Genomic DNA, 60,948 nt, shown 5'->3' with positions numbered 1-60,948 from the left:
CGCTCGGTCGGCCAGCCAGCTGAGGGCGTCGATGGCGTGGTTGATGCCCTGGAAGAGGTTGATCCCGGCCAGAAGGCCGAGAAGGCCCCCGAACTCTGAAGCCAGCCGGCGTAAGTCGTACTCGTAGTGCTCTTGATGGATCTGTCAGTATCAGACAAGTGGAGTTAATGACATTATATTTCCCCTAGACTGTCCTCCTATTCCCATAGCTTTGATCTCAATAAAATTAATTTTTATCGTGGATGCACTATCATTACCATACGTGTTGATTAAACAGCTGGGGCATTCCACGATAGATCGTATACCAGGCCCGTCACCCTCATCTCTCAGATTTTAATGAAAATCGGTCCTAGGGGTAATCATAGGCCCCAAAGACGCCTGGCAAAATATCAGACTTCTCAGATCAAAACTTTTTGAGTTATATTGCATTACATTTTTTTAACTTCGGTATGTAACGGTGAGTTTGATGTCCTATAACTCAAGAACGGGTTAAGCAACCAACAAAAAGTAAGCAACACTAAGCTTGCAATGAATCAAAAATTAATGTTACTATTTAAAAATTCCAAAGAAAAAATTTCATTGTTGAGCAAAAACCTTAATGTTTTTTCATTTGCCTCTAATGACTTTTGGGACCAAAATTTTTCACATTTTTATTTTTTCAAAATAATCTTCATGTCATTGCAAATCGACATGCAAAAAATTAGAAAGGTGTTCTTTCTATAAGTTCCTCATTTTCCCGCAAACAAAATGGGTTTCGGAGGGGTTGATACGACCCCAGCACGCCGTTTCGCTTCTAATAGAGCTAGAGCCTCGCGGAAAAAACGAGCGTGTGTGCCGTTACAAGTCGCAGCGATTGGTACCCGATTTTAAGGTCTCAGGTTAACCGGTAGCGTCTGAGGTCAGGTCACGTGACTGAAGTTACGGGTTCGGTTTTTAGTAAATAACTTCGCAAAAAATGACCGCAGAGCCGCGATTTTGGCATCATTGTGTTCGCCTAGCTCAGGTGCATCGAATGGTATACTTTTTGCTAGGATGAGGTCAACTTAAGTAGTTGACCTCGGGTCAAGGTCAGGTCAGAGCCCCTCAGGTCACGAAGCTGGGCAAAGGGTATCATATGGCATATCATTCGATTCGGAAGGTCTTCCCGAGTCTATTGGTGGCTTTCCCGACTCTCTAGCTCCATTTGATCGGGAGTTATTGACGAAAAACTCGTACGACCCTAGTGACGTCATAAATGACGTCACGCAAGGTTAACAATGCAAAAGTAAAGCGTTGCACTTTGCAAGGAGTGCATGAAAGCACGATACCATGTACGTGGGATAGTTTTAGATCATTCTCGGCGCCAAAATAACAGTTTTTATATTTCCCCATTGATTTATAACAGTGATGTCACGTGACCGACCTGACCTCATGTAACCTTGAAAAATTCCCAGATATACAAGTTGTGAGACCTCTGGAGGACACCATGTATGCGTCCTGTAACTTTCATCTCGGACAGCTATGGTCATTGGCGTCCCAAACAATGTCAGAACCAAACAGCCTTTTTCACCCTCGCGCTTATAGGAAAGAGGGTTGAATGAACCCTCTTTTCACTTTTTCAGATGACTCAGACTTGAATTGAAACTTCAGTAACCCGTGATGTCACTAGGCAGCTTTACCACGCCATTTGTAAGCTTCCCTACCGAAATCACTATTCGAAACCGTTATCGTGACGTAAAATAAATACGCCCGGTTATATATGACAAGATATAACCGGTTTTTCCGCGACACTACGAGCGTCTTCTCTGGGGCGGCCCCGGAGCCGGGCCGGCCTCGGCGAGCAGCGTTCGGCGGCAGGCGGGCGGCCGCCTGCGCCCCCGGGCGGCAAGGCCGCTAAGGCGGCGGCCTCCTCTGATTGGTGGAGCGACTCGTGTCACGTGACGGTGACGGCGCGGGGTTTGAGTGCATTTGCGCGGTCACTCTGTTCTAAGCCGCCCGGTCTGACGCAAGTCAGCAGTGTTCTCGCTCTGAAATGTTTTTGCGTTTACTGCGGTCGTGTTCAGTGGAAACTGGAAGACATCAAGGGGAGTATAAGTTCGGTTTTATATCGTTGTTATATTGATTGACGAGGATGTTTTTCCTTTCGGGTTTTTTATGTTTATTTTTACTGGTTTGTTGTTTGTTAGTTGTTTGTTTTTATTTTCGGCATGAGGTTTGGTTATTTTTGTGCTTATGTTGTGCTATCGAGGTAAGAAAGGGGTCGATGAGCAATGGGTCGGCAAATGCCTGGTATTATAGGTTCTTTGAAGGTTGGATAAAAGAATGAAACATGGACTGCTAATTTGCTTGGTGGTGTTTTTCAGATTTTGGGAGATTGGGTGTAGGTTCTTGCTATGTGTAACATAGCTGAAACTGTTTTTTTTTTCTTCTTCCCTGGAACGGAACGCCGGACTTTACCATCCTACACTCAGTGTGAGTGAAATCAGCTCATGCTTCTCGGTGTAGCAGCTCAGAGTGCACGGCCTGGCCGGCGTGGGGTTTTTGGTGGCCACGTGGTGTTGGCCGGTGGTTGGAGTTGGCAGAATTGCCGTTTTGTGGTGCCTGGTGTTGGTTGAACTGTGGTTCCCATACAGGTGAACGGTTACTGGCGTAAGGTGTGCCAGGTGGGTGTACCCCGTGGAGGTACGCCCAGGTGGGCCAGGTGGGCCTGGCCGGCGTAGGGTTTGGTGGCCACGTGGTGTTGGCCGGTGGTTGTGCAGAGAGTTGGTAGAATTGCCGTTTGGTGGTGCCTGGTATTGGTTGAACTGTGGTTCCCATACAGGTGAACGGTTACTGGCGTAAGGTGTGCCAGGTGGGCGTACCCCGTGGAGAATGAGCTGCTGGTGATGTTGGCTCTGTCCGAGCGTGTCCGAGCGGGGTTTTCATTAGTGGGTTAGGGATTGTTGATAAGGGTACCAACTACCAGGTGAGACTTGAGAGGGTAAATGGAGTTCATGCTAATGATACCCAATGCAATGGTATTGGTCTAAAATGGTATTGTTACCTGGTTAGGTTGGAGTGAAAGGTTAAGTGGGTGATATAGGTACGGAGGTGCAGAGGTGATAGTGGAAACCACTTGTGTGGTAAGTCTCGGGAGTCGGGACTAGGATATTTTAGATTAGATGGGAAATTATGTTAGGTAGTTTGGATGCACTGGCGATAATATAGTAAGTTACAGGATAGTACCCAAAGGAAGTTTTCACCCTCATATTTAAAGACTGCATTAGGTATGCCATTTTCTATAACGATGCAGTTTTATGGTAGCCCGTGATTGTTTTGCTCTCACTCTACATTGAGGTGCGAGTTAACTGTTTTCAGTTTTTTTTATGGTAGTGGCGTTTGTGAATCGTTTTTTTTTTTTGCCAGAGTAAGGTGCCTTTTTGTCGTGGTCAATAAATAGAGCATTGCCTAGGCATGCATAAGCGACATCAATCATCATGGTAATGTTGGTATGCAATATGCATATCCTGCCGATGTGTCATCGCGCGCATTGTCAGATAAATGGCTCCAGTATGTATAATCCCTCCCGATACCCTCCTTTGATACGAGCTTTCGGCTAAAAATGGTTATGTGACACAATCCGTTTTTTTCTTCCATGGCTTGGTGGGTGGTTGGCATCCGACTCTGAACGGCGACGGATCGGCACACTCGGCGGGGCCGGCCCGCTGGGCCAGAGTCTTCTTTGGCCGCTGGAGGATTTCTTCACAGCTCCCGCGTCAGCTGAGGGAGTTCCGACCCCTCCCAGCTCATCTAGCTCCAGTGGTGCTGCCCGTGCTGCCTAGCAGGTCTTACGGGACATCGTCAGGTATAGGCCAAGGTGGCCGGGGTTTTGAAAGGTACGTTGTTCCATGTATGCCGGGCCCGGTACATATCTGTTAATGGAGGTTCTAGGGGGACCCGATAGGGTAGATAGTGAACGCTTGGGCATGGGCGATATCGGCATTTTTGTGGGGATATTTGGTTCCACCAATAGGAACATGAGGGGCAATGCTGGTGGAAAGTAAGATAGTAATAAAATTCTGATAAAATCGTTACGAGGCCTGAAGGTATTAAAAAAAAAATGAAATCTAGTCAACTCTAAGTTCAACGTGTTTTCAACCTTGGTTTGCTGCTGCTGCTGAGGCTTGTTAAATCGTCTATAACTATATTCAAAGCAGTCTGTTTCTTTGATTTTTTTTTTCTACTTGTCGCTATAGGATATGGGATGACCTTTCTCCTGCAATCAGCAAATGAACAATACAGGTCAGGTGCTATCAATAATAGGTAAAAAGGATTTAGTCAGTATACGTTGTTAGGACTGGGGTACCCCTCGGTGTCCCTAAATTGTATTTTGGCTGGGGTGTCTGAGGAAAATTCCTGGGGGCCCGGGAACGATTTTCAAGTTGGGGGGGGGGGGGAGGCGAGCCTAAAATACCTGACTTGATGCATATGAAACAGTGGCGTAGCTAGGGGTCTAAGGGAACACGCACTCCCCCCCCCCCAATCGGGTTCACAGGGACCCTCGGGTCCGGGGGGCCCTGCGGCACCATTTGATCTGAGGCTTAACGATGGCCATATTTCGACTCGGGAGGGCCCCATTCGTCTCGTTAGAGCACCGCATGGGCCCTAAATTGCCACACTAAGATCTCCTTAAGGCCCCACTCCGGCCTCTGAGTCATGGTCCCACAATTATTTTTCTGAGGGCCCAATAACGGCAACTGTGGGGGCCCTCATCGGCGCTTATGAGGACCCACACCGGTGTCTCTGAGGGTTTCACGCCTCCAACTCTGAGTGCCTACACCAGTGCCTATTAAAGCCCTATATCGGCGGCTCTGAGAGTGAGGACTCGAATCCCTACCAAACACCTGCGCAGTGCGCATCTAGGGACCACCCACTAGTGACTTCTGAGGGCCCCACACCGGTGACAGGGGCCTCTTGCCGGTCACTGAGAACCCCCTGCCGGCTTGTAGAGGGTTCGCGTCAGCAGCTCAGGTCCCACACCAGTCTGTAACTGCTCCACACCAGCGTCTATGAGGGCCCACAGCAACGCCTGTAGGACCCTCACCGGCGCCTCTGAGAGAGTCACACTGGTGCCTCTCAGCGCCCGCACCGGCACCTGCATGACAGTCCCACACCGGTGCCTCTACGGGCCCCTTACCGGCGGCTCTAAGGGCCCTACGCCGGTGATTCTGAGGATGCTACCGATAACCGGAGGCGCCATACAGGCCCAAGGTGTCGCTGAGCTTTAATCCCTACCGGCCTTCCGTGGGCGCCACGTCAGTGCACTCATTGCCCCACACCCCTCCCTCACACCCGGAGCGGGTAAACTGTGTTATACCTATAGCAACGATTTTACCACCGTTGTACGTTATGTATTTCTCAGGGTTGGCTCAAAATGGTCCAGTATATGTATGTAAAAGCTGACCTGCCAAACTACCAATCAATCAGGCCCAAACCAGTGGGATGACAATAGCAGATATCAAATCGATACTGTATCGGCAGAAACCATTCAGATGGCAAGGAAAGGCCGTGTCCTGATAAGATATATAAAGGAAACAAGAAGGAAAGAAGTCCGGAAAAGGGAGGAAAGGTCCTTTCTCTCTGCCTCAATGTTGAGGGGGCGACGCCCCCACGGCTCAAGTTGGGGGGGGGGCAAGCACCCCCGCTGCCCCCCCCTGTTCCCGGGTCTATGAAAATTTCTCACCAAAAAGGAATAGTGTGGGGTGGAAAATTGATGGTCAAATAAGGCCTAAAAAGAGTGAAAAAGGATGCGCGGCAAAATTTCATAAAAGGCTGGTATAATGTGGGAAGTAAAATGGCTATCCATCCATGCGAACGCTTTTTCTGGGTAAAAATGGGAGTGGAAAATGGGCTATTAAAAATTGGAGGCGAGTGAACAGTGATTTTCATTTGGGTGACGTTTCCCATGCCTTAATCAACAAATTTTTGGGCACTGGTACCCCTCGCCAGCATCAGGGTTGACGTCACTCACTCAGTACTGACTGAGTGTTGAGCTGTCCAGATGGTCGCAGCTCGGTTGTGGCCGCCTTGGCCGTGTTTTTTTGGCGATCTAGTGCAACCGTCGCAGAGCAAAGGGAGTATGAAATTCAGTTTTTTTTTGTGGGTTCTTTCGCTAAGAAGTATTTTTCAATAATTAATGTGTGTTCTGTATGCAATATTGCTTTTGCAAGGACGTTGATTGTTTTTTATACTTTGATGGCTGATAAAGTTCGTATGCAATTTGTTAATAATGGAGGGGTTGGTGGGATGCCTAACTGGTCCGGGTGTATGGTTAGTAAGAGGTGGAAAGTGGGCTAGTTGCGGAGTTATTTGGAGTGGTTTATGGCTGGGTATGGTTTATTTCCAGTTAAAATATTAATTTGTTCTGGGAGGGGTAGGTTAAAAAAAAACTCATCGGTTACAACTCATCATTTACAAACTAGGGGTCTTATTGTTTTCTTCTCTTAGATCGCTGGACTTAGCCGTTCCACACTCTGTATGGGTGAATTCAGCTCATTTTTTCACGGGATAGCGGCTCCAAGTGCAGAACCTGGCCGGGTTACGTGTTGGGTGGCCACTGATGTGGGCCAGTGCGGTTCACCAATGATGTGGTGATGGTGTTGTGAGCGGTGGTTGAATTTGTAGAGTTGTCCGGTTATGCCTGGCTATGGTTGAACCTTGGTTCCCATGCAGGTAAACGGCTACTGGCATAAGGTTTGCCATGGTGAGCGCACCCCGTGAATGGCGGGCTCAGCTATAGTGGCGTGGTGCTGTCGGAGCGATGAGTTTTAATAGTAGTTTATGGCGCTTCACTGGTCAACGTCAATTGCGCTTAGGTTATTTGGGTAAATGGGGGTTAGGTATAAAAAATGTAGGTATATGAAATAAAAAAAAACTAAAAGAATTGTATAGTAAAAATAAAAACAAACAAACAATATAAAAAACAATTTATTGATGGCGCTTCACTGGTCAACACCAAATGTTGCCCAGGATATTTAAGTAACTGGGGGGTTTACGTATTGCTCCGGTAGGTAGGTACTTGATCACTTTAGATGGAATTTGTTATACCTTTTTGCTTTTGCTTAGAACGCTGGACATTGGCATTCTACACTCCGTTTGAGTGGATTCAGCTCATTCTTCCAAGGGGTAGCAGCTCCAAGCGCGCGACCTGGCCGGCTTAGGTGTTGAGTGGCCACTGAGGTGGGCCGGTGTTAACCGGTGGTGTTGGTGTTGAGGGTTGGGAGTTGAGTTTGTAGAGTTGTCGTTGGTTATGCCTGGCTATGGTTGAAACGTGGTTCCCATACAGGACAACTGATACTGGCGTAGGGGTTGGCGTAGTGAGCGTACCCTTTGGGAGGTGAGCTGTTTTTGTGATGTATGGCCTTTTTCCAAGCGTTATATATTTTTTATTAATTTATTCGGAGGCGCGCTGTCAGGGGTCGCGCGCGGTCGCTGCTCGCGTTGTCGGCGTCACCGGGGGTCATTGAGTGGTTGGAATTTTAATTTTACCATACGATGTTACGAGTAATTTCTAACATTTTTATGATAGCAACCTGGTGTGTGTACTCAGGTTATGTACTCTTGTCACTCAGGACCTGCCTATGATTGGTTGGTGGGTGAGTTACTGTACCTTCTATGGGTGACATTGAGGCAGCTCGGCGTTTGGAGGCAGTAAACACCTCCAAAACGTGTCGAGCTGGGAAGCTACGGCAATTTTTACCCATATTGGCCTGTTTACAGCGTAGGGGCTGTCTGTATGCCGGTCTTTTGGTCCCTGATCAATCCGGAGCTTAGCGGGAAGGCAAGCTTGTTGCCCGTGGCGGGGGGATGCGGATACTATCAGATTTCAACAGCGTGTATTTTGGTATTCAGGTCGGGTAATTGCCCTAAACATTTGGAGAATCTTGGGATGCCCAATTCTACAAGTCCCGGATGAAGCTCGCTAGTCTGCCCGGGGGTATCCCCTTCTACAACGACCCCGAGGCAGCTCGCTAGTTTGCCCGGGGATATCCTCTCCTACAACGGCCTCGGGGCAGCTCGTTAGTCTGCCCGGGGATGCCCCTTCTACAACGGCCTCGGGGCAGCTCGCTAGTCTGCCCGGGGGTGTCCCCTTCTACAACGACCCCGGGGCAGCTCGCTAGTCTGCCCGGGGGGGGGTGTCCCCTTCTACAACGGCCTCGGGGCAGCTCGCTAGTCTGCCCGGGGGTGTCCCCTTCTACGAACCCGGGACAGCTCGCTAGTCTGCCCGGGGGTGTCCCTTTCACAACGGCCTCGGGGCAGCTCGCTAGTCTGCCCGGGGGTGTCCCCTTCTACAAAGGCATCGGAGCAGCTCGCTAGTCTGCCCGGGGGTGTCCCCTTCTACAACGACCCCGGGGCAGCTCGCTAGTCTGCCCGGGGGTGTCCCCTTCTACGACCCCGGGACAGCTCGCTAGTCTGCCTGGGGGTGTCCTTCACAACGGCCTCGGGGCAGCTCGCTAGTCTACCCGGGGGTGCCCCCTTCTACAACGGCCTCGGGGCGGCTCGCTAGTCTGCCCGCGGGCGTCCCCTCCTGCAACAGCCTCGGGTGTAGCTCGCTAGTCGCAAGTCTGCCCGTGGTAGTCCCCTTCTTCAACGGCCTCTGGGCAGCTCTCTAGTTTGCCGGGGATGTGTTTTTCTACAACGGCCTCGGGGCGGCTTGCTCGTCTGCTCGTTGGTGGCTGCCGCCAGGACGCCGGTAGCGCAGGCGTCATTCCGGCGGTTTTGAATGTGGATGCCGGCGGGCGTTGAGAGCTCTCCCCTTTTGCTGGTCGGCTATCTATGACCTGATTACCTATAGTTTCGTGGTCACTGTTTTAACCTTTGCAAAGTTTTAGGTAACATTCATGGTCGTTATCATTGCCACGCATATCACAGGGATTAAGGTACACGTAACGGTAACTGTGGCCTCTGTTGTCAGTTGCCTAACAACCATTGGGTTACCATGCTTTTTTGGGGGGACGGCGCCAAAATAATAACAATAATAACAATAATAATGACAATAATAACAATAATAATGACAATAATAATAACAATAATAACAATAATAACAATAATAATTAACATTAGCAATAATAAAAGAAAGAAGCAGCTCGCTAGTCTGCCCGGGGAAGCCGTTTCTCACGGCCCCTGGTGCTGCTCGGGATGCTCCCTTCTTCCACCTTCTACAACGGCCGCGGGGCGGCTCGCTAGTCTACCCGTAGGTGGCTGCCGCTAGGACGCCCGGTAGCGCGGGTGTCCTTACGGCGGCTTAGAGCGCTGATTCCTGGAGCGGGCCGAGAGCCCTCCCCTTTTTTGCTGGGCGGCTGTCAACGACCTTCGTTGATACTGTTCTATAACCCCTTCCAAGGTTCTGGGAAAATTCATGGTCGCGCTGATAGGCATGTGCATTGTGCATAGGTTCAAGGTCAAGGAAAATACAGCTTCTGTTGTCAGAGGCCTCAGAACTCATGGATGGTTGTTTTTTTCGGCGGGTATATCGAGGGCCTTTAGTTGGTGGAGGCTATCATCGCAGTAGTGGCTAATGCTACTGGTTGTTAGTCCTGCTGCAAGGGCTTCGGTATAAATGCCGTAATATTGTTCTTCATTGGTGACCGCTGTATCGCTCACATTCATGTTGGCAGGTTTTAGGGGATCGTGGCGTTTCTGGTAAGCTTCGGGCCAGGTTGAGGAAATAATTACCTACCTTCAACCAAGCACGTATTTGAGGGGTTCCGCCACTGGTCTCGACACTGGCGGCGACTATAGGTCTTTTTGTGTTAATTTGTATCCCCCATTCGGTCTGCTGGTCTCGGGAAGGGGGTGTTTTATTTTGGCGCATTGGTGTCTGGGTGGATGTATTGAATGGGTGGGGACACCATTGCGCCGCGCGGGGGGAGGGGTGGCGGCCCGTTGGCAGGGCAGTCTTGGTTGAGACATGTATACTTGCTAGTATGTTTGTGTCGTGTTCATTTGGGCTGAATATACCAATAGCCCCTTTTTGTACAGCTACAGTGTTTTCCTGGAGGGACTTGGTTGTGAGGTTTGCGCTGAGATTGGTAACGAATAGCATAGCTAATTGTTTCTATGTTTGCTGGCAGCTCGAAGGGGAAGCGGAAAATACGCCCGGTTATATATGACAAGATATAACCGGTTTTTCCGCGACACTACGAGCGTCTTCTCTGGGGCGGCCCCGGAGCCGGGCCGGCCTCGGCGAGCAGCGTTCGGCGGCAGGCGGGCGGCCGCCTGCGCCCCCGGGCGGCAAGGCCGCTAAGGCGGCGGCCTCCTCTGATTGGTGGAGCGACTCGTGTCACGTGACGGTGACGGCGCGGGGTTTGAGTGCATTTGCGCGGTCACTCTGTTCTAAGCCGCCCGGTCTGACGCAAGTCAGCAGTGTTCTCGCTCTGAAATGTTTTTGCGTTTCCCACCCACCCACCACCATTTTTGGGGCTTTTTTTTCACACGCACCACACTCTTAAATAAAGATGGGTTTTTCCACAAAATGTGGTTTTTTCCCCAACTAGGTCCCCCGGTTTTTTTTCTAGTTAGGACTTTTTCCGGGGGAGGACACACACGACAGGGTTTCTAGTTTGGGTGGGGACACCATTGCGCCGCGCGGGGGGAGGGGTGGCGGCCCGTTGGCAGGGCAGTCTTGGTTGAGACATGTATACTTGCTAGTATGTTTGTGTCGTGTTCATTTGGGCTGAATATACCAATAGCCCCTTTTTGTACAGCTACAGTGTTTTCCTGGAGGGACTTGGTTGTGAGGTTTGCGCTGAGATTGGTAACGAATAGCATAGCTAATTGTTTCTATGTTTGCTGGCAGCTCGAAGGGGAAGCGGAAAATACATTTATAGAAAGAACACCTTCCTAATTTTTGGCATACTTCTTAACAATTAGCCAAATATTTTTTTAAAGAAATAAAAATTCAAAAAAAATTGGTCCCAAAGTCCAAAAAATACAAATGAAAGAAAACTCGATATGTCATATATCAAAAATAGCGTATTTTTCGAAATTTCAAAAATACATATTAATCTCTGTTTCATTGCAAGTTCAATGTTATATAACATTTGGCATTTGAATAATCCGTCTTAGAGTTACAGCCCGCCAAACTTAGCGCTGCAAAGCAAGATCCAAAAAATGCTATACACCATAACTCAAAAAAATACTTATCTGATAAGCCTGAAATTGTTACAGGTGGATTCAGAGCCCCTGATTACCCCTGAGACCAATTCTCGTCAAATTCCGAGAGATGAGGGTGTCAAATTGGAAAAAAGTGGTACGATCTATCGTGGAATGCCCCAGCTTACCTCCACCCGCGGACTGACAAATATTCTGAGAGAGGCCGCGGCCGCGCCGCGGTAACTGGCCGGCAGCTGGGCCGAGTTGAGCAGGCTGATGGAGTACTCGTTTCTCAGGCACCGGTCCGGACATTGACTGGCACAGTCAATGGTGGCTCTGAACAGACGCAGAGAGGCATCGGAAATGCGACAAAGTGAGACCAGCTGCAGTTTGCACCCCTTCCTGACCAATTGATTAGGCACATTATGTTCGTATGGAAAATAGGTGTATTTAAATCGTCTTAAAAAGTGTTTTTAAACTTTATTGGTTGAAATTCTACACACACCCAGATCCCTTTATTTAAGAGCTGCTGACTTTATCCCGCGGACAAAAGATCAGAGGAAGGAAATTACCTGCCAAAGTCCAAACGTGAATTTCAACCAATCGGCAAATTACTTAAGGGTGCTTTCAACTGTTTAATGAGACGCCCAAAGATCCAACCCTCCAAGCACAGTGTACGGCTCTCGCGAGATTAGGCGGCAGGTTTTGCCCTTTTATATTTCCCGTTATATATCAGAAACTAATCGATCTACCATGAAGCCATTTTATACGATAATGGCAACCTTTTGAACGAACAAATCGATCGCATCTTCAATACTTAAAAGCCTAAGACGACGAAAATATACTAAAGTTCATAGGTGCAAAACCTGTCGCTAAAACCTGCGAAACCTGTACATATATGCCCAAATGAATGGAATGCTTAAATAACTAGTTAGGTAGGAATTGCACACCTGCGAAGCAGTTCAGCATCGTTGACTTCATCTTCATCATCGTCGTCATCTTCATCGTCCTCGAATATTTCACCGATTATGATATCGAGGGTCTGGAAGTAAACAGCCTATAATTAATTACCTAAATATATATAATGATAAACCTTTACATAATGAAGATGCTTTGTCAGAAATATGACGTCGCCACCTCCGTGACTACTCAATGGGGAAGCCCAGGAAGAGGAGCGGAACTCTGGGCAGTTTGGCGTCGCTTGTTTGTGGTGTTTGTGCCTCCCGCTTGTCTCTTTCAATGGCTCTGTATAAGTGGCATCCATTCCTCTCTCACTGTTGTTCCAATTGCTTTCTGGAACTATTATGTGCGGATTTATGTAGTCAGCTGCGCTCCCGTTGCATCGGTGAACAGAAGAGATGGAAGCAATTATTCGACTGGTGAGGGTCGTAATCAAAACATGTTTTCCATTCACTGCCAACGTCTTCCGAAAGTTGCTTTTGGCCAGAAGCATCATCTTGTAAATTCACAAGAGACTCTAATTCAGGCGGAGAAGTGGACTAATGAGATGCGTTTGCTTTCACTCATCATAAAAACGGCTTAACCCGCGCACCGACGGGGGGGGCGGATATCCGCCCCCCCCCCTGAGGTTTTTCGCGAATAGCGGGAAAACCTACGCGCCGCGAAATTTGGTATGACTGTAACCTCATCAATTTTACACATGATGTGCAAGTTTGAACTTCCTATCTTTTAAGGTCAGGTCACCAGGTCACTTTGAATGACCCAACCTCAAGTCACTTTTTTGCAACTTTGTCACCGTGCCACAGCTACAGTAGATGTCGGAGGCCTTTGAAAGTCGCAGGATATTATTAGGTCATCAGTAGCTACAATTTGTATATCTCGGAATTTTGATATCGGTGACCTAAGGTCAGGTCAATTTCGCGACCTCCCCATTATAAGTCAATGGAGGAAAAATCAACTCCCTGTTTTTACCACTAAAACGGGTCGGAATGGCCCCATATATGTACTTTACATGACTTCATATACGATCAACCTTCACTACCTTGAGGTCTGTTTTGCTGTTGGGCAGCTGTGAGGTCATGTGACGTCATCAAAGGTCACCAAAGGTTTTTGGCCAATAACTCCGTACAGGAACAAGATACAGACGCGTGGATGGTCTCATTGTGTTCAGCTCGTCAAGACGCATCGAATGATATACATGATGACCTCGAGGTCACGTGACCTGAGGTCAACCTTTGACCTTGACCTTTCGAGGTCAACATATATACCATTCGATGTGGATTGACGAGAGGATCACGATGATGCCCTTAGTTTGTTCCTATCTTGACTAATTCGAAAGTTATTCGAGAAAAACTCTCCATATCTAGCGCCGCCATTTTGACTTTTTCGACTCCTGTGACGTCATCTTTGACCTGACCTGAAAATGACCTTAGTAAAATTGTAGATCTTGGCCGTGCGTATCCGATGCCGTTTACCGCTTGTCGCTATCTTGCTTCGTTCTCGAGATCTCAGGGGGGGGGCGGTCATCCGCCCCCCCCCCGTCGGTGCGAAGTTGGCGCAGACCCCCGTCGGTGCGCGGGAACAATTTGCTAATGAAACTATGAAAATCATAAAATCTATACAAAGATTGTGAATGGATAAGTAGGTACGTACATGTGTATAAGGTTTAATGGCAAAGTTAGTGGCAAATTTGTTGATTAAAGATGCACAACCGTTTTACTTTATTAGAAAAATGTGAAGGAAACCATCTCATCTGAAATGTGTCGGAGATCCTGGCCTTCATCACCAATTGGTCTTCCCACTTCAAAAATTCCAAACTGTGCTCGATTCTTATCACTATTTGTAAAACCTAGACAGCCTTTCTACTCCTATCGGTGGTTTGGCGAATCGTTGGTGGCTAAATTGTGCGACGTTCTACCCCGGAGGTTGCAACAGGGTAAACAAGAAATTTCCCAATGAATGCAATCACCGTCACTGTGTCATCCCAAGCAGATCCGTGTTTACTGATTTTGTATATACACAGGACCAATTAGTGGTGTATCATTGATAACGAAATTAGTGAAGCTCCGATAAGTATTAAAAACACCCAAGCACTTGGGCAACAGAGATAATTTTCCGATATTTGAGCAGCCACAGTGAGCGGAAATTCGTCGGAAAAACCATACCAAAGTTATGAGCTATGTCGCATCAAACTATGTCGTATACCATACTCCACGAATGTTTGGTATTTATCGTCATACGGCTCGGCTTTGGTTATTCATTTATAGGGCGCCGCTAGATCTGAACCGGCACTTCTAATACGGGGCTCGCAGACGACTGAGCGGTATTCGGCTAGCGAACCCAGTCTATTCAGTCAGGATGCGTCTGGTGCTGTGCTGGCTGCTGAGCTGCGCCGCTCTCCGTGCGGGCAACACACAGGCTCACGACATCCCTCTGGATTCTGGCATCGGCGCGGACTCGGAGCCCTCGGCTGGCGCGCTGTCGGACCGGCTACAGAGGATGGACGAGCGTCTGATCCAGCTGGCCGCCCGTCTGGAGTCGCTGACGCACACGGTGGACACACAGCTGGCGCAGCTGGATAACAGCGTGCTGCAGCTGTACAGGGAGCTGGGCAGCGGCCGGCTGACCGAGGCCGCCGCCGAGCTGCGCGGGGTGCTGCAGGAGGCCCGGGCGGCGCCCGCCGACCCGGAGCTGGTCAGCACCCTCAGCCAGGAGATCCGCCAGTCGGAGCAGCTGCTGCAGGCGCAGCTCAACGACACGCAGCAGCGGCTGGTGACGCTGCTGGAGGAGGGTCGGCCCGCCGCCGCCGCCGCCGCCTCCCCGGCCACCACGACCGTGATCGTGGAGCGGTGCAGCTTCCCGGACCAGTTCCAGCGGACGGACGAGTGGCGGCCGGCCGACTGCGCGGCCGTCCAGCAACGCCACCAGCGCAGCGGCGTCTACACCATCTACCCGCCTGTCTGCGGCAACGGCGGCGGCATCCGCGTCTACTGCGACATGGACACGGACGGCGGCGGCTGGACCGTGCTGCTGAGGCGCGCCGACCTCCCCGACCACCAGGACTTTGACCTCGGCTGGGACAGCTACAAGTGGGGCTTCGGCAACCTCAGCGCCGAGTTCTGGCTGGGCAACGAGTACATGAACCTGCTGACCAGCATGGATCAGATGCAGCTCCGTGTGGACCTGAAGGACTGGGAGAACAACTCTGTCTCGTCCACCTACACACCGTTCTCTGTGGGCTCCGAGCAGCAGAAGTACGTGCTGAAGGTCGGCAAGTACGAGGGCAAGACGGGCGACGCACTGACGTCGCTCAGCAATGGGGCCAAGTTCTCGACCAAGGATCAGGATAACGACACCTGGAGTAAGAAATGCGCTGTCGAGTACCAGAACGCGTGGTGGCACAAGAGCTGCATGCATACTACTCTGACAGGTCCGTACGTGCCGAAAACGATGAAGAAACACTGGATTGGAATTACTTGGCACCAGTGGAAGGGCAACAAGTACTCGTTGAAGCAGGCCGAACTGAAGATGCGGCCCGTCAACTATATGACCTGGTGTCATAAGCTTGCCAACGAGGGAGCCCGAGAGTAATTTCACCACAGCCAACTGGGAAATGGATTCAGGACAGACTTTTCATTTTCTTGTTCCCTTTCTCGCTGTTTTTTCATAAATCATTGTTTACTAAATTTAATTCGATCGAGCTAACTACCTGTTGCAAGAAGGTGAAAAATGTCTAGATTGTGAAATGTATATGTTTGGTTTATACAAAGCATAGATGGCATATTCTTGAGATGGTGGTTCCGGTTTCGAGTAGGTAAAGGTTTGACATATTTTTAGCTGTTATATGTCTTTCCATGTACATACCTATTTCCGCTGAGGCGATAATATATTGATGGCTACGTTTTTAGATATCTAAATAATATGCTGACTTGTATGATGTTAATGCACTTTGTCAATTTTATCTGAAAATATACTGAACTATGATCGTGGCTAACTGAGGCAATTCCTAACCCAAAATTTATTCCATTTGGACGCTTTGGACATCTGGATAGAGAATTGAGATACGGATACCTACAGTCTTGTCTTCTTACCAACAAACATTTTTATTGTAGCGACTTTGCATTATGTGACGGCACCCAACGCCACCGCAATATTACAGGATCAATATCACTAAATCTCAGGACACAATTGCAAATCATTTTGGCTCATACTAGAGCGCTTTCGCTGATTCTCCGCCACAATGGAGCGGAATCCACTGTCGTCACGTGTCCCGAATTCCGAGGGCTCATCGGCGCCACAAATTGCACGATGTGCATCCGTCCGAAAACGGTGGCACTGCGCGGGGACTCTGTTTTCCGCTCGATTCGCCACCGTTGACGGCACTGCGCCAGCCTTAATGCCGAGCTGATGCGATGTGACATACAAGATGCGGCACAGATGGACGAGGGTGGGTTGCCTTGTACGCCTTCTTCGTAAAAAACGTATGCAAGTCGTTAAGAAAACTCAAGCCGTTTGCCAACGGCATGGATTAAGTCACACCGTTAACCCTCGCCGGCACGGGGATGGATGGGGGGGTTGATGCTAGTAATAATTAAGTAAAGGACTTCATCGTAGTAAGCCCCTGACGATAAATTATGTTCAAACCAAGGCAGCTAGCGCATAAGAATAATCGCCCCAATCGGCGAAACAGGCAAAAGCAATACATATACGTTACCTACCATCACAAATTAGGAAATTGCAGATGCCGGCAAAACAGCATAGCAACATAAACATTTTTTTTGAAAATAAATTCAGTTCTAACCTTTTTAATTGGAAGGATTCACAAGAACAGAGCCCCTGCTAAGCAAAGCTTGTTGCATTGACCCTGCCCTCTACCCTCCGATCTCGCAATTCCGGTTCTATGGCAGAATTTAGAGTCAAAAGTTTAACGTGCGCACGTAGCCGCGCACGGTCGGTCCCCTCACTGATTTCGCCTGCTATTAGGGGCGCAGCCAAGGGAGGGGGGCACACTGGGCTTTAGCCCCTCCCAAGTCTATCAGGCGCCCTGGATGGCGCCTTCCACGATTATTTCGGGGCGCCAAAGGCGCCCCGAAATGATCGTGGATCGCCATCCGTATATCGCCTTCCTCACCTGTCCACGCCCTCCTCTTTAAGCAGTGCCCTCCTGACTTGTCAGCGCCCTTTTCACTCGTATAGTGCCCTCCTCATCGTATAGCATTATCATCACCACACGGCGTCCTCCTGACCTGCCGGCGCTCTCCCCACCATACAGCGCCCTGCTGACTTGTCGGCGCCCTCTTCACGTAGCGCCCTCCAGATCTGTTGCAGCCCTCATCACCGTGCAGTGCCCTCCTCACCTGTCGGCGCCCTCCTCGCCTGTCGGCGACATCTTCGCGTTCAGCGCCCTCCTGACCAGTCGGTGCCATCCGCAATGTATAGCGCCCTCATCACCATACAGCGCCCTTCTGACCTGCTGGTGCTCTCCTGACTATACGTCGTCCTCCTGACCTGTCAGCGCCCTTTTCACCGTAAAGCGCCATCCTGACCAGCGCCCTCCTCACATTACTCATGGCCGTGGTATTCACGATGCCGTAAAAATGAAAAGGGCAGGATGCATAGCCACCACAGCACAGCAGCTGTTTCCGCACTTTGCACGTCGGTTCTGACGAGGTCACAACTCACATCAATAACGACTCCCAGTTATGGCGTCGAATGAGGAACTTAATGATTGTAGGATGATTAATGAGACCCATCTACGAATTTAAAGATTTCGATACACATACACATGATAAAGTAAAAGTAATCTTGATATGATTGGCCAGTAACTGATGACTGAAAGGTAACGAATGTCGATGGTGTTCTAAGTGCATATAAGATCAAAAAGTCAGTGGAAAACGGAAAGATCCGATTGGGATCGAACCCAAACCCTCCCGAGCTATAGCCCGATGTTAAACCAACCCGACACGAAGTCACTGTCAAACCGTGGGCATAGTCGCTATGTGGTGAGCTATTTAACCAGCATGACATGATCATAATATGCTCCATTTAAACGTTTTCGTGTTGTATTAGCTCCGTTAAAGATGAATTCGGTGTTTGCTTGCTGGAAAAAAACACTTCAGGCCATCTGAGGTCAAATGAGCTCAAACTACGTTTTTGCTAATAAATTCGCACACAATGGGGCTAGAGCTTCAAAATGGTGTCAATGTGTTTCTTGTGACAAGCCGAATCGAATGATATGCGATATTATGTAGTTTGGTTAACCTGCACTTAATTAGTTAATTAAGTCCATTTGAAAATTACGAAAGTTTTTAGTCCACTTACGCTTGTAAAAAAAAACATACCATTCGATGCGCACGGACGTGCTGAGTTCACTGGTGCTTTTATTTTTGCTCTATCTTAATTAGACCAAAAGTTATAAGCGAAACACTTTTGACCTGTTTTAGCGAATTTTTTTTTTTACATTTGCACCTCCCAAAAAACCTGATTAATGACCTAGAGCAACCAAATTTGCACAGGGGTGAGATCTCCTATGGGCACATCTACCCTGTAACTTTGGCGTTTGTGAGTGCCATAGGAGCCAATCACCAGGGAGTCGTACCCCCCTCCCCCCCCCGTTGGCCGTCCGCGCTATGAAAAAGGCCCTGGCCTGGCGAGGGATAACAAACGTAGTATACCTAAACGTAAAGATAAGTAGTTCGGACGGACGGATGCACAGATGCTCACACTGGAAGATAAAAAAGGCGGTCTTGGGCGTTGCGGGTGCTGCGGGGGGGGGGGGGGGTGTACTCCAGGAAAGTCTCTCCAACTTCCAAAAAGTCGTCGGATTTCGATTCCTCACGCACTGATGTGCAGCTTAAAACAAAGTTTCCATCGCTTTGTTTTTAGTTTTCGTTTTTTTTCTCGAAAAAAACGCAAACATTCATCGATTTTGGATGCTGCTGGAGCATTTACTCCAAATGTACCGATCCATGAACATATGTACAGATGAATAATAATTCATGGATGCATACATGCATGCATGCTTACATATAGATTACTCGTAGATACGGGCATATTGAACGGTAAGACTATCGTATAAACGGACTTACACGCTCTGGGAATGGATAAGTCCAATTAAAAACTGATCAATCCGCCCGAACATCACACAGTACCTACCTGCACCTACATCCTACAACAAACAAGCAAGAGAGAATGTATTTGTTAGTCGACGAAGCAGGCCCGTTCATCATGCTCTCCTTCGTCCAATTACACGATGCTTTTTGAGCTGCTTGATTGAATGATATTTGCTATATCAAGTTAAGATCCCCGTTTCAGGCAGCGAAATTAATTTTAACTTCTACTTATGTTTGCGTCAAACATACTCTTATCTGTGTACAGTTATGCTTATTTTTAATTATTTTAAAATTATGCTTAATTTTATCACCAGGCGTAAAACCGCAATGAGCTGATACATCCTCACCTTGTTGGCTTTGGAAAAGCATGTGGATCCATCTAGGATCCCATTGTCGCAACTGAAAAAGATGATTTGTCACAACTAAATATTTTTCACATGAAAAATAGCGGTGGGAATCGAGATTGCATTTGACACCTGCAACAATGTGCGTAGTTCAATGCCAATTCAGTTTTTTTTTCGCCCTAGTTTCACTCCAAATCCTATAGAGGACGACTAAACTCACTTCAGATACGTTTCAGACACTCATCAGTTTTGAAAACTATGCAGCATATTTTTAGCATGTACATACTTACCTACAACTGTGTTTGACCATGTTACATGATGCCATAAGCGCAAGGAAGCAACTCAAGGGCAAAAGAGGCCTTCAATGCTTTTATTATTTACCTCTGCCTTAAATGATTTTTCAAGCGCGCGATGCATCCTCGTACGCAGTATCTACGGCTGTAATTTCTATCCAGGTTGCAGTTGGCGCCTGGACGAGGCAGCAGTAGCCGTCTGGTGGATGTGGTGACGTATTCCACGCTGGATCCGGGGGACAGCAACAATTTCGAGCCGAAGGCAGCCGCATCTGTCATAGAAAGGACATACCTATCAATTTTAAAATGACACCGTAATGTGGTACCTTCTGTTATCAAACTGTTATCTGGTAATGTAGCACTTATTCGCTGCAGAAGTCTATCGTAACAGTATGCATTAGAGGAGCCCTATACCTACCTATTACTAATTAGTTTTGTTGGTGATGCTGTTGATCGGTGCATTGTCTTTCCAAATTAGTGTTGGGTGCACTACAAAGTTTTGGTAGTTTTTTTACTCCATTCTTACAAAGTTAGACTTTTTGCTTACCCAGCAGGATAAAAGGAAAAGCTAGTTCAACATTTAAAAGTGGCATTCACCAGGAGTTACCTTTTCTATTAGAATCCCAGTCATAGACGAACACTCTTGCTAAGTGATTAGGTGGCGTTTCAGTCTCTATTTCCTTTGGTTGGACGAACGTCAGTCTCAGCCCATTTCGTCTTCCACTTCGTAAGTGTAGCACGTCCAGAAAGTATCGGGAGTCTCTCGCTAAAACAGCAGTCCGGCGCAGGGTAGGTATACGTGAATTCATGGCTGGGCTCTACTCAAGACAAACACTGTCTTTGTTTTAATGCATTTCATTTCATGACGCCGCAGCACTGAGCCCCCATGGCCTTCGGAAGGCTGAACTGGGCAGGGATGGCACGACGGTGAACTGATGGGAGGGAGATCATGGAGAGATCAGCCCAGGCCAACCCGTCACCAGGGGTCAGTCGCGTGCGGCGCTACACTGGCACTGCTCTACATGGTAATCCCGCGCATAATTACTTACCCTGCTAGTGTGTTCAGGCATCAGATGGCAGTCATAGACCATTAGCGATAAACTCGGAACACTGAGCAAAATCATGTGACTGCAAAGCTGAAGATTTTCATGCTTGACATTTTTCATTTGGTCCTTGTATGACCCCCGATGGTGAGTAACGGACTGTCGCAGTATACCACTTACCTACCCAGAGGGCGGGGTCGGTGCACCTGTTCTTGCCCAGGTTGTAGCTGCACCCCTTCAAAGTGTCTCCGAGTGAAGGTCTCCAGCTCTTGCTCACGTTTAAGCTCCTGTAAATTCAGTATGACCTGTTTCTGGCCTTAATAAATCCCGCTATCCTGAACTTTGCCCCTTTCCGGTCGAGGAGGCCTGGTTTTGGGTGAAGTTATTTACGAAAAGGATCTCTTCCCTGGGCCTTTGACCTGACATACGTACTTTTATATAGAAAACCCATGAAACCGGCGAGGTTTAAATTGCGACAATCCAAATGTATTTACACTTGCAGTGCAAGAGACAGTTTAACCCGATCCGTGCTGGGGGGAGGAGGGGGGGGGGGCTTTTCTTCCCCTCATCTTCTCGCAAATATCTCAAAACACCTGTTCATACATCTTCTCTGCACATGCTGTGAAAATTTCAGACGGAGGTCGTTCAAGGTCAGGTTACCAGGTCACGAGTGACGAGACTTAACCCCAGAAAAGGTTCCGGTGATCGCTGCAGCTACACCGAATATTGAATAATGAATCAATCGCTTTGAAACTTTCAGCGATTGATGTAACAGTATAAAATTTAATTTTCGGAACTTTGATATCTGCGACCTAAAGTCAGGTCAATTTTGTGAACTCTCCATTATAAGTAAATGGGAGAGTTGCATCAATTGAAATCAATTGAAATTGTGTGCAAATTGGCCCTGGTGGCGCAGTCGGTTAACCCTCGCCGTTGATGCAACCCCTAAGGTTTTTCGCGAATAACTTGCGCAAAAAGCGGCCAATAGCAACGACACCTCCAGTACCTACCCTCGAGTTGATCAATTTTACAACTACCCTAAAAATTTCATGGCCCTGACCCAAGTGACCTTTGACCTGTGACCTATTTCTCGAGGCCATGTTTGTCCGGAATCGCAATTCGGCCTACTTCGGCTCGCATAAGCCGCGCGTTTCCAAGCTTTTCGTGGTTTCAAACGTTCAAACATGTGAAACGATGTTGGTCCTATGCATTAGGGTGGGTGTCAAGGTCACCTGATGGTCAGATCATTGACCTTTGGTGACCTCGGCTCTTTTTTCGAGTTTTACGTGTTTCTATGTTAGTTTTTGGAGCTGAATTCGAATTTAGAAACCATTTGAACATTTACGAAGTAGTTTTGGTGACTTCGTAGCATATTTAAAAGCTGTCAGAGGCGGTTGACACGTATTACGAATACCCGTCACGACCCCTACTGGTTGACCTGACCTGACCTGACCCGACCTGGTCTAAATTCTTAAAGACATCATCTGTGATCAAAACTAACACGATATTCGTGATCGGCACTCCGAAAACCCCCAAAGCAGCCATACTTAACGACTTTTTAACAGGTCCCGATTTTCCCGACTTTTGGGCCATTGACCTGACCTGGAAGGTCAACCCATGACCTAGGACCTTAACCCGCGCCGGGCCGGTGCTCTGAGATTCCGCGCCGGGCCGGGGGGTGTCTGAACACCCCCCTTCTAACTCGGCTCCTGGGTCATGTAGCGACACGCGGTAAGCGGCAATCGAAAGAACGGCGTTTCAAATGTATTTTGGACGTCTGAAACGTCCAAAATAAGGACGAAAACACTTCGGTCATTTTTTGGGTCAGGTCAAAGGTCAGGTCACCAGAGGTCACCAAAGGTAAAATGTTGACTATTTCAACATTTTGGAAACTGCCAACGGCTATCTCGGGAACCGATAGAGCTATAGCGCCGCGGAAAAGCGCATTCGATAGCCCTTTTACAGATCTTTCTGAATAATGGCCTTAGATTTTACCTTAGGTCAACGGTTTAGCCTCCAGAGGAAAAAAAACTCCAAAAATAGCCTTTTTCGAAAAGCGTTTTTTTCGGCAATAACTTTTGACTCAAAAGAGCCATGACATTACTTATGCCAGCATCGTGTTCCTCTCGTCGAGACGCGTCGAATGAACTATAAGTTGACCTTGAAAGGTCAACTTGAAAATTTGACCTCAGGGCAAGGTCATGACCTGACCGGAAAAGGTCATGTTGCACATCAGTCGATCCGCAACGTTGAGCCGAACACAACTAAGGCGTTTTCAGCGCTTTTGCACGCCTCTGTCAGAAGTTATTATAGATTCTGTTCGTGACCTGAGATGACCTCGGGGACATAACGAGGGGTCACAGTTACCATTTATTTTCCGGTTCAGTGTGTCAATTTTACCTGCATCTCGATGTTTGAGAGTGTCTAGAATAGCGTTCGTGCAAAACAGGCGCTTTTCAATTTTCTCCCATCGACTTATAATGGAGAGGACGCAAAATTGACCTGACCTTAGGTCACCGATATCAAAATTCCGAGATATACATTTTATAGATAATGTTGCTGTAATCAATCGCTGAAAGTTGCAAGGCAATCGATCAATCGGTGTAGCTATGACGAGCATTCTTATTTTTTTCTGAGGTGAGGTCACTTTGCGTGACCTGGTGACCTGACCTAAGGCGACCTGGGTCTGAAATTTTCACAACATGTGCGGAAAAGATGCATGAACATGTGTGCCAAAAACAGCGGCGCTTGAGATAACTATCTGTGAAAAAACCACAGGGGGGTGTTCAAACACCACCCGGCCCGGCGCAGGTTAAAATTGGGTATCATTGGCTGTGTCTCGTCACGGGAAACACGCTCGTTTTTCCGCGAAGCTCTATTTCGATCAGGGGCCAAACGGCAAGGAGGGTCCAACCGACTCCCCCCCCCTACACGTTAGAAGCTGGCAAACGCCGCACACATGCGAGGTTTAAGGCGTCGACCCGCCGCGCCGGGCCGCGGTGCGGACGGTGCCGGGTTCCTGGTTCGCTTCCCGGTTCCGCCTGTTCTGCGGGCGTCGTCCCCGGCTGCGTCACCAGGTGTGGGGGTAGCCTGGGGGGTGGGGAATAGGATGACGAGGAGCAGGTGCTCTCTCCTATAATTGGGACATGAGCCCGTTGGAGAGAGGTCCGACTAAAGAAAAAACAATCGCGTCTTTTCGACGAACGTCGTTCTAAACACTCAAAAATCGGTTTTAGGCAAACATGACACATTGAATCGGAAAATTGCACCCGTGACCCCTCTGTGCCACTGAGGTCATCTCAGGTTATGAAAGGTCACTGACATTTTTTTTTACAATAACTTTTTATAGTGACATGCTAGAGCGATGAAAACGCCTCAGATGTGTTCAGCTCGACGATACGGATCGACTCATATTTCTGAAGGCCAAACTGTTGGCCCTAGCTTAAATATGAGAGCTTATGTCGGAAAGAATGTCAAAAGGGCTATGGAATATGTGCTTTTCTGCGACGCTGTAGCTCTATTGGTTCCCGAGTTAGGTATGCGTCAGTTTTTCGAAAAATGTTGAAATAGGCAAAAGTTGACCCTTGTTAACCTTTGGTGACCTGAACTGACCTTTCACTTTACCTTAAAAGTGACTGAATTTTTTATTTATTATTTTAATACTCTTTTAAACGCCGCTTACTGTGTGTCGCAGCGTGACCCAAAAGCCAATTTAGGCGGGAGAGGGGTGTCTTGAAAACGCCCTACCCCCAGCACGGGTTAAATGATGCCACTTTAAAACGAATTAAATTATTCATTCATGGCATTGTATCCATCCTTAGATTGAACCTCTTTCTAAAACAGGTAAACTTTTCCCGATTTTAAATCATACTAGTTATTTACTACTGTCTCTCTAGAAATACTCGTAACATATAGCTAGGACAACGAGAAAGGGCATTCGAAGTGATATGTCCTGGTGTATGACACCTCGGAGAGCAGCAGGCTGCTAAATGAACTCACGCGTTATAATGGTATCGCTCTAAGAGCGTGGACATGACACAGACTCTCAAGCTGTGGTTCTGAACCAGCCTGTGCCCTACGTTGGTCCAAGTCCTGTGCTTCTGGTATTTCCATAGAAGGCCGGACGCCTGAAAATGTACATGCCACTCTCAGTGCAGATAGTGTCATAGAATAATGGCACTGAATTGCTAGAATGTAATGAAAACTCATGCATGTCTGTTGTCGTCGTTGCAAAAATTATGTGATTGTTTCACGAAAGTTGGATTGAAACTGTTCATGTTTTTTCAATTTTCATAAGACGATGAGATTAATTGCAACATAATAAGGCACACTACTTTTGCCTTGCGTTATAAAAACATGGTAACGAGAAATATAATTGCAGGAGCTTACGGAAAACTTTCAAACTGAATTCCCGGTCACTTACTTCGACAATGAACCAAATGGTCAGAGCTGAGGCGATTGTAGCTCGCAGGTAGCCTCGGAAGGTGCACGTTGCCATCTGCGACTGGATTTGTAAGATAATTAATGAAAAAAAAAATCAACTGTATATTTATGTTATGCTGTCTAAGTCAGCCTGTCTTCGACGGGTCAGTTTGTATAAAATATATCAAAACGAAGATATTGGTCATATTAAGATACATATTAACATAATTTTTACACTTTCGCATGTAGCATCAACATAACATTTGCAATGTAACCATCGCAAAAGGCATGTTGCTTCAGAAGTTCCGATTGAACTTAATCGATTTTGATATTTGCTGTCAGGCTGGAATTTTTACATCAAGAGCTACAAAAATATGTTTATCAGTACACGTTTGTAACTAAGGAGAAATACATGTAAAACAAGACATTTCCTAGTGGTGTTTGATTCTATTTAGTGACGACCGATTGTAAGCACTAAGCGCCAGCTGGTCACTGCAAGCTTTTCAACCCACATGCACAGGAAACAGTCCTTCCGAATGAACAAATGAACAAAAAAAAAAGAACGAAATTATGACAATTTTCAGCCACGAGATCGCAGTGAATCGCTTTGTAACGACCACAGGGGCACGCTGCTTACCTACCCACCTAGAAAAGGCCCGCCAAGTTGCGCTGTAGACACTGACGGCTGGGTGACGCACCTGCTGGACGACCTGTCGACAACTGGGCCCAAGGAGCCTGAAGGTCCGCCTCCGCTTTCTCGTGTACGGGTCGCTGTTCGTGTTTGATCAGCACTGTAGCGAGTGAGAAACGAATGGCATTGCCTCCCTGAGTTTACCCATAATTGATTATGGGGCGGCGTTCTACAGACGATGTGGCATGGCAAACAAAGTAGTGTATTTTATGTAGACCTCTCAGCAATGACTTTGTGCGCAAATCGGCCTTTGGCACAGGCGGGCGAACCTTCAATATGGTCCACAAAGGACCAATGAAACGCAAAATGAAGTGTGAAAACACATTCGCTGAGTCGACAGGAACATTGTGCGTCATTTTATGATCAACGAATATGTATAAATACAAGGGGATAGTAATTTAGCGTGTCGCCGATACTCGCCTCTTATGTCATCGAGGCAATAAAAATAAATTATTGCTGTTGAAAATTTTTGGAAATTGTATTGTGCCCATAAAATGTTTGCTTTTCAAACATATAAATTGTCTATACTCTATGATAACAATTAGTGCACATTATAGGTAATATGGTTCCTTGTGCTCACCCTCAGGCCGTAGTACATAATTAAACTATTGTTGTTTCATGCTACATGTTTGTATGTTTGCTATCATTGTAAATAATTAAAATATTATTACACGCTGCTTCAAAATGTCCTGAAATATCATTGGTTTCTTTGACAAATCATGAGCTAATGAGACTCAAAAAGTAGGCAGTGCTGGTAATAACTCAGTGTAATTAAATCGCTCAATGAATAAATAGTCGATGAGCACAATGCATGCAGGCTTCTCAGCAAGATAAGTGAAAATGCATTCCTCTGACTTAACCCATTAATGCCGCTTGGGTCATATATGACCCAAACGCAACATCTTAACATTTTTTCTAAATGAAGGCAAGTGGCACTTTGAGGAACTTGTGCGTGTGTTTTGTTGGATTTGTGGGTTCAGCGACGAGCGTCGGAGCCGCATAAAACTCGTGTGAGCTCGTCCACTGAAGTTTCTGGAGCCAAAGACGACGGGGCTGCACAGCCGCCGGTCACTGGCAATGGCGTGCCGTCCCAAAAAGTAATATTATGTTATGTTTGCACTTTACTATCTATTGAATGATCGTCCACCTGGCATCTAAATTTGTCTGAAAAAGGCATGATGTATATTTTTGCCTTTCTTGTCGCCATCGGATAACTTTTTTCCTCGATAAATATCCTTGGGTCATAAATGACCCAGCCGGCAATAGTGTTGTCAATTTTCTCGTATGTTGAATACAAGGGAAGCAATTGATGATTATACGATTATTTATTTCTGGGGGTTGTGATAAGATCACAGTGGCGGATCCAAATGAGGGGGTCATATGGGTCACTCATGACCTCCCCTGGGACCCGGGGGCACCACCGACCTATCAGGGGCACCACAGGCCTAGTGTTGCGATGTTGGGATATCATGAGCGGACCGGTTGTCCGGGGCTGTGACGCGGGGCGGGCCGGCGACTCGGCCGGCCGAGGGGCACCACGGGCCTGTCAGGGGTACCACAGGCTTGTTAGGGGCACCACAGGCCTGCAGGAGCACCATCGGCCTAGCAAGAGCACCACAGGTCTGTCAGGGGGCACCACAGACCTGCTAGGGGCACCAGCCAGAGGCCTGCCAGGGGCACCATCGACCTCACAGGGGCACCACCAGCCTCGCACGTGCACCTTGGGCTTGTAAAGGGCTCCACGAGCCTGTCGGGAGCACTTCAGGCTTGTCAGGGGCACCACAGTCCTGCCAGGATCCAGGGGCACCAGCGGCCTAGCAGGAGCACCACAGGCCCGCCAGGGGCACCACAGGCCTGCCAGGGGCACCACAAACCTAGCAATGGCACCACAGACCTGTCAGGGGCTCCACAAGCCTGTCAGGGGCACCTCAGGCTTGTCAGGGCCCAGGGCACCACAGTCCTTCCAGGTGTCACAGGCCCGTCAGGCCTATGGTGTCCCCTCAGGAGCACCAGAGGCCTAACAGGGGCACCACAGGCCTGCCAGCGGCACCAACGGCCTCGCCAATGAGATGTTGCAAAGCATTGCAATGCAGTGCCTCTTAATATTGTTTGGCTGAGACCGCTATACAGTATACACAATAAGGTATCTAGCTATATCGGTTTTCGTGATAACTCCTTATTTGTGACTATGCCAATGCCGGTTGGGTCATTTATGACCCATACTTATAACTTGAGAACCGATGGAACAATTTTTTTAAGCTTGCACAGTTTTCTTACTGGGACCCGTGTGGCTAACATTTGTTAAGGACAACTAAGGAATCAAAAAATAAAAATTCCGGCATTAATGGGTTAACTCTAAGAGATCATAACTCTCAGATGACCTCACGTCACACCCCACACAGTGCAAGTTGCTGACGATCATGTTTGAAGACTTTGACAAGTTTCAACAAATCATTTCTTGCGAGAAGCAAGCAGTAAGGGGACAGGCATGCAACCGGCCCGAGCCTGCGTTCGGCAGTCCGCAGAGCTCTCCCGGACCGGCGCCGGCGCCCGCCGCAGGCCCTCTCCCGCTCTGCCGGCTCTCCTCTCCCGCTCTGCCGGCTCTCCTCTCCCGCTCTGTCGCCGGTCGTCGCTGCCGACGCTCTCCAGTGTCCTGGCAACGTCGGTGCCGACGGGAGGCCGCGCCGCCGCTCCTCTCCGGTGAGTGTGAGGCCGTCTCTGACGGCGCCAGACCGAGAGACGCTCTTTGTCCTGGGTCGGTGTGAGGCATGTCCTGTTGGCTAACGTGCCCGGCTGGACCATAAAGGGCCGAGCTAGTGCGGCTCAACTGTGTTTGTGTGTGTGTTTTTTATATGGGCGGGGTTGTTTTGGTTCGTGGCATGTCACGGTAGAATATTATCTTAGACCATGACGATAAGTGTTTTTCGTTAATGGTTTTTGTTGACGCTGTCCTTTTTTATCTTCTATGCATATTGAATTCTAACATTAGGAGCACTAGATAATGCCAGCTTTCACATTGCCTTATTACAAAGTTATTACAGTTAATACCGATTCAGCGACTTAACCCGCGCCCCGTAGGGCTACCGGCGGACCCTACCACCCGTAGGGGGGGGGGGGGCCGTTTCGGCCCCCCCCTAAGATCTCGGAAAGTTACCGGCCGATTTTCAAAATTCAAACGGCGTTCGATAGCCCCACCTGGGAACTACCTTGTGACCAAATTTCATTGACCTAGGTCAAACCGATGACGTCACAGGTCAGGTCAAAGGTCAGATTTTCACCGTTCACAGGCAATTCAAGCAATGTGCTGTGAAAGCGAGTAAATTGGTAATTTATTGAAAACCATCGATGGTACATTGTTCGTCAAACACATACTTTGCTATCTGAGGTCACTGATACCAGGTCAGGTCACAGCGAGGTCAGGTCACCGGGGGTCACAATATGAATGTGTCGTGTGATACATGTTTTATGGTCCATTTTACATGACAAATGCGATTATGTGGGTTAGGCAGCCTTTGGGGCCAGCCTAGGTCACGTTTTGGTGAAGGTCAGGTCAAGGTCAGGTCAAATTAGGTCAAATTTCAAAGTTGATATTTTTGCATAAAATGGGTATCGATTCGATGCAGCTCGTCACGGGGAGTCTAATGGTGGTCTTCGTTTTGCTCTACGAGTTCTAGAATTGCCAAAAATTGAGTTAGAAAATTTGACGTCATCATTTTTGAACAGTTTTTTCGCTATAACTTGGCCAAAAAACGAGGTATCGATCTGAAATTTGGTATGTAGATAGAAGACGGTAGGCACTATCACATATATTCCGGTTTTTTTTCGAAACTCAAAAAACTTTTTGGATTTTTTGGAGAATATATCCAGAAAAATGCTTTTTTGATTTTTGGGGGTCAAAACTCAAAAATTTCAAAAATTCGAGATAGCAGTTTTGTAGCCCTGTCAATTCTACACCTTTTATGTCTTGATCATTTTTCTGTATCTTCAAAGCTGTAGTCCTGACAGGTCTACTCGCGAAGGTCTTTTTTCGGTCGAAAATGACAGAACATGACGTCACTCTGACGTCATTTGTGGCCAACCTATCATAGCCTCTGGAAAAATTTTTGGTCACAATGTGTAAAATTGATGCCCGGAGGGGTCCTGAAAGTTTGGTGGCGATATCTCCAGCCGTTTAGGAGATATCGACCGAAAAGGACAGGGGGGGGCCGTTTCGGCCCCCCCCCCTACGGGGCGCGGGTTAAAAAATGACGCTACCAACTGTCAACTGGCCGTATGATGCTTCGACTGATACCCATGCTAGTGTTTGTGTGTGTGTGTGGGGGGGGGGCATGCTCTATCCTCATTTTATTTGTCGGCAGCTAAAACTAGCAACACGGCATCTTCATTCTTTCGTGATAAAAGTACTTTAAACGACTGAAATGGTCTCCGCCTTTTGGCTGAATTCAACATATGGCATCAATAGAGATGACAGTATTCAAGCTACGGTTTGATACGATATGATAAAAAGCATATTCAACATTTGTCATCGGTAGGTATACAGTTATCCCAAAAAGATTGCATGCCAATACTGATTGTGAACATTCCGCAACCCCGATGGCACAGAGAGCGGCCTGCACTAACTGAGCTACTGGCTGCACGTTCCAGATTATTGCTGGGTTTTGATTACCAATAGTTCGGACGAGTTCTTCACAAGAAATATAATGAGCAATAGGTATATCAAAAGGTCAAAGCTGTCCTAGATAGGCGATCGTCTTTATCGTTTGTGTCTGGCTTTGGGAAGCGTACTGTATGTACATTTAAGAGATACAACCATTGGCAGTGGTTGCTTTGTCACTCGAAATCTCCTTTGAGAGAGTTGGAGGACTGTGGTCACATGATTCTCTGATGAGGTGCCTAATGGAGCTGAGGTGGATCAACAAATGAGCTGATCCACCCCGTTTTGAAACAAGCTTACGAGTAAAAACTGTTATCGTGTCCCACATGATAATTGTAAATCTAAACGAAGAAAACAAGGCACATTTCTGCTAAGTTAAAAGTCAGCGTAAAAGTTTAAACAAGCAGCTAAAAACAGGAAAAAACTATGGCCATTGCTCCACAACGACATAGTCCGTAATCGTAAAACGCGCAGAATATCGATCCGCAGTTCTGTAAGAAAACAAGCCTGACCAAATTGAGCTGGTTTAGGATGAAGGCGGCCTCTTCTGAAATCTCTTTGGTAAAATGTTCAGCGAAACTGCCACATTTATTTTCACGACACCAAGAACAAGGTAGTTTGGAGTTATTTATCGTCTCATTCGAGGGATCCGATTCTTTATGGCTGTGTTTGTTGTCCGATACACACCCTTCAGCACAATCTAGCGGGCTTGGGAAGAGATAGAAGCTGCTGCCCTTTGAACTAACTCTGAACGCCGGCTATTTCACGTTATCATTTATGTATCTTATTATATAATATATATATATTATTAGGTACGCTTATTCACTCCATGCCATGCTTTTCAAAACGTTTGAATCATTGCTTTAATTTTCATGATATGCTATGCCAGCTGTGATTAGCTGGCTATTCCTATCCAACAGTTAAGGAGAGGCAAATTTTGTCACTTGCCAATTCAATTTACATCTTCTTTTTATGCAAGGGTTGAGATGGACGGTTATCGAATGAACTCGATATGGAATATGTAAAAGCAGCGATACCAGCAATACTGAAGCTGCAACTGAAGATGAAACCCTGGGTTTTTTGCTATCTGCGAAGGCATGTAAGGGACTTGTGATAGGAAAATAAATGTGATGGACATCCTCTCGTGGCCTCGTCATAGGCTCCCGTCATGTCTATTTCGTCAGGTTAAATTGTTAAATCTTCAATAACTCTCCAGTAGCTTTAATTATCAATATGCCAGCGCATAACTAAATTAAACGTCAAGTCCCTGGTCGGCTGTCGCACTGGTAATGCGTCGGATCACTCCTAACCCTCGCCCCGTTGGGGGGAGGGCCATTTTGGCCCCCCCCCTGTGGTTTTTCCTGAATAGCAAGAAAATGGCGGCGCGCAGCGCCGCCAAATTTTCAGTACCTTTCCGGGCATCAATTTGACACCTTCACACCAAATTTCAAGTCTTAGGTCACCTTAGGTCAGGAGTTATTGAGGTCAAACTGAGGTCATGTTCGAGCAAAAATGAGCAAAAAACATGCAATCTTGAAACGCTCACCAAATCTACAGTTATCAAGCAATTTCAAAGTTCTTTATATGGTCTAATAGACAAAAAGCGGCGCTACAAAACTGCTATCTCGGATTTTCAAAATTTTGGGTTTTTGACCCAAAAAAATTCAAAAAATTGATTTTTTTAGAAAAACTAAAAAAAAATCCAAAATTTTTCCGAATTTCGAAAAAACCGGAATATATGTGATAGTCCCTGCGCTCTTCTATATACATACCAAATTTCAGATCGATATCTCGTTTTTTGGCTAAGTTATAGCGAAAACTGTTCAAAAATGATGACGTCAAAATTTTGAACTCAATTTTTAGCGATTCTAGACCTCGTACGGCAAAACAAAGACCACCATTGAACTCCCCGTGACGAGCTGCATCGATTCGATACCCATTTTATGCAAAAATATCAACTTTAAAATTTGACCTTTTTTGACCTGACCTTGACCTGACCTTGACCTGACCTTGACCAAAACGTGACCTAAGCTGGCCCCAAAGGCTGCCTGACCCACATAATCGCATTTGTCATGTAAAATGGACCATAAAACATGTATCACACGACACTTTCATATTGTGACCCCCCAGTGACCTGACCTCAGTGACCTGACCTGGTATCAGTGACCTCAACTAGCAAAATATGTGTTTGAAGAACATTTCCCCATCGATGATTTTCAATGAAATGCATTTTACTCGATTTTACAACGCATTTCTTGAGATGCCTGTAAACGGTGAAAATTGGACCTTTGACCTGACCTGTGACGTCATCGGTTTGACCTAGGTCAATAAAATTGGGTCACAAGGTAGTTCCCTGATAGGGCTATCCAACACCGTTTGCCGCTTGTCGCTACGTTGCGTGGTTCTCGAGATCTTAGGGGGGGGGGCAAAATGCCCCCCCCCCCCCAACGGGGCGCGTTGCTCGGCAGAGCCCAACGGGGCGCGGGCTAAAACAAAAGCACAATGCCGCTGGTGCTAGCACGGCTTTTTGCTGCTACTTCTGAACACTTTTTGACCACGTGAGGGTTCAGTTATTCTGAGCGTTCAATATTCTGAGAGTTCAGTTTGTAAATGTTTCCATGGAAACCGTAATCGTTAGTAAAACCATCGGCCGACGGTATTGTGGCACCGAACAGGGCCGGGCCGATAGCGGTGGCACTGCATGGATAGACTGTACCGCCTGACACGAGTGTACGCCGGCACAGCCTACCCAGTACCCACGTATAGCCGCTTGGAGCTGAAACAGAAACACTAATGTCTCCTGACGACTGACGTGAACTTTGATTACCATTGGTTAGATACAGTTTTAAACGAAAATAATGTTAACCTTTTTCATTCCATGTTTAATAAAAAACAGTTCAAAAACATAAAAACGCAAAGATCACAATTAGTTCTATGATAGCAACAGCAAACCGTAAATGCCTGAGTAAGGCAGAGATCGTTGACGCAAACAAGCGAACTTTGGCTGGAGACAAACCATTCACAGGGTGTCTATAGCAATGTCTGACTGAGTTAGTGTTGGGGAATGATAGCCGCCACAGTCTGACATTCACCACATCAAAGCTGACGTGGGTAAAGCCAACATCCAACCAAATAGTATAGATTGAATTGAGCTAAGTTTAGTGTAATGTTGTGATAAGTCACCTTTTACCAAAGGTCAGCAGTGTTTCCAAAACACTTCATTGCCCACTTAAAGGGACCCTCCCACCTTCAAAAAAGTTAATGAATTGGCATGAAAGTGATGTCGCTCGGTTCAGAAAGAGCAAAAATGAATATCTACCAAATTTCATCGAAAAATATTCACCGGTTTTCAAGATATTAGACTTTTACTTTTGTTTACTTTTTTGGGATCTCCGCTGTTCCTAGCGACATTATTTGAAAGTGCGGCATTTGTTGCGCGCAAAGCAGCATATACCACCGCGTGCTGCCAAACGTTTTAGTAAAAGATTTAAAAATCGTTAGATCTCCGCTGACGTCACAAATTCTAAGGGGGCATACCAATGCATTAGCCCCTTAGAATCCGAAAACTGCAAGTTTGAAATTCCATATCTCCGAATTAAAGCATTTTTCGATGTTGTGAATGCCCAAACCGGTATTTTCAGGCCATGGCCACCAATTTGGCTATCTCAACTCAAAACTAATGTTAAGGTGGGAGGGTCCCTTTAACCCGCGCCCAGCTGGGGGTCCTGGATTTCCACGCCCTGCTGGGGGGGGGGGGGGGGTGTTTGAACACCCCCCTTGTAACTCGGCTCCTGGGCCACGTAGCGATACGCGGAAGGCGGCGTTCGAAAGAGCGTAAAAAATAATGACGAAATCACTTCGGTCAATTTTTTGCTCAGGTCAAAGGTCAGGTCACCAGAGGTCATTGAAGGCAAAATTTCGCCGATTTCCAGGTCGAATGTCGAAAATTTCCAAGAAGCCAACGCATAACTCGGGAACCAATAGAGCTACAGCGCCGCGGAAAAGCGCATTCGATAGCCCTATTACCGCCCTTTCTGAGTAATCCTCTCAGATTTGACCTACCGTCAACGGTTTTGCCTGCAGGGGGCAAAAACTGCAAAAATAGCCGATTTTTTCGCAAACAGTTTTTCTGCAATAACTTTTGACCCAAGCCTTGTACGAGCTTACTTTTACCAGCATCGTGTTCCTCTCGTCAAGACGCATCGAATGAACTATAACTTGACCTTGAAAGGTCAACTTGAAAATTTGACCTCAGGTCAAGGTCATGACCTGACCGGAAAGGGTCATGTTGCATATCAGTCGATCCGTATCGTCTAGCTGAACACATCTAAGGCGTTTTCATCGCTTTAGCATGCCTCTATCAAAAGTTATTTGCGAAAAACTGTTAGATACCATTCGTGACCTAAGATGACCCCAGGGCATAAACAAGGGTCACGGACACCATTTTCATGTTCAGTGTGTCTAAACCACTTGTAATTCGGTGTTTGGGAGTGTTTATAATGTCTTTCGTCCAAAAGAGGCGCATTTTAATTTTCTCCCATTGACTTATAATGGGGAGGTCGCAAAATTGACCTGACCTTAGGTCATCGATATCAAAATTCTGAGATATACATTTTGTACATGCTATTGCTCTTAGCAATCGCTGAAAGTTTCAAAGCGATCAGTCACTCGGTGTAGCTATGACAGACATTGAAACTTTTTATGAGGTGAGGTCACTTCAAGTGACCTGGTGACCTGACCTTGAATGACCTTGGTCTGAAATTTTCACAACATGTGTAGAATTGATGTATGATAAGGTGTACCAAAAACGGCGGCGCGGAGCGCCGCCGTTTTTGAGATATTCGCGAAAAACCACAAGGGGGGGTGTTCAAACACCCCCCCAGCAGGGCGCGGGTTAACCTTATCTGCGTCTTTCTGCCAAGATCAAAACAAACAGGGGTATTCCCACTCTGTATATGACAAGCATTCACTCTGTCCTCCTGGTCTACTCCGCAGGTGATCGCCAACCAGTCAGCATGTCGTGGCCGGTTCTGTTGCTCCTCCTGCTCGTCTCCGAATCCCTCTCTCTTCCCCCGGCTCTTTCCAAAGATCCGAACATCGCCAGTGGGTCCGCTGACGGGCCGGCGGCGGCATTCACCTCCGGAGACCCGCCACATTCGCCGAGAAGTGGAACTACGCGGGTGACCGCTGAACCGCCGGACGTGTCAGTCGTGTCCCCGGTGACACACGGTGACACTGACACAGTGGTGTCAGAGCTGACACCCGCAGCTGACCCCGCTCACACGTCGGTCTCTGGACCACGCGCCGAAAGACCGGCTGCGTCTGAGTTGCTCGAGAAACGGCTCAGATCTTTGGGAAGTACCACCATCGCCGAACCCGAGGCTGCCAAGTCTGAAGGAAGTCTGTCTCCGGTTCAAGCCATGCCGGGCACAGAGATAAGCCCACGAGAGAAAGGGCCGGAATCTAGCGTCCCAAATGACCCCGCAGTTCAGCGGAGTGGTCCAATTGATGTGAGAGCGCGTCTCGACAACGGCCTTCCCATTTCCAGCACATCTGTCGCTTCAGAATCTCTACCATCAGCCCAGTGGGTACGTGACCCAACACAGGGCACATCAACCGCAGCCACGCGGTCCTATTTTAAACGAAGCACTCAAACATCACAAAATGTTGAAACTGGCTCATCAACAACCACTCCACAGCTCTCTAACATCAGAGAAGCTTTAACAACTAAATTACCGAGCTCGGAGACACGGTCGACAGATGCACAAACCCAATCTGGGACAGAAGACAGCACATCTAGCACGAACTCAAATGCCGTGTTTCTAACCACCCTCAGTTCAGCCCGACCCGTTCTGCCTCCTCCACCGGATCACTCCCCGTCTTCTACAGCCAGTCCTCGTGTGACAACAACTACAGTTCCTACCGCCTCAGCACTGCAAACACAGACACCTACCAAGGCTCTTCCACCGTCATATTCCCACCCCATTCCTTCACCAGGGCTGATTCATCTGTCATCACCTCCCGTCTCTTCCCCTAGTCCGGTGCAACAGCTTCCCTTCCCGAAGCCCTCTTCACTTCCAGCCGTTTCTGGGGACGAAGGAACCTCATCAGTGGCCACATCCGGAGAAGAATCCACATCTTTTCCAGCTACATTCCCTGGACCAGTCACAGACTCCCTGGCTACTTCCCAAGAAACAGACCCATCCTCTCCGGCTATCTCCCTCGAAACAGCCACGTCCGTTCCCTCCAGCTCCCCGGAAGCTGTCTCACCCACCGATGCGCCCACACGGAAGCCGATATCGGGCTCCGCGGCTCATCCAGACGTCAGCTGCACACCTGGGCCCGGTCCTGAGGTGCAGCGCTGGCGTCCCGGCACAGACATCCAGATCAACTTTCCACTCACGGTGAGTTGATCGATTCTCAGCGCAGTGGGTCTGCGTTATATGGTGTGCATGTGAGACCAATATGGTGTGTTGTGTATGTTCTTCCATAACACCACCTGTTCGTGTGGCCCATTTAGGGGACGGCACAGTGCAAAACAACAAATCACTCTTCGAATTCTATTTTGAATTATGTTTGCAAGGAAGTGTGCTGACTTTTTATAATTATCACATTTCACTTCGTTAAGTTTTATCGTTTCGGAACTTTACCATATCAAGAAATGAGCATTTTGTTGCGTCTTATAAATGTTTTTAACAGTAGCCTGGATCCTATGCGAACTAGTCGGATGATGGCGAATTTGTTGTCCTATGTAAAGTTTTGGGAAATGAAGTTGCCCAGTTGTATTCAAGTAACGTACGTTATTATTGTGCAAGTGTATTACATAATTCGTGTATCATTGTATATTCTCGTGCGATATAACACTATTAATAGTGCCCACCAAAATAATTTTTAGGCATTGACTATTTAATGGTCTTCCGATCGAGTTCACTGCTTGAAGCATAATAAATCTTTTTAATATCGCTCGCACTATCTGCATCATTACTCACGGCGTGCCCAAATTTGTGATGTCGACGAGGGCTGCTTTAATTTCTCTTTAAGATCGACACAATGCCTGGTGCCAACACTGCAGTGGCGGATCCTGGGGGGGGTCCACGGGGTCATGACCCCCCCCAAAAGGTCTGAGAGGGTCATTTGACCCCCCCCAAAAGCCGAAGACCTAAATGCGCTATAGACGCCGTCTTGCATGCTCAAAATCACATGTCAAACACTTCTGAGCTAATACCTTTGTTTTTCTGGATCGTGTTGCGTGAAAAGGCGTATTGAAGGCCAGAATCTTACTCATTTTTGTCTCAACCGTGCGAGCACCAGGGGATGATCCAGGAAAACTCCAAGGGGATGGTCATGAATTTAATTCGTGGTGCCCCTACCTATACGCAAAATTAAAAACTCAACGGATTTCGGCCACTTAATTTTGGTGATGTCCTATTTCCATTTTTTTATTTTGTTTGTTTTATTTTTAGTGCCCCTGGGCCCTGGCAGGTCAAAATCACGTCGGAGGCGAAAGAAATTCACGGGAATCCCAAAAATCACGTCAGGACATTCAGGGCACTCTGACCAGCCTGACAGCTAGGGCCCTTCTTACTTCCTGGGGCCTCCAGTGAATAACCGCTAGTGTCTGTGTCGGCCCCTCTGACTCCTCAGTAGGTAGGAGGCCCTCTGTAGAGGAGACCCTCTGTGGAAAGGAGACCGCCTGAATGCAGAAGGCCCTCTGAAGAGAGGAGACCCGCTGTAGATAGAAGGCCCTCTGAAGAAAGGAGGCTCTCTGTAGAGAAGAGGCCCTCTGAAGAGAGGAAGCCCTTTGCAGAGATGAGGTCCTCTGGCTCTTTGAAGAGAGGAGGTCCTCTGTAAAGGAGGCCCTCTGAAAGGGAGAGACCCTCAGTAGAGAGGAAGCCCTCTGTAGAGAGGAAGCCTTCTGTAGTTAAGAGGCCCTGTGAAAAGAGGAGGCCCGCAGTAGAGATCGGTGGTCCTCTGTAGAGAGGAGACCCCCTCTGTGTTTTGACAAATGTTTTTGCAAATTTTTCGCGGCGCTTCGCGCCGCCGATTCATGTACATACGTACAGGTCAATATGAAATCGTGACTGTAATTACATAAACCAACCGTGTCAAATTGAATCAGAATTCATATGTGTACTGTGAAGAAACTCCGGCTTGTACTGCCATGCTAAAAGGGTGGTAAAATTTGTGTTTTGGAGCGGAGCTGTGTTTTGACACATTCTTTTGCAAATGTTCTCGGCGCTTCGCGCCGCCGATTTATACACCAATCAATAAGAGAGATCGTGACTGTAATAACACCAACCGTGTCAAATTGAATCGGAATTCATATGTGCACTGTGAAGGAACTCCGGCTTGTACTAGCATGCTAAAAGGGTTGTAATATTTGTGTTTTAGAGCTGTGTTTTGACAACTTTTTTCAAATTTTTGCGGCGCTTCGCGCCGCCGATTCATACACAGGTCAATAAGAGAGATCGTGACTGTACCTATGCTACTAATGCATTGGGCATTAGACTAATGCATAAGTGAGGTAACTATATCTACTACTTCTGGGTTTTTAAGTCGGTCGATCCGCCCCCCCCCCCCAGTAAAAAAATCCGTGGCGACGCTCCTCTATAGGTGGGTTTCACTAACTAAAACTACTGAGCCGAGTGACTTACGATAAAACTTCAACTCAGAAACGACGAAGATCAAATGTCATTGGATCTCGACATACTCGCTCCCTATCCCCCCCCCCCCCCCCGGTCGTCAGAATTCATTCATCAGACCTGGCATGTCGGCCGACTGGTGACCCCCCCCAAAACGTTCCCCTAGATCCGCCCTGATGAATGTCTACTGCCGGTCATGTCACACATCGAGATTAATGATTCGCGCTGTCCGTTCTTCACTGCAAGGCCAGCATTCAGGTCGACCTACAATGCATCATTGACGGTTTCCGTGTTAATTCATAACTAAATTGAGCGCAACGCGCTGGGCGTGAAGTTGTATGTATCCTCGGACTTTTGAGAAAGGCACAGTGTTTTGGGATTTAGCGACATGCGTTGGTGCATGCTCTGGAGACGAGGGCATTCATTTTATCACGGCAAATGATTAAAAGAACAACCCGCGCTCGTGTAAACGGCGGCAAGTCACTGGAGCGGCAATGTCACAATTTATAGATCCTTGTGCCGAGAGGGACGCTCGATCGTTTGTCTGGCGCTGGCGGCACATTTCTTCTGCGTTTGTCTGTCCTTGACGGGGTCAAATGTAAAAACAGAGATGGGCGGGACGGCGGATCGCTGGATCGTGACGGCTTTTCAACCTCGCCGCCGCCGCCGCCGCCCACTGCCGCCACCAAACGCCCGCCACCGTCCGCCACCAAACGCCCACCGCCCGCCACAGCCGTCACCAAACGCCCACCGAGGCCACCGCTGCGGCGACCCCTCGCTCGGCTGCCCCCGACCTGACCTGATTATCGGCAGTGCTGAGTCAGCGTTCCACGCAAAGCTTATCATTGGCTTTGGAGGCAACTGCTCGCGTCAGACGTTTCTGCGGCTACATCCGATTCCGATCGCCAACGAGAAGCTCAAAGGAAACATGACGTGACTTGATGCGTCCGCGTCTGGGAGCCTCTCATATCCAGATGTGAAATATTTACAGACGAGCTGTATTTCTTCATTGAGGGTGTCATCTACCTCAGATGCTCGGTGAATATACTGCCATCAAACTAAGAGCGCGAATATCGAGTGATGAACGGTGCTCGTGACCTTTTCACAAAGTTCGCCCTCGCGACATCACCTTTGGGAGAGCGCCATCAGCGAGTTTATGACCCCTCCCCGTCTCCAATCGAGGTGAGCGCTCAGATTTAGTTGCCTGTTCCATCGTGACCGAACGTAGCGGTGACAACGACGCAGGAGTTTTGAACGGCTGCACTGCTGGACTGGGTTTCGGTTCGGCGAACTGCTTTGCTGTGACGAGGTGTTCTCCAAGAGAGGTTCGATGAAGCGCTGTGAACCCGCTGGAACTGTGGGCAAAGTTCGGCACTCCAAAAGTGGCTCGAACAGTTGTGGCACGAGAGAGGTCTGTAAGGGGTAGTTGAGTCAGAGTTGAGCATGTTTGAAGGAAATTGACTCAGCAGATTGTGTGATCTGTACAGATCAGATTACAAAACTTGGCACATTGGCTGGTCCGTATGGTCTGTAGCTGTCTGGTCGTCATATATGATTGCCTATAGAGCGGTCGCAATTACCACTCACCTCTCTTTTTTAGTTAAGCGTGATTCGTGATGGATTTGTCACCATCCTGCCTTCAATGCGGCTTGTTTGTCGTTTTTAACCAGCTGACAAAGTTATATCGTTCTGGATGTATCTGGTTTCATCTCAGTGCTACGATGTTTTTGTGCAGACTGGCAGAGCATTATGACTGGCGATTCTGTGTTCTCTAGAGCGGCCAGGGATGATCCTTTTAGCGAAGATTGTTTCGAGGATGATTAAAGAGGCGGTTGACTTGTGGTCGAGGATCTTACAGAGCGAATGAGGAGAGAGGTAGACAAAGAATAGGAAAGAGAATGAGAAAGAGGGAGAGAGAGAATAGTAAAGAAAATGAGAGAGAGAGTGGAGAGAGAGAGAGAGAGAGAGAGAGAGAGAGAGAGAGAGAGAGAGAGAGAGAGAGAGAGAGAGAGAGAGAGAGAGAAAAGAGAGAGAGAGAGAGGGAGGGGGAAGCTTCCGAAACCGAGCGCGCTGAGCCTTATACGACCCAACTGGTCCGTTGTGGCTTAAAGCGCACATTATCAAAGGCTTATTTGCAGTGGATCGCTCGTTTCGGGCCGTCTATTGAAAATGAAATCAGACACATTATTAGACTTCAGATATGAACAATTTGAACATTTGACAACACCCTGTGGGAATCGTTCCTGATGAAACTTTAATATATTAGGCCTCCAGCACACTAAATTTGCACACCCTGTTCTCTTCTCCTACAAATATTTGGAAAATGGCTTTCTTGGTGATCCAAGGATCTAATGTGTTCCTTTGAACCCTGGCTAATTAAATTTTCTAGGCTCCGCTGAAGGTAAACACAATTAACATCCTATGGAAATACTTTTTGCATGCCAAAGCGAAGGCGAAAGAAAAGTGGAATTTTCACCACCTAAACTAGCGAATAGTTCCGTGGGAAGTGCGTTTGTATACACATGTAACTATGTGCCCAGATCATAGAACACATGTAATCGTATTCCATCGCTAATTCTCGGTGAATTTACTGATAGTCTCACACTCTGACGGTAACTGCCCAATCACCTGCCGTGCTGCAGCGCTGGAGCCGATAGCGCGTGCATGCAGCGTCGGTGCCGTCGCGTCGGCGGCCGTCGATGGTCAGTAATCTGCCGATTGTGCAAATCCAGTGAACCAACAGTGCGGTGGCGTGGAGAGAGGGCCGTGTACACAGAGCGAGCGCCGTGGGAGAGGGGAGAGCGAGAGCCGCTGGCCAGGAGAGCCGCAGAGTCAGATAGCCAGGGTGGGGACGGTGGACGACAAAGGCTGTAGGCCAGATAGCCACAGGATCGGACAAGATGACAGATAGACAGAAAGGGACAGGGAGACTGACAGAATGATCAAACGAGACAACCACTCTGTAAGACAGGTACTCTGTAGTATGGGTAATTCATGTAGCCACTCCTGATGATCTTGCATATATCATTATGATGATGCGATTTGATATGGGCGTTTCGAATCACGCTCCTGCATTGAAGTTCATTAATATTTAATGATTAGTCAGTGCAGAACTAAGCCAGTATGGTAGCAGCGCGTAATTTACAACATCATACAGCGCTGCCTAAGTGGGATAGGTATCCCCTAAAAGATGGAACTCATGCATCAATAGAAATATCAATATCCAATCACATTACGACAACTAGTGAAATGCCTTCAAATCTCCTTCCCAATCCCGAGTGCCAGTTCCCTGGAGCCACACATCTTCATGAGCCGGTGTAAGGCCGGTATCCGGGAGGGAGCGGGGCCGCGGTTTTCTATTCATGACATCCATACGTAACCACCCGCGGGCCGCCGTGCCATTCGATTTGGTCTCCGATCGGCCGCGGTGGCCGGCGGACCGCCGTTCGTCTATTCCTGGCCGGCGGCCAGTCCCCGAGTCCGGCCATCAGACCGGTCTCCGCTCGTTGTCTCCGGGAGGAAATGGGAGAAATGGCTGCCGAAACGGTCTAGCCGTCACACGGCGACTCAATATTGGTGTTAAGTGGCTTCTGACGCGCGTTTCGTTCAGCTGGAAAGTGGTGATATCTTAAATAAGCCAGCCGTGATATTTTGATTTTGTTTTTGCTGTAAGTCAAGTCTTAGGATTTCATCGATTGGAGCACAAGTATGCATTTAGAGAGGATTTTTTGTGTTGGTTACACCAGTTGGGAAAGATGGCTTCATTAGCTAAAGCACTTCTTACCAGTTCTGTCAATGTCAAACAGGCTTGACAACGCTATTCGCTTAGTTTGTTGTAGGACTTAACCCGCGCCCCGCTGGGCTATTCAGCCATACGCGCCCTGCTGGGGGGGGGGCAGATTCTGCCCCCCCTGTCTAACCTCCGAACCGATGGTCGTAGAAAGATGGGGAAAACGGCAATCGAAAGCTCTCAACGAGGCGAATCTAAAGAGCTCATTTTTTTGCTTAAGTAGGTCAGAGGTCAGGTCAAGGTCAGGTCAAGGGTAAAAAATGCAAGTTTCTACAGTATCGGCCTTGCACCGTAATTGCCGAAGAATGGACTGAGAATGATTGCCCAAAACGTGTTCTTAGGCTACTAAGACAATATTCGTTGCATACAATATCATTCAAAGGTCAAGGTCAAGGTCAGGTCAGGTCAGGTCAGGTCACCAAAAACAAAATATAGAAAAGGGCATGTGCGACACATGTTTTATGGGTCATTTTATTCATATAATTCAATAGGCACACTCAACTAGTGATATGGACCACCTCTGGATGAATTTCAGGTCGAGGTCAGGTCAAGGTCAGGTCAAGTGAGGTCAAATTTTGAAGTTGGTTGTTAAGGCCTAAAAAGGTGTCTATCTGATGCAGGTTTTCACGGCGAGTCGAATGGTGCTATTTTTGTTTCCGTACGAGGTCCAGAACTTCCAAAAAAAATTATTTTTCAAAAATTTTGTGTGTCGTGACGTCATAAAATTTTGAATAACTCCCACATTTTTGAACCGATTCTTCTCAAAATTGGTGTGTAGGTGCACATAGACCACCTATCTGACATATATTCCGGTTTTTTCAATACACTCAAAATGTTGGATTTTATAATTATTTTCCCAAAAAAGTCGGTTTTTTGAAAAAAAAATTTGGGCCAAAATCCAAAATTTTCAAAAACCGAGATAGCCATTTGATAGAAAAAGTAGAATCACGTATAAACTTTTTTGTTACGTCTTGATTCCTTTAAAAATGAAGATGTTAGCGGCTTTTGAAATTTTGCGATTTTTTTGGCGAAAATGGCGATCATGACGTCACTAAAACGTCATTTTCTCAAAAAAAATTCCGACGGATTTTGCTCAAATTTTCAGGGAACGTGTCAAATTGATGTATGATAAGGTACTGAAAGTTTGACGTCGCTGACGTAACGCGTTAAGAAGTTATTGGTGAAAAACGGGAGTGGGGGGGCAGATTCTGCCCCCCCCCCCCAGCGGGGCGCGGGTTAAGTTTCCGGTCTTTGACAGCCTGCACTTATCGAAGACTCGCCAGCAGATCGTTAAATATATCAATCTGCTAGGTGGGTGCTTAAACTGATCGTGCTTCTAGGATCAACCTTTAACACTTAATTTCTTCTAGCTAGCTGACGCCAAAAAAAGATGAAGGTCGTAACCGGCAGCCTTTGATATCACAATTTCAACCATGTGATCAGCTTTGTCAGCCTTGTAGAAATGTGATCAAGTTTGGTGTCCGAAACATATTACTTTCACACCATTACATCGCATTTAGTCAGACGTTCATGACATTACACAGCCTCGAAAATAGTAAAATAGTACGCTGTCTAATATTTTTTTAACCATTTTGCGTCGTGTTTTTAACGACCATCAAAAATGATAAATCAATTCCGAAAAATACGGCTCGCATTCGGAGTGGATTGCTGTTGGCACGTGATGTGCATGTCGGCGCTCTTCAGAGTGCAATTCCCAGCAGACGCCGCGTGACGGGTGGCGCAATTTTCCCCAGACATCACCGGTCAAGTGACATCATTCTTAGCCGACATCACGTCACGCCGAGTGCCGTTATCTGCAGACAGGCGAGGTCACGTGACGCAGTTTACCGGGCCGAGCGGCCCCTGTTCGTCACAGAGTCGCCTGCAGTGGAGCGCTCATCTGAGTGCAGTGTGCTCGTAAACGGGGTCAGTGTGCCCGTCCCGGCCGGCGCCCGGGCTCCACTCGCTGTTCAGTATTCTGTCCTGACCGACAATTCGTCTGCCGCTGGGCCGCGTTTGTCGTACCGGCCTAATATTATTCAGTCGGTCCATTTGCGATTCTGATATTGTTAACCGCTTATCTGGGCCAACCGCTGTGAATATTTGCCACTAAATGTGGGCCGTCAGATAAACATCGTGTATTGTTCTGCAGCTGCAAGGATTAAAATAATTTTGATATTACATTGTGCCATAGAATTCAGCAGCCCCTGCTTATTGCCGCTATTTCTGGCACCAAAGGCTGCTGCCGCGGGCCGGGGTGGCGTGCTGTCACTGCAGTGTTGTTGCGGTCACTGCCTCTGATCAAATCAGTAAGCCCGCGGCATCCCAGAAACAATTCAATTCTGTTTGGCTGGCTTCCGTCGGCTTATGTTGCCGAAATTCAGTTGGAATCTGACGGTGTGTGGAAAACGCTGTGACTGAGCAATGAGCAGATCGCACGGCGAACGGAGCGAAAGGAAAGAGCAAGGGCAGATAAAAACAGAGGTAGAGCTGGAGAGAGGGAGTTTTGGGGGTTTGGAGATAGATAGGAGTGTTGAATAATGCGTCGGTTTGTTGAACGCCTAACCCAAGCTGCCAAGCTGAACTTTTTGGCAGCTCGGCTGGTCAGAGAGTCTCATTTTCCCGGAACTGGCATCGGTCGATCATATTTTACGCTCTGTCATTGTATTGAGAGGCTGCGAGAAGAGTGAATCGAATTAAGCCGTCGCTCGGGACGCCGCCTCGCCGGCGGAGCGGCCCGGGTCGCTCAGCGTGGTCCGATTCGGCGCGGGCCCGTCCCACTGGCGCCACTCGGGTGATCCCCAGACAGCTCCGACGGCCGACTTCGGATCGCAGGCAGCCAGATTTATCCGATCTTGCAAAGGGAGCGTGTTTACTGATGTCTGCTGCTAGGAGTTATTGACACTTGATTATGATCGCTCGGAGAATGTTGAGCAGATTTGTTAGTAGTGGCTCCAGCAGCTGCGGCATTAAAATTCCATTAGAAATTGGTGCTTTTAAAAGTTTGGAGATTTTCAGAAGGATCTATAGCACATATGTCAACAGTAAGAATTCTTTTATGTTGGTCATGCTCAAGCATATTGCATTCAGCAGCCCAATGCGTACTTTGGCAGTATAGCTTGGCATCTGAGTTGCCTTCTTTCCAGTTACCCTTGAATAGAGAGCATATTGTAATTGCATATATGCCTATTACCTACACACATGCTGAACCGTGCCTGCGAGTTTCTTCAGTAGCATCTCTTCCCCCTATGGGGTTTATTTCGCTGTCTTTGGAGGTTCTTGAGTTACGAAAAGGGTATTATTTTTCAGCACACCCACTACCAGTGCAGTGTTTTATCACTTGTGTTGCTTCCGCCGCCGCGCTGTTGATCCTATGAGGGGTCAGTGGCTCGACAAATTGATCAATGGACTGACAAATTTCTAACAAATGGTCGCTATCTCCGGGGAAAATGCGTCACTCATCAGACGATCCCTGCGGACACCACAAACAACTCCTGTAAGTAATTTTTTTACGGAAACACACTTTCTTTTGTGTGGGAAGTAGGTACTCACCAAAGTGCCCCACACTGAAGCTGGGTTGTTTAGTGACACACACAACAAGTTTAGGTATTTTATTTTGCGTTACTAAAGGCTTCTCGCCAGCAGCTAAAAGAGAACGTTCTGTTATGAAATAAACATCTCATTATAGCCGCATTTCTAATGCTTTATTATCAGAATAAGCAATAAGAGAACATGCAAGCAATGCTTGACAATGCTACTTCGATCTCTTGCGATTCTTAGAACCATATGAAAGATCGCAGTCAGTTTATCAGTCGAGGGCCTTCTCTCTAAACAAAAGGTTCACAAACACGCCGTTTTCAAAAATCTCATTAGTGGGGTGGAAGAGGAAGGACAGAGGGAGAGAGATAAAGAGAGAGGGAGAGAGAGAAAAGAGGAGAGAGAAAGAGAGAGAGAAAAGGGAAAGAGAGAAAAGGAGAAAGAGAGAAAAACAGGAGAGAGAGGGAGAGAGAAAGAGGGAGAGAGAGAGAAAAGAGGGAAAGAGAGAGAGAAAAGGGGGAGAGAGAGGGAGAGAGAGAAAAGAGGAGAGAGATGGAGAGAGAGAGAGAGAGAGAGAGAGAGAGAGAGAGAGAGAGAGAGAGAGAGAAAGAAAGAGAGAGAGAGAGAGAGAGAAAGAGAGAGAGAGAGAGAGAGAGAGAGAGAGAGAGAGAGAGAGAGAGAGAGAGAGAGAGAGAGAGAGAGAGAGAGAGAGAGAGAGAGAGAGAGAGAGAGAGAGAGAGAGAGAGAGAGAGAGAGAGAGAGAGAGAGAGAGTCTTTTTATGTTATCACTTTTTCTTTTACCTTACATTGCAGCTCATACATTTAAAGTTTTTCATAGAAATAGTAACATTGGTAAATGCTTTTCGAGGCTAAGTTGTATCACTGCACGACCTGAATTAACTATTCGCGCTCATCTCGTTTCACCGCCCTCCAGAGACCCAGATGAGCCGGGAGCTGCCTGTCGTTGGGAAGGCGTGCCTTGTCACCATTTCTCGACGAAACCTCTGCTCTCAACTGCGTGTTATAGATCGCGATTAGCCCACAGTAGTGTCGGCTGGTGCGTATCCAAGCCCGACCTGCCCTCAGCAATCTCAGCGGCGTCAAGTCCGAGCCCGACCTCCCTTAGCAGTGTCGGTCTGTGTGGATTTGAGCCCGACCAGCCCCAAGCAGTCTCGGCCCGTACGGACGGATCTGAGGATGCGCCGCCTCCCCGGGGGCGCGCCCGGTTCGACCGTGTAACAGGCGGGCCAATCTAAAGTTGGGCGGCGGGCGCTAATCGCCCGTCAGGGGGTGAGGTGGAGAGAGAGGAGGAGAGAGGGAGAGAGAGGGGAGGAGGGTGAGGCCTTCCGTCTCGGCAGGCGAATGATGAGGGACGGCCGTTCGGCTCGGAGCTGTCGGCGGAATCAGATCACAGCCAGCCGCTGGCCGGATCAGCTTACATCGATCGAACTGAGACTCGGACTGGGAGCTGAGAACGGACGGAGTCCATTTAGCCGGTCAGGGAGAGAGAGAGAGAGAGAGAGAGAGAGAGAGAGAGAGAGAGAGAGAGAGAGAGAGAGAGAGAGAGCCTCTGCTGCAAGGTTACAAAATGGTGTGTCGTTATAGTATAACCAGCAAGTGGTTTGATCGATTACTGCAGGATTCTGCTGCAGCTGATAGTCTACTCCCGGCTTCGAAGATCCGGTATCGTATGTGTTGTCGTGACCACGGAGTTCAAACGCGATTCAGAGAGTAGTGCTTCCTTCTTACGCTAACTGAATAAGTATTTTGACACTTCTTATGCAAAGCTTGCCGAATGATATCAAATAAAACTACCAACGAAGCAATCATTTTACAATTGTAGTCGAACATCGTTCAAAGCTGGATCACTTGGACAACTTATTTTACCAACTCCTAACTCCATAATTCCCCAACATAGCTATGATAGCGTACTTATCTATGGTTATGTCTGAGGTAAGCAAGCTACAAACAAAGTATAAATGGAAGAATTCAAGCATGAATGCCTTGCTATGCTCCAAAAGCATTTACATATGAGTCAGATTTCCGGGTCAGCTTTCAAAACAGTCTGGCAACATAATACCAAAACGTTGTCAAAGTTGCTGACCTTCCCCTCGCCCTTAGTCCGGTGCCGTGATTTCCCAAAGTTAACCAATTCGCTGAAACTTGAGCGTAGAAGATGTCACACGAACTTTGACCTGGGATGGATGCTAAGAGTTAGCCAGCGTTTCTTTAGGAAAAGAAAGAATCCGGAAGAAAATTCAATGTTACGGCACAGATGGCTCTGGCCTGGTGGGTTGGGAGAGGCCTGCAGAGAGAGGGGGTCTGTAGAGTGAAGGTTGAGACGAAAGGGGAGAGGCTGGCGGGTGGGGGTCTGCGGAGCGCGGTCAGAGCGAGAAAGTGAGATGACCCGGATCGGACAGCGCTGAGCGATTGCTGCCAGCCGCCTGACGGATGATCGTGGAAAGAAGTGGAGTGCATTTGCATTGGTGGGTCTTCCCCATCGTCGCCACCTTATCAATCTTGATCGGGCACCAGCTGCTGCTGAGGATACAATCACGTCAGAGCGTCAGTCTAAAAGCAATATTTCCACTTTCGTAAAGCGATGCAAAATTTCACCCAACCCAGCTGCCGCAATTTCGTCTATATGCCATCAGGTTTTCATATCATGCTTGCTTCACTCCTACATGACATTCGCGACGGTGTTTTGCAGCCACCGTTCCCGGCTCCCCTGCCGTTATTTACGAAGGGTTGCTGCAACTTGGGTGGCTTCGTTTAGACACCCTCATATTTCTGGCGCCGATGCGTATTGGTGGCAATCTGAGTCGCTCGGGTGTGGCATAAATTGCGTGGCTTGGAGCAGCGCCGGTGTAATCGGCGCGCCGCTGAGCAGGGGCGACGTAAACGGCGCGGACTGGAGCAGGAGCGGCGTACTCGGCGCAGCTCAGAGCAGGAGCGGCGTACTCGGCGCATCTCAGAGCAGGGGCGGCGCACACGGCGCGGCGTGGAGCAGGTGTGCCAGTTAGAGAGGAGATCGTCCGGCACATGTCCGTAGGTATTGGACTGGGAGGCGCAGTGGCGGCTCACGTTCCAGTTGGATCTAACGCGCGGGATCCCCGTGGAATCGGTCATGTCCGGTGGTGGAATGCTAATGTATCCGTATTTTCATAATCGTGAGATGGTTGGTATGTGATGTGACTTTCGTGAGGCTTCTCACACATACGCAATTTCGTATGGCAACAGCAATGTGAGGATATTTGCATACTGCATAGGCGACATAAACATTAATTAAATTTAGTGATGGTAAGATGTGGCTTGTGAAATACATCCGTTTTCAACGTCAACGTCACAGCTTGGAATTAAAATGGTCTTTTCGTGTTCCTCATTCTGGAATGAGAAATTGAAGCTTCTAAGACTGACAGTGGCTTTGGAGAACGGGATAGCTGATCTGTTCCACTCTGCCATCATTAGCGAAGTCATTAAAAATAATGATCTAAGAAACATCGGCTGTCGGGAAATATGATACGACTAGAACTCTTCCAATGAGGCAGGCAACAGCCGCGGGGAACATTACAGCCCCATTCCTGGGATATACTGAGAGAACGATACCGTACGTCTTCCGTTTTAGTCCAAAAAGATGTTCAATAGCCGTTTTCACGACGGGCTATCCGGCGAGTGCACCTGATTTGACCAAATCTGCACCTAATCTCTTTTGCAGCAAATATCTTTATTTTATGAATATATTTCAGTGTTTCGATGATACTCTCTGATAATATGACAAAGCAGGCATATAGGCAAATAGTGCAGCCCTAGCTGATAGCTACTAAGAGACACGCTGAACCTGATTTGACCAAATCTGCACCTAATCTGCACCAGATGTGCACCAAATGTGTACCAGATGGCCGTCGTGAAAACGGCTATTATTGATTTGTATTCTGCCGATGCAACGGTATCAACTAAAAACTGAAATTTAGATGGCTCAGTCGTCAATTGTATCTTATTCATGGTTTAGTAGCAATATATGTAGCAGCTACATCATTTAGGCGATCGTAGTGCAATGAAATATACGATAGAAGTAAGCATGCATGTAACAATCTGTGAAGGCTTGTTCCGGCAAAGACTGGTCAGAAGCCATCGCATCTAAAGCTTAATAATGTCATATTAATGTTCTACTTTGTCCATTCTAGAGACACAAATAAAGGCGTGGTCGGAACCATAGATCTCTGAATGCAATATCTTCCTCCTGTGCCGCGTTCACCAGAGGGTATGGGTTTTCTGCGCGGTGCGACAGCGGTGGCGCGTGATGGATGACCAACACGACATGCTGAAAGGTGCGGGGAGGTGAGGAATGTAGGTACTTTTAGACGAGACCTCCGCCCGCCGTCTGCCGCCGTCCGCCGCCCAGCGTCCGCCACCGCCCACCGCCGCGCCGCGCCCGCCGGAGCTCACGGCTCACACCCACCGCCGCCCGCCGAAGCTCTCAGCTCACACCCGCCGCCCGCCGGAGCTCACAGCTCACACCCTCCGCCCGCCGCCCAGCGTCCGCCACCGCCCACCGCCGCGCCCGCCGGAGCTCACAGCTCACACCCTCCGCCCGCCGCCGGAGCTCTCAGCTCACACCCGCCGCCCGCCGCCGGAGCTCTCAGCTCACACCACCGCCCGCCGCCGTCGTCCCAGCCCGCCAGGCGGCGCCCGCTGAGCGCCAGTGCCGCTCTGGCTGCGCCCGCTGAGCGCCAGTGCCGCTCTGGCTGCGCCCGCTGAGCGCCAGTGCCGCTCTGGCTGCGCCCGCTGAGCGCCAGTGCTGCTCTGGCTGCGCCCGCTGAGCGCCAGTGCCGCTCTGGCTGCGCCCGCTGAGCGCCAGTGCCGCTCTGGCTGCGCCCGCTGAGCGCCAGTGCCGCTCTGGCTGCGCCCGCTGAGCGCCAGTGCCGCTCTGGCTGCGCCCGCGGCCGCCGCCTTTGAATTGCCTCCCAGTCGGCCACCTGGGGCGGTGATTTAGCGACGACCGGCCGCCGCCAGCAGCTGCTCGGAGCGCCGAGCTCCGAACAGCCGGTCTGTTTGGCGACATCCACCGGCGAGCGGACGGGACAGGGTCGGGACCGTGTCCAATCAACGGCGCACAGGCGCTCCTGCCTCCTACGCCCAGAGGTCTGGCGGCGAAATTATGTAGTTGGTCCACCCACTGTTCGTCCACTTGCTCTCTTTTTCGTTATTTCTTTATTCTCTCCTCTCCTTCTCGCCCCTCAGAAAAAAAATCCTCCCACTTTGTGCCTTTTGCACTTCCCTCTACCTCCCTAACTCTAATCCACCTTTTCAATCGTTCTTTTTCCTTTGCTCTCTTCCAATCTCTTCGTCAACTCTGCCTCGCCTTTCTGCTTTGTTCTTCTCCAATAAGCCCTGCTTTTTTCTCGCCGGCCTCATCTCCACTAATCCGGACCGGTGGCGCTCATCTCTGGGTCGTGGTCTCCGCCGTGGCGCCTCTCCTGGCCGGCTATCGGCCCCGCCTCTGATCACCCGGTGGTGTTTCTGTATTTTCCGGCCGGGTCGGCTCAGCGGCTCCGCCTGATTGGCTGGGGTCCGACCTGGACATCCGGTGCTGATGCGGCCGGTCGCTCTCCTCCCCCCGGCTGGGCTGCGACGCGCCGAGTCTCATCGGGGCTGGAGGGATAGGAGGAAAATAGCGACGGCGACACGCGAACGGACGGACGCTCGTACCGGCAGGGTGGCGAGGCAGACGCTCGTACCGACCGGAGAGACAAACGCTCGTCTAGGCCGAGCAGCCGCTTGCCTGGTCATACAGACTTCCACTCCGGCAGGCAGATTTCCACTCTGGCTGGGCAAGCTCACCGGGGTCAGACAGACCACCATTCGGACCTGACAGACTCTCACTCCGGCCATACGGACTCCCGCCCTGACCGAACAGACTCCCAGCCGCCTGACCAGACGGCAGCGCCAGCGCCAGCGTTGGTGTGGTCTGGGGTCCGAGTGCCACACAGGGTCGCACACACAGCACCATAAACCTGCCAGCCCCGACAGCCGGCGTTCGAGCGGAAACGCTGCCCGATAAACCGCTACCGGCATTGGTCGAGATGGAGAGGCCGCTGGTCACCCGGAGAGTGGACCGAGCCACTTCGCTAAATAAACCGGAACGGCGGCTGTTTGAAATATGTCGGCCGAAAGGGCCGATTGTGGGCTTAGGGTGCCAATCACCCGGAATGAGCATCAGTTGTATGATACACTCGATTTGATGCGCAGGATTCTGGAGACAAATTGCATTTTCGCTTCATCGCATACCAATTACATTTCCTGTCTGTTCTACAATTGTGGCTTGGAACAAAGCCTACATCCCATATTATGTTGGGACTAACGTCTTATTGGAGCTTTGGATATTCTGCCGCATCTCTAATGCCTATTTCCACTTTGGCTCATTTCCGGCACTAATTACAACCACAACTTTTAGTTAGTAGCGCATGCCTTCAAATAATAAAACTTAATTAACTCCGAAACGGGCCCATAAACTATCCCGTTGATCCGCTGAGAGATGAATATCCTCCATTTATTCCAGTCTCCGCACCTTTTCACCGCATTGATGGCCTCCAGAAACCGTTCTAATCCATTCGACATTTGGCCTAGACTGGGGGCTCTGTGTCCATTTATATCAGTTGCTCCGCCACCGCGTCGTCCGTCACCAAACTTTGGAATATTGCGGCGCATTGGATACCCCGCTATTCAGCCCGAGGATATGGGCCCTTATCTCCGCATGGCCTATCGATCAGCACTGCGCTCGGCGCATATCGTTCGCCGTACGCCGCAGCCTCAAAGCTGTATCGGCCACGCCTCCACACTTGCGACGTGGACGTGACCGGTGACGTGAGACGTGACGTGGATGTGTCGTGGATGTGACGTAGGTAGAAGTGGCGTAGACGTGACATGGACGTGACATGGACGTGACATGGACGTGACATGGATGTGACATGGACGTGAGACGTGAGATGTAGAGTTCTGCACGGCTGCAATTTTCCACAGCCTAGCCGCCCCGCAGCCGTGGCTCCACAGCCACAGCCGCCCACAGCCGTGGCAAACTGTGGGCAGCCAGCCGTCAGCCGGCCGTGGATACTTTCAATGAAATGCAACCAAATAGTATATAATAAGTTGTTTTTAGTTGAAACATATAGCCAAAAGCACATTGCAATGGGCTATAGATTCTCAAGCTCATGAAGCATCATAGGTTAAGTGGTTGTGTATCTGGCTTTAGGCCAAAGGCCTGAAGCCTGATGCGCAATGCATGCCTACACAAGCCCTTGCAAGGGGGGTAGGTACCTACATCAACAGAAAACATAAACAACGAACCAGAATAGAAGCACTAGCAGTGTAGACATCTAATGCCAAATCCTGAAGCATGGTTGTGGGACAGAACAACAGACCCTGATGCTTTTCATTATCAATGTTAGGTATGGAAAATGAAACTGAAGTTGATGGACTGTCAAACAGTGATTGTCTAGTCAAAACTCTTGCCTCTTTCTTACCTTGCATATTTTCTGGGGTGTGATATGCCAGGCTTGAAGCAGCCTTCTGAGCAAGTCTCAAACTAATTTGATATGAAAGGCATCAAAACACTAGTGAGCATCCAAGAAAGAAAAACATTCATCTATTTTGATTTTTCCAAATAATGATCTTCGCTCAAATCCCTTTTTTTTTTTTTTTTTGCTCGGTCGGCCTAGTGCCATACCCGAGCAGGGGGCAGTTACTCCGGCAATTTTCACCGGGCAGCAAGTCTTACGTTAAACCGGTTTATGTGAACCCGGTAGCAAAAACAACGTGGGATCCTATCTTAATGTGGAATCAAAGCTAAGGGAGGTACTTACGTGTATAGCCAAAGAGCCGAGATGTCTGGAGTCGAAAACACAACAGTGGGAATGACTTTTATTAACAATACATAATATACATGAACACTTGTGAGCTGGTGTCAGTGTAATGGAGCCGGGAAGCTTTCATCGCACTGACAGAAGGTATAAGACCTTCTAGGCTCCAGCCCCCCGGCGGGGCCTTGTTGTGGGGTGTAATGGTCGGGAGAAAAAGTCCTAAATAATAAAAAAACCCGACGCCTAACGCAAAGGGCAAAAACCTCGCACCTAAGCCAAAACGGCGCGAGGGAAAAAGCCCTGTAACCGCGATTAATTAATGTGTGAGTTTGGGGGTGAGCCGGGAGACGAGGGCTCTGATTAGCGTTTTAGGGGCGGCAGCCGCGGCCCTAACACGCTAAAGGCTCTTGATGATCCGAGCGTCGGCGAGAAAGACGAACAGAAGGTCGTGGATATCCGGATGAGTGTCGCCCAGGAGAGTCGGAAGGTCGAGAGAGAGTCCATGTGTGTTAATGTATTGTACTATATGTCTGCGGTGTTGGTGTAGGTGTGGGCAGTGGAGGAGGAAGTGTGAGATGGTGTAGCGTGGGTGGTCGCGGCAGTGGTGACATATGGGTGGAGGTGCTCTGTCCAGGATGTAGTTGTGGGTGAGTTGTGTGTGGCCGAGCCGGAGCCTGGCTAGGACTCTCTCCTCTCTCTTTGATCCTTGTGTTTTGATGGGAAGAGTAGAAATGGCAAAGTTTCGGTTTAATGGAGAAGAGATGTGGTGTATGATCATCTATCCAGCATTTTTGGCGGTATTTCTGGAAGGCACGGAAGAGCGAAGACAGAAAATCCGGAAGGGGGAGAGCGAGATGATTTCGAGATGGGAGATGAAGACCTTCTTTGGCTAGCTTGTCCGCTTTTTCATTCCCCTGTATTCCAACGTGGGACGGAATCCACAGGAGAATGACGTGTTTGTTTTCATCGGTAAAGCCAATAATCATCTTTTTTATTTTATAAACGATTTCGTTTTTTTTCCATTTTTCTGTGAGCTATTGCCTTTACCGATGAAGCTGAGTCTGTGCAGATCACAGCCTTTTCTATGTTTTTCGATGAGACATATTTGAGTGCTGAGTGAATGGCTATCAACTCAGCACTAAATATGCTATGGTCGTCGTGTAGCCTACTTGTTTTGTTATGATGGTCAGATGTGACAGCGGCTGCCGTCCTCCCGTCACAAACTGAACCATCTGTATATATGTATGCATAGTCTTTATGTTCTTCTTTATGCTCATAGAAAAGTTGAATGCTTTCTTCTTTTGTGACTTTTGATTTTGCCTCTGCGTACAGGAATGCAATATTCTCTATGGCTGGCAGAAAGAAAGAAGAGATGGGTGGCCGATGAAAAATAGATGGAAAATCCAACTGGAAATCACTGAGTGTCCTTTCTATGCGATAGGCGATTATCGGGTATTTGAGTTGGGCCGTTGTGGGAGGGTCGTCCGTATATCGATTGGAGACAATGCGGTGCGAAGGCGAATAAGGGGACAAGAAAGTGCGCGCATAGAAGCGAAGGAGTTGAAGTTTACGGCGGTGAGAGAGAAGAGGAATATTACATTCTGCGTGGAGAGCCTTGATATTTGTGGTGCATTGGGCTCCTGTAACTATACGCAGGGCCTTATTTTGTATAACTTGAAGTGATTCGATCTGATTAGAAGCTATATCATCAAATAGAAAACTGTTGTAATCCAGGATAGGACGGATTAGGGAAGTGTATAGGTTGAGGAGGGTGCTGCGATCAGCACCCCAATCCTTTCCTGCTATACACTTAAGTATGTTGAGGCGCCTAGTGCAACGCATTTTAACGTCTTCAAAGTGATGTTTAAAGGAGAGTCTACTATCTAGTGTGATGCCGAGGTATTTGAACGTTTTAACGTATTTGATAGTTTGGTTCTTTACTTTAAGTTCGGTATCAAATTTAAAACGGGACTTATGGGAGAATATAAGTGCTACTGTTTTGCTGGGCGACAAGACTAGGCCCCATTTATCGCACCAGCTATGAATATCCTCCATTGCGTTTTGAACGGAGGCAAAAGCCGAGTCAATGTTTCTTCGCGTTACCCAAATGGCCACATCATCGGCAAAAATAGAATGCTTAAGGCTACTAGGTGGGTTTTGAAAAAGGTCGTTAATCATAATAAGGAAGAGGGTTGGGGAGAGGACACTGCCCTGAGGGAGGCCGTGATCCTGATTAAGATTGGGAGAAAATGTGTTACCGCATCGTACGTTAAATGTTCTATCTTTGAGGAAATTAGAGATATAATGGGCCATGTGGCCGCGAATACCTGTCTTATGAAGTTTGATCAGAAGGGCTTGTTTATTTACTTTATCAAAGGCGTTTTGAAAATCAATGAAAACTGCAAATGTATACATGTCATTTTGGAAGCCCTTCTGGATGTCATCAATGAGGTGGACTATATTGTCTGCCGTGGAGCGGCCGGACCTAAATCCTGTTTGATGTGGAGAGAGGAGGTAGTTACCTTCTAGATATGCCCTAATCCGTCCATTGACCATATGTTCTGTCAATTTAGCAGCGCAACTGGTTAGGGATATAGGTCTATAACTAGAGGGGGAGGAGGGTGGTTTGGAGGGTTTAAGGATGGGGACGATGGTACTGTTTCTCCAGCTCTCGGGGTACAAATTGTTTTCCCATAGATTATTGATTACTATCAAAAGGTTTTCAAGGCCGGATTCAGAAAGGTTTTTGAAGAAAGGATAGGCTATCTGATCCGGCCCTACCGACGTTTCACCACATCGAGATATGGCGTGTCTAAGTTCGAACAAGTCAAAGTGCTTGTTATAATTTTCAGTATTTGCTGAGTCGAAGGAGAGGGTGTCGAGTGTTGTGTTAAAGCTGTCATGTTGTACTTGTGTGTATTGTTGAGCAGAAGATATTCGTGCGTAATGTTGGGCGAATTGTGTCGCAACTTGAAGGGGAGTGGTGTAGTGGGTGTTGTTAATGTAGAGATGAGGAATTTTGTAAGTTGTGCTGCGCCTTGTCGAAAAAACTCTAATTAGCGACCAGATTTTAGAAAGGGGAGTAAATCTATTAAAGCTGTTAGAGAAGGAGTGCCATCCTTCTTGTTTTGCTTTAAGTATTATTTGTGAAGCATCATATCGGGCCTTCCGGAGGGCATTTTCATGGTAATCGCAAATACATTTGTTAAAGACTCGTAAGGCACGCTTCCGCAGAGCTACAGCTCGATTGCAGTCAGCGTTCCACCAAGGGGCAGCTTTGTTTTCACGTGGGGGGTGGGTATGGGGAATATTTTGGTGAGCAGCAGCGAGAATCACGTTTAAAAAGGTGTTGATGTCAGGGGGAGGGGTGGGAGTGTGTTCATCTATATGTTTTTGAAAGGAGGCCCAATCAGCTTTCTTAAAGTTCCAACGAGGAAGAAATGTAAAATTGGCTTGTCCTGAAGGGACATTAAGTTGATAGTGAATGGGATAATGGTCGCTAAACAATGTATCATCTCCGACGTGTTGAGTGAAAAGTGTCGCGGTGTTAGTGTCTGTGAAGGCCAAGTCGATGACGGAGTGTATGACTTGACCTTGGTTGCGTCTGGTGAAAGTGGGTGTGCGGTTGTTAATGCAAATGAGATCAAGTGAATCCATTATCTTATCAATTAGTGTTCCGCGCGCGTTGTTCGTTGTTGAGCCCCAGGATCTGTGGTGGGCATTAAAATCTCCTAGTATTAGGCAGGGGTGGGGAAGCTGGACAAACAATTGGCGGAGTTCAGAGGAGGAAAAGCGGTGGCTTGGGGAAAGGTACAGGGAAAGGATGGCAAGGTCATGTTGCGCTATTTTGACTTGAGCTGCGACCGCGTTAAGCGTGGTGCAGAGCTGAATTTCGTGGTGCAAGAGGTTATTAGCAATATAAAGGGCCGAGCCGCCTCGGCGGGGTTTTTCATTTACGTTATTTGTATATAAAGTATATCCACGTATGTTAAAGTTGTAATTAGAGGAATCTGAGTCCAGAAAATGGGTCTCCTGAATGGCGGCTATCAACGGTTTTTTATTTAATATATAGTTCTTGAATTCGCCCCAGTGGCTCACTAGAGAGGAAGTGTTCCACTGGAGGACGAATTCATCAGATCGATGCATGTTTTATGTGTGTTGAGTGTTAAACAGATTTTTCACGAGCAGCCGCCGCTGCGGCTCTGGTCTTCATCCCCTCTGACGGGGTTGGGGACGGGGCGCGTGTCGTGGCTCGCGGATGCTGAGTGTCTGCGTTTACATGCTGGCTCGCCGCTGGGGCGGCCTCATCCGTCTCTAAGTCGGCGGGCGGAGAGGCCACCGGACCCACGATTGTAGAGACGGTCTCTGTGTCAGAAACGTCTGAGTCCGCCCCTGTGTCCACGATACTGTCGACCCATGACTCCATCACCATGTTGCCGGTGCTGTTTGGAACCGATTCGTCGTCGCCGCGGTCGCACTGCGCCTGTCCCGGGGTGACAGCCGGAGGACCGGCCGACGTCTCCGTCTGCTTTCCGTCCGGGCTGAGGGGCGATTCAGTCACCCGCTCCGGCTCAGACGTGGGGGTCTCCACAGCCTCGGGCGCGCTCAGCTGTCGACGGACAGGGGCTTTCGGGGTGCGACTCTGGACCGGCGGGTTTTCGCGACTCGGTACGGTGTCCGTGAGTGAGGCCCTGCGTGGAGAGGGCGAGAGCGCCGGATATTCAGAGGCACCTGACTCCGAGTAGGAACTCGGCGGGAACGGTGGGGGCGGGGGTGGCGGCGCCAGCTTGGCTTTGAGCTTATTTTTTGGTACTCCCATGCGGGGCACATCCGATCCCAGGCTGGGTGCGGGCCACCACAGTGGCCGCACCTGTAGAGATCCCGGTCGCACTCATCGACCTTGTGGCCGGATGTGCCACACTTCAGGCAGTTCAGTCGCTTTGACCTGCAGGTCGTCTGGTTGTGGCCGAAGCTGCCGCACTGTCGGCAGAGGCGGGGGCTGGGCTCCCATTCCCTGACCTCCAAGATTTCATATCCCGCGTATATAGCCGGTGGGCAGGTAAGGCCCAGAAAGTGGATTTTGATCCTCGGGTTTGGGGTGGGGCCACGCGAGCGGAGTCGAGTGACGAGGGTGACCCCCTGCGGCCGCAGTTCGTGTAGGAGCTCCGTCTCGTCCATGTTTTTCAGTGATGGGGCAAATACAGTGCCGGCCACCGAGTTCAGTTTGGTGGCAGGGCTGGCGGCGACTTCGTTGCCGAGGAAAGTCTGGATCGAAAGGGCCAGCGAGGCCTGAGCCTTGTTTTTAACCCGGATTAGAAGAGATCCCGATCGGACTACCTTTGCGGTGACAACCGGGCCGATTAAGGTGTCGAGTTTCGTTTGATTCGAAACGGTGACAGACCCTGGAGGGACGATCAGGGCTAGTCAGGATGATATAAACGACTGCCCGTCAGGCACGTCATCTAGCGGCTCCCAGCCTCGACCAGGCGAGCCCGAAGAGGAATCTTCGAGGAGGGGGCGGGTCAGGGGAGGGCGGGGGCGGGACAGGGGAGGGGCCATGTTTAGAGAATGTAGATGGTTGGAAATGCGCCGAAAAAAGCGTGCCAAACGCACGAAGAGGGTTGAAAAAACGAGATCTCACAGGAGGCACAAAGAAACGAGTATGAAGGAAACTTTTGATGGAGAGAAGAAGCAAATTAACAAAACAGAGACGTAACAGTAAGGAGAGAACAGAGCCTTACCGGTTTGTTCAAATCACGATTTTCCAGGTGGGAAAATGGCCGACACTAAACCGACGCGGACCGAGCGCGGCGCAGCACCGCCGCCGCCAGAATTCAGCAGAAATTCACAACGATGAGCGCCCAAAAAGAGAATACCGAGAATGATATTTCGAGAAAGTACTGGGAAAGCTAGCCAGAAGCCACGCAACAACAATCGCTTAAGATCTATATCTAATAAGCCTAAGAGCAAAATCGCACACGTGCGTCCGTGCCCTCTCTGACGTCAAATCCTCAAATCCCCAAGGACGTGCGAGCCACAATTGCCTCTTTCAATCAAAAATTTGACTTGAGTTTTAATGACGTCAATAGCAAAGAAGTGGTAATAAATTGTTTTGTGTCCCTATAAACAGCCATAAAAATTAAATTAATAAATAATAATGCTATACAGTTAAAACTTGCTATCAAACAAAGAATAAGTATCAAATTTTTACATTTTCAGAAGAAGACGTCATTTTATTAGTAAAGTCAACAGCTCGCGTAAGAAATATTGTGTTCAGGGTTTTCACCGTCTGTGAATTACGGTTCAGGTTTTCACCATCATGTGAATTAACCGTAAGTAAGGTTCATGCTCACTTTATCTAATTCCATTGGCTTCGTTGATCAGCATTTTCTGTTAGCGGTCACTCACACACCAGTTAGAACATAAAGCGCCAGTTTTATATTATGTAATTGGACTTGCCGAAAATCCAGAAATACATCTAAGAGTATTTTA

General features: G+C 48.3%; 2 protein-coding genes and 1 long non-coding RNA gene across 3 annotated transcripts; all 3 read left to right on the top strand.

The window, feature by feature from the left end:
* Positions 1 to 2,070: 2,070 nt before the first annotated feature.
* LOC122369274 lies at positions 2,071 to 6,519 on the top strand. The gene is made up of 2 exons (XR_006254388.1): positions 2,071 to 2,516; positions 2,700 to 6,519. It is a non-coding gene; the product is annotated as an uncharacterized LOC122369274 (long non-coding RNA).
* A 7,911-nt stretch (positions 6,520 to 14,430) lies between these two features.
* Positions 14,431 to 15,663, top strand: LOC122369271 (techylectin-5B-like). Its single transcript, XM_043343883.1, has one exon. It carries the CDS (start codon positions 14,431 to 14,433, stop codon positions 15,661 to 15,663), a length of 1,233 nt encoding a protein of 410 aa, XP_043199818.1.
* A 12,970-nt stretch (positions 15,664 to 28,633) lies between these two features.
* Positions 28,634 to 37,044, top strand: LOC122369270 (flocculation protein FLO11-like). The gene is made up of 2 exons (XM_043343882.1): positions 28,634 to 28,677; positions 35,627 to 37,044. The coding sequence occupies exon 2, from the start codon at positions 35,647 to 35,649 to the stop codon at positions 37,042 to 37,044; it is 1,398 nt and encodes a 465-aa protein (XP_043199817.1). The 5' UTR covers positions 28,634 to 28,677; positions 35,627 to 35,646.
* Positions 37,045 to 60,948: the final 23,904 nt, after the last annotated feature.

The sequence above is a fragment of the Amphibalanus amphitrite genome, unplaced genomic scaffold (assembly GCF_019059575.1).
Source record: "Amphibalanus amphitrite isolate SeventyFive unplaced genomic scaffold, NRLGWU_Aamphi_draft 001022F_arrow, whole genome shotgun sequence".
Classification (NCBI taxonomy): Eukaryota; Metazoa; Arthropoda; class Thecostraca; order Balanomorpha; family Balanidae; genus Amphibalanus; species Amphibalanus amphitrite.
The sequence above is the reverse complement of the archived record's forward strand: the minus strand, read 5'-3'. Positions and strand labels throughout refer to the sequence as shown.

Excerpts from the sequence above, each read along its gene's own strand:
- LOC122369271 (XM_043343883.1), top strand. The coding sequence starts at position 14,431 with ATGCGTCTGGTGCTGTGCTGGCTGCTGAGCTGCGCCGCTCTCCGTGCG.
- LOC122369270 (XM_043343882.1), top strand. The coding sequence starts at position 35,647 with ATGTCGTGGCCGGTTCTGTTGCTCCTCCTGCTCGTCTCCGAATCCCTC.